Below are 72089 nucleotides of genomic sequence, written 5' to 3'. Positions count from 1 at the left end.
CGCCTTTAGGTCGTTCTCCTGTGAGTCTAGATTATCGAATCCGACGCAAAACTCATAGTTAATTGTAACGTTCACGGCCTCCTAATTGCGATGGAACACTCAAATTGCTTCGAGATTCAATATATCGTCCTCCAGCCGACTTGTCTCCAAGGGTCTATTGCTGCCTCTGGCACCTTATGGTCGTGCTTCTGTGAGTCTAGAATTTCGAATCCGACGCGAAACTGATAGTTAATTGTTACATTCAGGGCCTCCTAATGACGATGGAACACTCAAATTGCGTCGAGATGCAATACATCGTCCTCCAGCCGACTTGTCTCCAAGGGTCTATTGTTGCCTCGGGCGCCTTTTGGTCGTCCTCCTGTGAGTCTAGATTTTCGAATCCGACGCATAACTGATAGTTAATTGTAACGTTCAGGGCCTCCTAATGACGATGGAACACTCAAATTGCGTCGAGATTCAATACATCGTCCTCCAGCCTACTTGTCTCCAAGGGTCTATTGCTGCCTCTGGCACCTTATAGTCCGTCTCCTGTCAATCAAGATTCTCGAATCCGACGCGAAACTGATAGTTAATTGTAACGTTCAGGGCCTCCTAATGACGATGGAACACTCAAATTGCGTCGAGATTCAATACTTCGTCCTCCAGGCGACTTGTCTCCAAGGGTCTATTGCTGCCTATGGCACCTTATGGTCCGTCTCCTGTGAGTCTAGATTTTCGAATCCGACGCGAAACTGATAGTTAATGGTAACGTTCAGGGCCTCCTAATGACGATGGAACACTCAAATTGCGTCGAGATTCAATTCATCGTCCTCCAGCCGACTTGCCCCCAAGGGTCTATTGCTGCCTCGGGCACCTTATGGTCGTTCTCCTCTGAGTCTACATTTTCGAATCCGACGCATAACTGATAATTAATTGTAACGTTCAGGGCCTCCTAATGACGATGGAACACTCAAATTGCGTCGCGACTCAATACTTCGTCCTCCAGCCGATTTGTCTCCAAGGGTCTATTGCTGCCTGTGGCACCTAATGGTCGTTCTCCTGTGAGTCTAGATTTTCCAATCCGACGCAAAACTGATGGTTAATTGTAACGTTGAGGGCCTCCTAATGACGATGGAATACTCAATTTGCGTCGAGATTCAATACATCGTCCTCCAGCAGACTTGTCTCCAAGGGGATGTTGCTGCCTCGGGCACCGTATAGTCCGTCTCCTGTGAGTCTAGATTTTCAAATCCGAAGCAAAAATGATAGTTAATTGTAACGTTCAGGGCCTCCTTATGACGATGGATCTCTCAAATTCCGTCGCGATTCAGTACATCGTCCTCCAGTCGACTTGTCTCCAAGGGTCTATTGCTGCCTCGGGCACCTTATTGTCGTTCTCCTGTGAGTCTAGATTGTCGAATCCGACGCAAAACTGATAGTTAATTGTAACGTTCAGGGCATCCTAATCACGATGAAACACTCAAATTGCGTCCAGATTCAATACATCGTCCATCAGACGACGTGCCTCCAAGTGTCTATTGCTGCCTCGGGCACCTTATGGTCGTTCTCCAGTAACTGTAGATTTTCGAATCCGACGCAAAACTGATACTTAATTGTAACGTTCAGGGCCTCCTAATGACGATAGAACACGCAAATTGCTTCGAGATTCAATACATCGTCCCCCAGCCGACCTGACTCCAAGGGCATATTTCTGCCTCGGGCACCTTACGGTCCGTCTCATGGGAGTCTAGATTTTCGAATCCGACGCGAAACTGAGAGTTAATTGTGACATTAAGGGCCACCTAATGACGATGGAACACTCAAATTGCTTCGAGATTCAATACATCGTCCTCCAGCCGACTTGTCTCCAATGGTCTATTGCAGCCTCTGGCACCTTATGATCGTGCTTCTGTGAGCCTAGAATTTCAAATCCGACGCGAAACTGATAGTTAATTGTTACATTCAGGGCCTCCTATTGACGATGGAACACTCAAATTGCGTCGAGTTCAATACATCGTCCTCCAGGCGATTTGTCTCCAAGAGTCTACTGCTGCCTCGGGCACCCAATGGTCGTTCACCTCTGAGTCTACATTTTCGAATCCGACGCAAAACTAATAGTTAATTGTAACGTTCAGGGCCTCCTAATGAGGATGGAACACTCAAATTGCGTCGAGATTTAATACATCATACTCCAGCCGACTTGTCTCCAAGGGTCTATTGTTGCCTCGGGCGCCTTTTGGTCGTCCTCCTGCGAGTCTAGATTTTCGAATCCGACGCATAACTGATAGTTAATTGTAACGTTCAGGGCCTCCTAATGACGATGGAACACTCAAATTGCGTCGAGGTTCAATACATCGTCCTCCAGCCTACTTGTCTCCAAGGGTCAATTGTTGCCTCGGGCGCCTTTTGGTCGTCCTCCTGTGAGCCTAGATTTTCGAATCCGACGCATAACTGATAGTTAATTGTAACGTTCAGGGCCTCCTAATGACGATGGAACACTCAAATTGCGTCGAGATTCAATACATCGTCCTCCAGCCTACTTGTCTCCAAGGGTTTATTGCTGCCTCTGGCACCTTATAGTCCGTCTCCTGTGAATCTAGATTCTCGAATCCGACGCGAAACTGATAGTTAATTGTAACGTTCAGGGCCTCCTAATGACGATGGAACACTCAAATTGCGTCGAGATTCAATACTTCGTCCTCCAGGCGACTTGTCTCCAAGGGTCTATTGCTGCCTATGGCACCTTATGGTCCGTCTCCTGTGAGTCTAGATTTTCGAATCCGACGCGAAACTGATAGTTAATGGTAACGTTCAGGGCCTCCTAATGACGATGGAACACTCAATTTGCGTCGAGATTCAATACATCGTCCTAGAGCAGACTTGTTTCCAAGGGGATGTTGCTGCCTCGGGCACCGTATAGTCCGTCTCCTATGAGTCTAGATTTTCAAATCCGAAGCAAAAATGATAGTTAATTGTAACGTTCAGGGCCTCCTTATGACGATGGATCTCTCGAATTCCGTCGCGATTCAATACATCGTCCTCCAGTCGACTTGTCTCCAAGGGTCTATTGCTGCCTCGGGCACCTTATTGTCGTTCTCCTGTGAGTCTAGATTGTCGAATCCGACGCAAAACTGATAGTTAATTGTAACGTTCAGGGCATCCTAATCACGATGAAACACTCAAATTGCGTCGAGATACAATACATCGTCCATCAGACGACGTGCCCCCAAGGGTCTATTGCTGCCTCGGGCACCTTATGGTCGTGCTCCTATGACTGTAGATTTTCGAATCCGACGCCAAACTGATACTTAATTGTAACGTTCAGGGCCTCCTAATGACGATAGAACACGCAAATTGCTTCAATACATCGTCCCCCAGCCGACCTGACTCCAAGGGCATATTTCTGCCTCGGGCACCTTATGGTCCGTCTCCTGTGAGTCTAGATTTTCGAATCCGACGCGAAACTGAGAGTTAATTGTGACGTTAAGGGCCACCTAATGACGATGGAGCACTCAAATTGCTTCGAGATTCAATACATCGTCCTCCAGCCGACTTGTCTCCAATGGTCTATTGCTGCCTCTGGCACCTTATGGTCGTGATTCTGTGAGACTAGAATTTCGAATCCGACGAGAAACTGATAGTTAATTGTAACGTTCACGGCCTCCTAATGAGGATGGAACACTCAAATTGCGTCGAGATTCAATACATCAACCTCCAGCCGACTTGTCTCCAAGGGTCTATTGTTGCCTCGGGCGCCTTTTGGTCGTCCTCCCGCGAGTCTAGATTTGCGAATCCGACGCATAACTGATAGTTAATTGTAACGTTCAGGGCCTCCTAACGACGATGGAACACTCAAATTGCGTCGAGATTCAATACATCGTCCTCCAGCCTACTTGTCTCCAAGGGTCTATTGCTGCCTCTGGCACCCTATAGTCCGTCTCCTGTGAGTCTAGATTTTCGAATCCGACGCAAAACTGATTTTTAATAGTAATGTTCAGTGCTTCCTAATGACGATGGAACACTCAAATTGCGTCGCGATTCAATACATCGTATTCCAGCCGACTTCTCTCCAAGGCTGTATTGTTACCTCGGGCGCCTTTTGGTCGTTCTCCTGTGAGTCTAGATTTTCAAATCCGACGCAAAACTGTGAGTTAATTATAACATTCAGGGCCTCCTAATGAGGATGGAACACTCAAATTGCGCCGAGATTCAATACATCGTATTCCAGCCGACTTCTCTCCAAGGGTCTATTGTTGCCTCGGACGCCTTTTTGTCGTCCTCCTGTGAGTCTAGATTTTCGAATCCGACGAAAAACTGTGAGTTAATTATTACATTCAGGGCCTCCTAATGACGATGGAACACTCAAATTGCGTCGCGATTCAATTCATCGTCCTTCAGCCGAATTGTTTCTAAGGGCCTATTGTTACCCCGGGCGCCTTTTGGTCGTTCTCCTGTGAGTCTAGATTATCGAATCCGGCGCAAAACTCATAGTTAATTGTAACGTTCACGGCCTCCTAATGACGATGGAACACTCAAATTGCTTCGGGATTCAATACATCGTCCTCCAGCTGACTTGTCTCCAGGGGTCTATTGCTGCCTCTGGCACCCTATGGTCGTGCTTCTGTGAGTCTAGAATTTCGAATCCGACGCGAAACTGATAGTTAATTGTTACATTCAGGGCCTCCTAATGACGATGGAACACTCAAATTGCGTCGAGATTCAATACATCGTCCTCCAGCCGACTTGTCTCCAAGGGCCTATTGTTGCCTCGGGCGCCTATTGGTCGTCCTCCTGTGAGTCTAGATTTTCGAATCCGACGCATAACTGATAGTTAATTGTAACGTTCAGGGCCTCCTAATGACGATGGAACACTCAAGTTGCGTCGAGATTCAATACATCGTCCTCCAGCCTACTTGTCTCCAAGGGTCAATTGCTGCCTCTGGCACCTTATAGTCCGTCTCCTGTGAATCTAGATTCTCGAATCCGACGCGAAACTGATAGTTAATTGTAACGTTCAGGGCCTCCTAATGACGATGGAACACTCAAATTGCGTCGGGATTCAATACTTCGTCCTCCAGGCGAGTTGTCTCCAAGGGTCTATTGCTGCCTCTGGCACCTTATGGTCCGTCTCCTGTGAGTCTAGATTTTCGAATCCGACGCGAAACTGATAGTTAATGGTAACGTTCAGGGCCTCCTAATGACGATGGAAGACTCAAATAGCGTTGAGATTCAATACATCGTCCTCCAGGAGACTTGCCTCCAAGGGCCTATTGCTGCCTCGGGCACCTAATGGTCGTTCTCCTCTGAGTCTACATTTTCGAATCCGACGCAAAACTGATAATTAATTGTAACGTTCAGGGCCTCCAATTGACGATGGAACACTCAAATTGCGTCGACATTCAATTGATCATCCTTCAGCCGACTTGTCTCCAAGGGTCTATTGCTGCCTGTGGCACCTAATGGTCGTTCTCCTGTGAGCCTAGATTTTTCAATCCGACGCAAAACTGATAGTTAATTGTAACGTTGAGGGCCTCCTAATGACGATGGAACACTCAATTTGCGTCGAGATTCAATACATCGTCCATCAGACGACGTGTCTCCAAGTGTGTATTGCTGCCTCGGGCACCTTGTGGTCGTTCTCCTGTGACTGTAGATTTTCGAATCCGACGCAAAACTGATACTTAATTGTAACGTTCAGGGCCTCCTAATGACGATGGAACACGCAAATTGCTTCGAGATTCAATACATCGTCCCCCAGCCGACCTGACTCCAAGGGCATATTTCTGCCTCGGGCACCTTATGGTCCGTCTCCTGTGAGTCTAGAATTTCGAATCCGACGCGAAACTGATAGTTAATTGTTACATTCAGGGCCTCCTAAGGACGATGGAACACTCAAATTGCGTCGAGTTCAATATATCGTCCTCCAGGCGATTTGTCTCCAAGGGTCTAATGCTGCCTCGGGCACCTTATGGTCGTTTTCCTCTGAGTCTACTTTATCGAATCCGACGCAAAACTAATAGTTAATTGTAACGTTCAGGGCCTCCTAATGAGGATGGAACACTCAAATTGCGTCGAGATTCAATACATCATCCTCCAGCCGACTTGTCTCCAAGGGTCTATTGTTGCCTCGGGCGCCTTTTGGTCGTCCTCCTGCGAGTCTAGAATTTCGAATCCGACGCATAACTGATAGTTAATTGTAACGATCAGGGCCTCCTATAGACGATGGAACACTCAAATTGCGTCGAGATTCAATACATCGTCCTCCAGCCTACTTGTCTCCAAGGGTCTATTGCTGCCTCTGGCACCCTATAGTCCGTCTCCTGTGAGCCTAGATTTTCGAATCCGACGCAAAACCGATGGTTAAAAGTAATGTTCAGTGCCTCCTAATGACGATGGAACATTCAAATTGCGTCGCGATTCAATACATCGTATTCCAGCCGACTTCTCTCCAAGGGTCTATTGTTGCCTCGGGCGCCTTTTGGTCGTTCTCCTGTGGGTCTAGATTTTCAAATCCGACGCAAAACTGTGAGTTAATTATAACATTCAGGGCCTCCTATTGACGATGGAACACTCAAATTGCGTCGAGATTCAATACATCGTCCTCCAGCCGACTTGTCTCCAAGGGTCTATTGTTGCCTCGGGCGCCTTTTGGTCGTCCTCCTTTAGTCTAGATTTTGGAATCCGACGCATAACTGATAGTTAATTGTACCGTTCACGGCCTCCAAATGACGATGGAACACTCAAATTGCGTCGAGATTCAGTATATCGTCCTGCAGCCTACTTGTCTCCAAGGGTCTATTGCTGCCTCTGGCACCTTATGGTCCGTCTCCTGTGAGCCTAAATTCTCAAATGCGACGCAAAACTGATAGTTAATAGTAACGTTCAGGGCCTCCTAATGACGATGGAACACTCAAATTGCGTCGCGACTCAATACATCGTCCTCCAGCCGATTTGTCTCCAAGGGTCTATTGCTGCCTGTGGCACCTAATGGTCGTTCTCCTGTGAGTTTAGATTTTCCAATCCGACGCAAAACTGATAGTTAATTGTAACGTTCAGGGTCTTCTAATGACGATGGAACACTCAAATTGCGTCTAGATTCAATACATCGGCCTCCAGCCGACTTAACTCTAAGGGTCAATTGCTGCCTCGGGGACCTTGTGGTCGTTCTCCTGTGAGTCTAGATTTACGAATCCGACGCATAACTGATAGTTAATTGTAACGTTCAGGGCCTCCTAATGACGATGGAACACTCAAATTACGTCGAGATTCAATATATCGTCCTCCAGCCGACTTGTCTCCAAGGGTCTATTGCTGCCTCTGGCACCTTATGGTCCGTCTCCTGTGAGTCTAAATTTACGAATCCGACGCAAAACTGATAGTTGATTGTAACTTTCAGGGCCTCTCAATGACGATGGATCACTCAAATTGCGTCGAGACTCAATACATCGGCCTCCAGCCGACTTGTCTCCAAAGGTCTATTGCTGCCTCGGGCACCTTGTGGTCGTTCTCCTGTGAGACTAGATTTACAAATCCGACGCATAACTGATACTTAATTGTAACGTTCAGGGCCTCCTAATGACGATGGAACACTCAAATTGCGTCTAGATTCAATACATCGTCCTCCAGCCGATTTGTCTCCAAGGGTCTATTGCTGCCTGTGGCACCTAATGGTCGTTCTCCTGTGAGTCTAGATTGTCGAATCCGACGCAAATCTGATAGTTAATTGTAACGTTCAGGGCCTCCTAATGACGATGGATCACTCTAATTGCGTGGAGATTCAATACATCGTCCTCCAGGCGACTTGTCTCCAAAGGTCTATTGCTGCCTCGGGCACCTTATGGTCGTTCTCCTCTGAGTCTACATTTTCAAATCCGACGCAAAACTGATAGTTAAATGTAACGTTCAGGGCCTCCTAATGACGATGGAACACTCAAATTGCGTCGAGATTCAATACATCGTCCTCCAGCCGACTTGTCTCCAAGGGTCTATTGTTTCCTCGGGCGCCTTTTGGTCGTCCTCCTGTGAGTCCAGATTTTCGAATCCGACGCATAACTGATAGTTAATTGTAACGTACTCGGCTTCCAAATGACGATGTACCATTCATATTGCGTCGAGATTCAATACATCGTCCTCCAGCAGACTTATCTCCAAGGGTCTATTGTTGACTCTGGCACCTTATGGTCCGTCTCCTGTGAATCTAGATTTTCGAATCCGACGAAAACTGATGGTTAATTGTAATGTTCAGTGCCTCCTAAAGGCGATGGAACACTCAAATTGAGTCGCGATTCAATACATCGTCCTCCAGCCGATTTGTCTCCAAGGGTCTATTGCTGCCTGTGGCACCTAATGGCCGTTCTCCTGTGAGTCTAGATTTTCGAATCCGACGCAAAACTAATACTTAATTGTCACGATGAGGGCCTCCTAATGACGATGGAACACTCAATTTGCGTCGAGATTCAATACATCGTCCTCTAGCCGACTTGTCTCCAAGGGGATATTGCTGCCTCGGCCACCATATAATCCGTCTCCTGTGAGTCTAGATTTTCGAGTCCGATGCAAATCTGAAAGTTAATTTTAACGTTCAGGGCCTCCTAATGACGATGGAACACTCAAATTGCGTCGAGATTCAATACATCGGCCACCAGCAGACTTGTCTCCAAGGGTCTATTGCTGCCTCGGGCACCTTGTGGTCGTTCTCCTGTGAGTCTAGATTTACAAATCCGACGCATAACTGGTAGTTAATTGTAACGTTCAGGGCCTCCTAATGACGATGGAACACTCAACTTACGTCGAGATTCAATATATCGTCCTCCAGCCGACTTGTCTCCCAGGGTCTATTGCTGACACTGGCACCTAATGGTCCGTCTTCTGTGAGTCTAGAATTTCGAATCCGACGCAAAACTGAAGGTTAATTGTAATGTTCAGTGCCTCCTGATGACGATGGAACACTCAAATTGCGTCGCGATTCAGAACATCGTCCTCCAGCCGATTTGTCTCCAGGGGTCTATAACTGCCTGTGGCACCTAATGGTCGTTCTCCTGTGAGTCTAGATTTTCGAATCCGACGCAGAACTCTTAGTTAATTGCAACGTTCAGGGCCTCCTAATGACGATGGAGCCCTCAATTTGCGTCGAGATTCAAAACATCGTCCTCCAGCCTCGGGAACCATATGGTCCGTCTCCTGTGAGTCTTGATTTTCGAAACCGACACAAAACTGAAAATTAATTGTAACGTTCAGTGCCTCCTAACGACGATGGAACACTCAAATTGCAACGAGATTCAGTACATCGTCCTCCAGCCAACTTGTCTCCAAGTGTCTGATGCTGCCTCGGGCACCTTGTGGTCGTTATCCTGTGAGTCTTGATTTACAAATCCGACGCATAACTGATAGTTAATTGTAACGTTCCGGGCCTCCAAATGACGATGGAACACTCAAATTGGTTCGAGATTCAATACATCGTCCTCCAGCCGACTTGTCTCCAAGGATCTATTGCTGCCTTTGGCACCTGTTGGTCGTGCTCCTGTGAGTCTAGATATTCGAATCCGATGCGAAACTGACAGTTAATTGTAACGTTCAGGGCCTCCTAATGACGATGGAACACTCAAATTGCGTCGAGATTCAATACATCGTCCTCCAGGCGACTTGTCTCCAAGGGTCTAATGCTGCCTAGGGCACCTTATGCTCGTTGTCCTTTGAGACTACATTTTCGAATCCGACGCAAAACTGATAGCTAATTGTAACGTTCAGGGCCTCCTAATGACGATGGAACACTCAAAATGCGTCGAGATTCAATACATCGTCCTCCAGCCGACTCGTCTCCAAGGATCTATTGTTGCCTCGGGCGCTATTTGGTCGTCCTCCTGTGAGTCTAGAATTTCGAATCCGACGCATGACTGATAGTTAATTGTAATGTTCTTGGCCTCCTAATGACGATGGAACAATCAAATTGCGTCGAGATTCAATAGATCGTCGTCCAGCTGACTTGTCTCCAAGGGTCTATGGCTGCCTCTGGCACCTAATGGTCATTCTCCTGTGAGTCTAGATTTTCGAATCCGACGTGAAACTGATAGTTAATTGAAACGTTCAGGACCTCCTAATGACGATGGAACACTCAAATTGCGTCGAGATTCATTTCATCGTCCTCCAAGCGACTTGTCTCCAAGGGTAAATTGCTGCCTCGGGGACCTAATGGTCGTTCTCCTCTGTGTCTACATTTTCAAATTCGACGCAAAACTGATAGTTAAATGTAACGTTCAGGGCCTCCTAATGAGGATGGAACACTCGAATTGCGTCGAGATTTAATACATCGTCCTCCAGCCGACTTGTCTCAAAAGGTCTATTGTTGCCTCGGGCGCCTTTTGGTCGTCCTCCTGTGAGTCTAAATTTTCGAATCCGACGCATAACTGATAGTTTATTGTAACGTACACGCCCTCCTAATGACGTTGGAACACTCAAATTGCGTCGAGATTCAATACATCGTCCGCCAGCCGAATTGTCTCCAAGGGTCTATTGCTGACTATGGCACCTTATGGTTCGTCTCCTGTGAGTCTAGATTTTCGAATCCGACGCAAAACTGATAGTTAATTGAAATGTTCAGTGCCTCCTAATGGCGATGGTACATTCAAATTGCTTCGAGATTCAATACATCGTCCTCCAGCCGACTTGTCTCCAAGGGTCTACTGCTGCCTCTGGCACCTTATGGTCGTGCTCCTGTGAGTCTAGATTTTCGAATCCGACGCGAAACTGATATGTAATTGTAACGTTCACGGCCTCCTAATGACGATGGAACATTCAAATTGCTTCGAGAATCAATACATCGTCCTCCAGCCGACTTGTCTCCAAGGGGATATTGCTGCGTCGGGCACCTTACGGTCGTTCTTCTGCGAGTCTAGATTTTCGAATCCGACGCTAAGCTGAGAGTTAATTATAACGTTCAGGGGCTCCTAATGACGATGGAACACTCAAATTGCGTCGAGATTCAATACATCGTCCTCCAGCCGACTTGTCTCCAAGGGGATATTGCTGCCTCGGGCACCTTACGGTCGTTCTCCTGTGAGTCTAGAATTTCGAATCCGACGCAGAACTGATGGTTAATTGTAATGTTCAGTGCCTCCTGATGACGATGGAGCACTCAAATTGCGTCGCGATTCAGTACATCGTCCTCCAGCCGATTTGTCTCCAAGGGTCTATTGCTGCCTGTGGCACCTAATGGTCGTTCTCCTGTGAGTCTAGATTTTCGAATCCGACGCAAAACTCTTAGTTAATGGTAACGTGCTGGGCCTCCTAATGACGATGGAGCACTCAATTTGCGTCGAGATTCAATACATTGTCCTCCAGCCGACTTGTCTCCAAGGGGATATTGCTACCTCGGGAACCATATGGTCCGTCTCCTGTGAGTCTAGATTTTCGATACCGACGCAAAACTGTAAGTTAATTGTAACGTTCAGTGCCTCCTAATGACGATGGAACACTCAAATTCCATTGAGATTCAATACATCGTCCTCCAACCAACTTGTCTCCAAGTGTCTATTGCTGCCTCGGGCACCTTGTGGTCGTTATCCTGTGAGTCTTGATTTACAAATCCGACGCATAACTGATAGTTAATTTTAACTTTCAGGGCCTCCTAATGACGATGGAACAGTCAAATTGGTTCGAGATTCAATACATTGTCCTCTAGCCGACTTGTCTCCAAGGATCTATTGCTGCCTTTGGCACCTGTTGGTCGTGCTCCTGTGAGTCTAGATTTTCGAATCCGACGCGAAACTGACAGTTAATTGTAACGTTCAGGGCCGCTTAATGACGATGGAACACTCAAATTGCGTCGAGATTCTATACATCGTCCTCCAGGCGACTTGTCTCCAAGGGTCTAATGCTGCCGAGGGCACCTTATGCTCGTTGTCCTATTGCAACGCCGGAAATGCTTATCCTCCTATTCCCATCTATTGTACTATAATTTGTTTTCCTTATTTTTGTTACCTGAATATAGGACATTTCTGTGTCTTTACATATTGTAATTGTTTTACCATTTGTATATATATATTTATGCATTTATGTCGATGTATAATTGGTTTGTTTCGTAAATATTATTTGTATTTTTACGCTGGGTCTTGCCTAGGGAAAACTGCTATCGAACTGTTACATCGATAGGTCGTGTGAAGACTCAAAGTGTGTATGATCTTTGGTAGTGTTAACTCTGCCGCGTGGAGCGCGGGCAGAGCTGTTGGAGTCTGGCTGGAGTAGCGAGTGGAGCAGGTGTGTTGTGTGACGCTCCCGCGAGTTGCCGCGCTTTCGGGGTTTGGCAGCATGTAATTGCGCTCGACTCGCGATGACAGTTTCTGACATGGTGTCGCGGACGGGAAGCATTAGCTGGCGCACATCAAGAGCCCGTTTCGCCTGGTGACCGTGTCGAGAAGAAGGCGCGCCAACATCCAGCTTCTGCAACAGCGACGGCCGACAATGAGTGACTGTCGCCACCTCCTCGATCGACGGCTTCAAACCTTCAATCAACCAACAAGGAAGACTAAAAGCACGTAAAGTTTCAGAACTGTATGGCAGACCTCAGCTTTTCAAATTGTTCCATTTGCCTCGCAAAATTACAGCAACTTAGCATGAACCTTTGTTGCTCATTGTCCCAATTGCATTGCCAAGCAGGGTCCCTTCCTTTTCCGAAATGAGCCCGAGGGTCGTTGAAATTCAAACGCCAGCATCATTCGATTTCACTGCTTTAATTTCAAAGTTCAGCAGGCTACAATATTTAGATTGCACAAGCACAAATTAAGAGTTTTCACACTACACGTGTCAACCTTCAGTTGCCACGCATCTATTGCTAATTATATGTGTAATTACCTTTCTTTTTCAGTTACTATAGTAATTGTCCTTAGGACTGGCGACCGTAATTTCCCCCAAATCTCAAATATCTAATTACCGCTAGTTAATTGTTAACGTAATGGCCGCACATTTACTATCTTCATCAACTTTACCCCTTTAAAAATTAATTTCCACTGGTTTCATTTGTATTTTTCCTTTCATTTAGATGTAACCCTTTCCTCCCTCTTTACCGACAGATTAACTTCGGTGACGATTGCTCATGCCAAATTTCCATTAGGTACACGCGGTTTAATTTTTCACTGTCATTAAGGTCGATAAGTGAGGGGGAGGTTACACGTTGCGACCTGGTGACAGGACAATCTTCGGATTTGAGGTTGTTCTGGACACGAATTTTGTATGTTGCAAATCTCGTAACGAAGTACTGGTTACGTACAGGCCGTTACGTCAGCGAGAATAAGTAGTGGGAGTAATCCTAATTATATTTGAGATTTGGCATTTGTATTGAAAATTATTAAAATGAGTGAAGGCAACAATTGCCAAAATTTGGTAGTCTTGGATACGGAACAATCGGTCGAACAGTGGGAAACGCGCACCGCGTTACCCATTGCTCAGGGGCAGGCGGCTAGCATGAAAGACGCGACCGCCGAAACGCAACAAAGAGGAGAAATGGGATTCCAAACTTTAGAAAGTGTTTCGGAATCGGAAGTGAAAATCAAATCTGAATCCCTTGATGACGAATACGGGGGGAAAATTAAAGAGGAAGCCGCTGCGGAAGTAAAACCGATAGTTTCCGGGAATTTAACTGATTTATTGAATGTTTTGATTAACGAAATCAAGAGTCAATCGACCAAGCAAGAAGCTCAGTCTGAAAAAATTGAACGAAAGCTAGACAGTCACAACAAAGCTATTAATGTTGTTAACAACAATGTTGGAGTAGTTAACACAAAAGTTGATAAAATCAAAGAAGATATTGTTGTGATTAATAGTGAAATCGGTGATCTTAAACAGGAAATGATAGGCGTTCAGGCGGAAATTGCCAGCATAAATACTCGTTTTTATTCCGAAATTAACAGAATCGAGAAAAGTGTAGGAGAATCAGTTGCTCCGATCATCGAGAATAAGGTGACGGAACAAATTCAATTAGTGAAAAAAGAGGATCAAAAGAAGGAGGAAACTTTAAAGGCTTTAGTATCCGAAGTAGATACCAAAGTGACGAAGCAGGCTAATACCTGCGAAGAAAAAAAAAGGTAAGTAGAAACGCTTGCGACAACCACTTGCCAAGTAATTACGAGAGTGTCGGAATTAGAAAAGAAACTTGACGAAAAACAGAGCTATATGCCAATCTATGCACATAGTTCGGAATTGTTGACGAAAGAGGAGCGGTTCGACCCCTTGAAAAAAGGCGGTATACACGCGACGGATTTCATTAAGAATTGTGAAAGAGTTTTACCCAGATCATGGACTAATGAGAGAAAAATTAATGCGATTATTGATGTGTTGGCTGGTGATGCCAAGCGTTGGGGCTTAAACCTCAACATTATGGACCTGACTTTTGACGAATTTAAAAATTTTTTTCTGGCTGAATACTGGTCAGAGCAAAAACAGCAAAGTGTCTGGCGCGAATTTGTCGTATGGAGGCCTTTCGATGCGAATTCGCGCGGCTCGATGAAGGAGTTTTGTGAGGGCTGGATCCGCAAGTTGGAATATTTGCGTGATCGCCGCACGGAATCCGAAATAGTCTGGGAACTCTACAAGAAGCTTCCAGATGATGCTAAACGCTATGTAGGAAGCAATCACAGGACAATCAGTGATTTCCTGGGAAGAATTGAGGACAAGGACTATTGGCGCAATAATCGCGACAGGGGTAGAGGCCGTGGTAACAACAACGGGTACCACAACAACCACAACAACAATAACCATGGGAATAATGCATACCGCAACCATGGCAGCAATAACAATAATGGTTCGGACCGTAATAACAATCGGTACAATGCGAATAATAACAGGAATGACGGAAACCAGTATCATACTAACGTGATACGGGCTTCACAGAATAGTAATAACGCCAGAGGGTGTGGTCAGCCGCCTCAGCAGCATCCGGGGACCGTATCTGCTGGGACGAGACAGGGAAACCATTAGCCGCGCCGGTGAGGGGCCGACCAGGCGTGGAGAAATTTTGGCGGCCCAATAACAGGAGAAAACCCAGGTGTCGTCGTTATGAAAATTCCGTGTGGAACAATCAACGGCGGGAGAGTGTGCCAGTGTTAGGAGAAAGGAGTGCGCCCACAAGTAGTAGATCAACTGTATACACGGCAGTAGAAAATACATTCACTGTCAGTGAGAACAATTTAAGTAGTGTTCTGGAAATCGATTATAAAGGGGCAGCTGTAATACCCACAGCGGAACTGGAGATTGAGTTTAAGAATGATTCGCAATTGTTGAGAGAAGATCAGATGTCGGATAACACGTCCGCCATTGAGCGAGGGGATGCAGAGAGGGATGAGGTCTGGTTAAGGCAGCTCGGTCGCTTATACGACGAACTAAGAGATTATAGGGGCCTGTACGGGAGAAGCATTTATGGAGAGCGCGGGCAGAATTTGCCGCGTCTCGTCCCACAGGAAGATAGTATTTCTGAAGTGATGGAAAGTTCTGGCCCTAACCGGCAGACTTTACCAGAAATAGTTGATGTTAATGGGGAGCACGAGCAAGATTCGTCGTGTTTCGTCCCGCAGGAGTTAGATGTTGAAGTAGTAACGGAAAGTTCTGGCCCTAACAGGCAGACTTTACCGAAAGTTATAGTGATAGAAGTAACCGACCCATCCGACGCAAACCTCCAGTTTAAACGTTGCGAGAGTATTAAGGAGAAAGATTACGAAAATTTTAGTGATAGCCGGACACGATTGGTAGAAAAGCACATAGATTACAGCGTGCATGAGGTTAGAGCTGACATTATACAGTCAGACGATAGCAGTGTGGGTTGCGCAGATCCAGAGGAAGTAATTTCATATGCTACTGGGCACATTCCTCCAGGTAGATTGGCAGATGAGATCAATCTGACCAAAGAGGAATCAACAAAGGTGACAATTAGTGAATTGATAGCAAAGCAACACTCACTAGTTGACAAATTTACAGGAAAAGGTTTCGGTATTGGAGGCGAAGCTAGAGACTAAGCCTCAGGACAAACGTGTGGAAATTAAAACTGTATTTGAACAGAGGCTGAAAAAGCCGCCAGATAAACCGGATTTAGGATCAAAGCCGGATGGTTTTTTCTGGAATGACCTGGATATAGACGAGGATTTACTGTGGGAAAATGAAGAAACAGTCGAGGACAAGTGTAGACAGATAGTAGTGTCTGTTAATATGCACGACCTACAACTACACGTGTTTATTGACACCGGTGCAGAACTGAGTGCTGTATCTGGGAAAATATTTGAGTTACTGAAAGACAGACCTGACATCGTAGTTATGCCAGTAACAGGTGTGAAAATTATCGGTGCTACTGGGAAGGCCAGTAAACCGGTCACAAAACAGATTTTTGTCCACTTCGAGATATGTGGGGCACAATTTGAGCAAGAGTTTGTCGTCGTGCCAGACTTAACTACGGAAGTAATTATCGGGTTAGATTGGCTATTAAAGTACCGTGCAGTGATTAATTGGGAAAGCAAAACTTTGACATGTACGTCCCAAGATAAAACAATAGTAGTTAGTTTTGACGAGGCAGGAGACGGTGTGCATAGGTAATACCAGCCTATACGCATTGTTAACTGGCCCAATGGTGTTGACGTAGGTATGAATTTGAACTACTGTAATGTGAGGAATCTCGGCATTGACAATAGTATAGAAAGTGAATTGGAAAGTATTGTAGACGGTGTGTCAAACGTAACACACGAACAAAGACGAGGCCGACTTTCCCGTACCTATTGCCATCACAACCATAGGGCATGGGGCAAATATGTAGCAGTATTTGAGAGAATTATGAACACCTTGAGACATGAATCTACGGGATTTTCTCCAGAGGAAATCCTGTTGGGTGACGGAAGTAAAAGTTTAGTGGAAGAGATAATCAAATTCCCTCCACAGATTGACATTAGTATTTGTGTGAAAAAAGATCGTTTGCGAGAAGTAATGAAGCTTAAAGCCGATGCTCGCATACGTCGTCATGACGCTAAAGAGCGTTTTGCTAAGTTTGCGATCGGAGACTTAGTACTTGTAAAAGCTCATGAGAAATCGAGCGAGATAGACAATGAAGTCTCTAAATTTAAGTTTGTTTATAATGGGCCATATAAAGTCATTGGTATACCTCACACAAATGCTTATTGCTTAGAGTATCCAAGCTCTGGAAAGCTATTAGGTATACGAAACATTGTAGACCTGAAATTGTACCAACCAAGGATTGATTAGTACCACAGATAGGGTAATTTGTACAGTATGTAGATATAGAGTGTAAGATTTAAGGATGTGCCATGTGGCGATGCTTTTGACTGACCAAGGTCATTAAAGAAGTTGTAATTAATAAGTAATTAATTTTGATTAATCAATTTAATTTTAATCAATTTAATCATGATCTAATCAACTGAAAAATCCAAGCTGCTAGTTTAAGTTTTCAGCTGAGTCACAGTAGATTAAGGAATGTAAATATGATTTTGTAAATAGCTGTAAGATTCCATAAATATGTGATTTACTAGTCATTGCCGATGTACTTAGACGCTGTTTTAAGTTTCAGGCTAGTACATGCGTGTGATGATGGACAGTGTTGAGTTATCCACTGTGATAGTGTTTATGGACTCCTTGAGATTACTCGGGAGTGAGTTTTACCGAAAGAATTCAGTGAAACGGACGTTCTGGAAATGCCGTTACAAGGGCGAGAGAGATCAAGCGTGCCGCACAGGCGGGCGCAACAATACTGGCGGGGCGGAACCGCTGTCGGCTCTTGTGCCGCTGTCGGCTCTTGTGCCGCTGTCGGCATTCTTTGTACTTGCGAGTACGGAAGGCGGAGTTGTTTTTCTTCCCGGACAGCTGATATGAAAGAAATCTGTTGTCAATATTTATGTTTTTGTCGATCTGCTGTATATTATTTTCTTGTTTAGCGTTAAGTGCACACTCATGACGAGAATATTAATTATGAAAGGTTTATATAAAATACGTATTCTATGTAATAAATTATTAATTTGCGTATTTTGATATATCTGTTTTCTATGACCATGTGATCTGATTAATTTTGTAAATAGTATTCCATTTCTTGATACTGCTAGGAATTTAGATTTTTAGAATAGCTAAATCACTTTCTATGTTTTCTATGAATTTTAATATGTTGTCAACCTGTTTTATTTTGATCAAGATGACAGAGTGGAATAAGATTAGGAGTGTCTCCACTCAATTATTATCGTCTAAAAATTGGTTTATGGTTAATTAGGCGAATGCTAAATTTTGTTGATGTTTTGAGCATATGCATTTCCGCTGTTTCTTTTTTTTGGACATTTTCTGAGTCTGTTTAAGTTACACGAACATCCTCAGACAATGTGGGGCACGTGTAACGCCGGAAATGCTTATCCTACTATTCCCATCTATTGTACTATAATTTGTTTTCCTTATTTTTGTTACCTGAATATATGACATTTCTGTGTCTTTACATATTGTAATTGTTTTACTATTTGTATATATATATATATTTATGCATTTATGTCGATGTATAATTGGTTTGTTTCGTAAATATTATTTGTATTTTTACGCTGGGTCTTGCCTAGGGAAAACTGCTATCGAACGATTACATCGATAGGTCGTGTGAAGACTCAAAGTGTGTAGGATCTTTGGTAGTGTTAACTCTGCCGCGTGGAGCGCGGGCAGAGCTGTTGGAGTCTGGCTGGAGTAGCGAGTGGAGCAGGTGTGTTGTGTGACGCTCCCGCGAGTTGCCGCGCTTTCGGGGTTTGGCAGCATGTAATTGCGCTCGACTCGCGATGACAGTTTCTGACATGGTGTCGCGGACGGGAAGCATTAGCTGGCGCACATCAAGAGCCCGTTTCGCCTGGTGACCGTGTCGAGAAGAAGGCGCGCCAACATCCAGCTTCTGCAACAGCGACGGCCGACAATGAGTGACTGTCGCCACCTCCTCGATCGACGGCTTCAAACCTTCAATCAACCAACAAGGAAGACTAAAAGCACGTAAAGTTTCAGAACTGTATGGCAGACCTCAGCTTTTCAAATTGTTCCATTTGCCTCGCAAAATTACAGCAACTTAGCATGAACCTTTGTTGCTCATTGTCCCAATTCCATTGCCAGGTCCCTTCCTTTTCCGAAATGAGCCCGAGAGTCGTTGAAATTCAAACGCCAGCATCATTCGGTTTCACTGCTTTAATTTCAAAGTTCAGCTGGCTACAATATTTAGATTGCACAAGCACAAATTAAGAGTGCGAGTTTAGTTACCGTATTTCAGTTACCTGTGACTGCAGCTCAGCTTGGTACGTACTAAATTTTACTATTGTTAATTGTTCAGAATCATTTTAATTCAAGTTCAAAGTTAATTCTCTTATTTCGAAATTGCGTAGATTCAAGTAGCTTTTGAAATGATTGTTGAGGTAGTCCAAGACTAACCTTATTTTACTGAATGTCGATGTGCTTCAAAAAGAAAGCTCACTATTAACTTCAGTCACTAAAATAACTTTCGATTTTCCAGTTTTATTAATTCTTTTGCTAAATTAAGTCAGAGTGTAGCGAAATTTATTTCTTCTGACAAACTTTCAGTTTTCACACTACACGTGTCAACCTTCAGTTGCCACGCATCTATTGCTAATTATATGTGTAATTACCTTTCTTTTTCAGTTACTATAGTAATTGTCCTTAGGACTGGCGACCGTAATTTTCCCCAAATCTCAAATATCTAATTACCGCTTGTTAATTGTTAACGTAACAGCCGCACATTTACTTTCTTCATCAACTTTACCCCTTTTTAAATTAATTTCCACCAGTTTCATTTGCATTTTTCCTTTCATTTAGATGTAACCCATTCCTCCCTCTTTACCGACAGATTAACTTCGGTGACGATTGCTTTTCCCAAATTTCCATTAGGTACATGCGGTTTAATTTTTCACTGTCATTAAGGTCGATAACTGAGGGGGAGGTTACACTCTGAGACTACATTTTCGAATCCGACGCAAAACTGATAGTTAATTGTAACGTTCAGGGCCTCCTAATGACGATGGAACACTCAAAATGCGTCGAGATTCAATACATCGTCCTCCAGGAATACATCATTTTCCAGCCGACTCTTCGCCAAGGGTCTATTGCTGCCTCGGGCACCTTATGGTCGTTCTCCTGTGAGTCTAGATCATCGAATCCGACGCAAAACTGTTACTTAATTGCAACGTCCAGGGCCTCCTAATGACGATGGAACATTCAAATTGCGTCGCGATTCAATACATCGTCCTTCAGCCGACTTGTCTCCAAGGGGATACTGCTGCCTCGTGCACCTAATAGTCCGTCTCCTGTAAGTCTAGACTTTCGAATCCGACACGAAACTGATAGTTAATTGTAACGTTGATGGCCTCCTAATGACGATGGAACACTCAAACTGTGTCGAAATTCAATACATCGTCCTTCACCCGCATAGTCTATGAGGATCTATTGCTGCCTCGGGCACCTTATGATCGTTCTCCTCTGAGGCTACATTTTCGAATCCGACGCAAAACTGATAGTTAATTGTAACGTTCAGGGCCTCCTAATGACGATGGAACACTCAAATTGCATCGCGATTCAATACATCGTCCTTCAGCCGACTTGTCTGCAAGGGTCTATTGTTGCCTTTGGCGCCTTTTGGTCGTTCTCCTGTGAGTCTAGATTATGGAATCCGACGCAAAACTGATAGTTAATTGTAACGTTCAGGGCCTCCTAATGACGATGGAACACTCAAATTACGTCGAGATTCAATACATCGTCCTTCAGCCGACTTGTCGCCAAGGGTCTATTAATGCCTCGGGCACCTTATGGTCGTTCTCCTGTGAGTCTAGATTTTCGAATCCGACGCAAAACTGATAGTTAATTGTGACGTTCGAGGCCTCCTTATGACGATGGACCACTCAAATTGCGTCGAGATTCATTACATCGCCCTCCAGCCGACTTGTCTCCAATTGGATATTGCTGCTTCGGGCACAATATGGTACGTCTCCGGTGAGTCTAGAATTTCGAATCCGACGCAAATCTGATAGTTAATTGTAACGATCAGAGCCTCCTAATGAGGATGGAACACTCAAATTGCGTCGACATTCACTACATTGTCCTTCAACCGACTTGTCTCCAAGTGTCTATTGCTGCCTGGGACACCTTATGGTCGTTCTCCTGTGAGTCTAGATTTTCGAATCCACCGCAAAACTGAAAGTTAATTGTAGCGATCAGAGCCTCTTAATGACGATGGAACACTCAAATTGCTTCGAGATTAAATACATCGTCCTCGAGCCGACTTGTCTCCAAGGGGATACTGCTGCCTCCGGCACCATATGGTCCGTCTCCTGTGAGTCTAGATTTTCGTATCCGAAGCGAAACTAATAGTTAATGTAACGTTCAGGGCCTCCTAATGACGACGGAACACTGAAATTGCGTCGAGATTCAATACATCGTCCTTCAGCCGACTTGTCTCCAAGGGTCTATTGCTGCCACGGGCACCTTATGGTCATTCTCCTGTGAGTCTAGATTTTCGAATCCGACGCAAAACTGATAGTTAATTGTAACGTTCAGGGCCTCTTAATGACGATGGAACACTCACATTGCGTCGAGATTCAATACATCGTCCTCCAGCCGACTTGTCTCCAAGGGTCTATTGCTGCCTCGGGCAGCTTATGGTCGTTTTCCTGTGAGTCTAGATTATCGAATCCGACGCAAAACTTATACTTAATTGTGACGTTCGGGACCTCTTAATGACGATGGAACATTCAAATTGCGTCGAGATTCAATACATCGTCCTCCAACCGACTTGTCTCCAAGGGTCTATTATTGCTTCGGGCGCCTTTTGGTCGTCCTCCTGTGAGTCTAGATTTTCGAATCCGACGCATAACTGATAGTTAATTGTAGCGTTGAGGGCTTCCTACTGACGATAGAACACTCAAATTGCGTCGAGACTCAATACATAGTCCTCCAGCCGACTTGGCTCCAAGGGGACATTGCTGCCTCGGGCCCCTTATGGTCCGTCTCCTGTGAGTCTTGATTTTCGAATCCAACGCAAAACAGATGTTTAATTGTAACGTTCATGGACTCCAAATGACGATGGGACAGTCAAATTGCGTCGAGATTCAATACATCGTCGTCCAGCCGACTTGTCTCCAAGGGGATATTGCTGTCTCGGGCACCTTATGGTCGTTCTCCTGTGAGTCTAGATTTTCGAATTCGATGCAAAACTGATAGTTAACTGTAACGTTCAGGGTCTCCTAATGACGATGGAACACTCAAATTGCGTCGAGATTCAATACATGGTCCTCCAGCCGACTTGTCTCCAAGGGTCTACTGCTGCCTCTGGCACCTTTGGGCCCTCTCCTGTGAGTCTAGATTTTCGAATCCGACGCAAAACTTATGGTTAATTGTAATGTACAGGGTCTCCTAATGACGATGGAACACTCAAATTTTGTCGAGTTTCAATACATCGTCCTTCAGCCGACTTGTCTCCAAGGGGATATTGCTGCGTCGATCACCTTATGGTCGTTCTCCTGTGACTCTAGATATTGAAATTCGACGCATAACTGATAGTTAATTACGTTCAGGGCCTCCTAATGACGATGGAACACTCAAATTGCGTCAGGATTCAATACCACTTCCTCCAGCCGACTTGTCTCCAAGGGGTTATTGCTGCCTCGGGCATCTTATGGTCGTTGTCCTGTGAGTCATGATTTTCGAATCCGACGCAAAACTGATAGTTAGTTGTAACGTTCAGGGCCTCCTAATGACGATGGAACTCTCAAATTGCGTCGAGATTCAATACATCGTCCTCCAGCCGACTTGTCTCCAAGGGTCTATTGCTGCCTCGGGCACCATATGGTCAGTCTCCTGTTAGTCTAGATTTTCGTATCCGAAGCGAAACGGATAGTTAATTGTAACGTTCAGGGCCTTCTAATGACGATGGAACACTCAAATTGCGTCGAGATTCAATACATCGTCCTTCAGGCGACTTGTCTCCAAGTGTCTATTTCTGCCTCGGGCACCTTATGGTCGTTCTCCTGTGACTCTAGATTCTCGAGTCCGACGCAAAACTGATAGTCAATTGTTACGTTCTGGTCCTCCTAATGACGATGGAACTCTCAAATTGCGTCGAGATTCAATACATCGTCCTCCAGCGGATTTGTCTCCAAGGGTCTATTGCTGCCTCGGGCACCTTATTGTCGTTCTCCTGTGAGTCTAGATTGCCGAATCCGACGAAAAACTGATAATTAATTGTAACGTCAGGGCCTCCTAATGACGATGGAACACTCAAATTCCGTCGAGATTCAATAAATTGTCCTTCAGCCGACTTGTCTCCAAGGGTCTATTGCTGCCTTGGGCACCTTATGGTCGTTCTCCTGTGACTCTAGATTTTCGAATCCGACGCAAAACTGATAGTTAATTGTAACGTTTAGGGCCTCCTAATGACGATGGAACACTCAAATTGCTTCGAGTTTCAATACATCTTCCTGCAGCCGACTTGTCTCCAAGGGGAAATTGCTGCCTCGGGCACCATATCGTCCGTCTCCTGTGAGTCATGATTTTCGAATCTGACGCAAAACAGGTGGTTAATTGTAACGTTCATGGACTCCTAATGACGATGGAGCACTCAAATTGCGTCGATTTTCAATACATCGTCCACCAGCCGACTTGTCTCCAAGGGGATATTGCTGCCTCGGGCACTTTATGGTCGTTCTCCTGTGACTCTAGGTTTTCGAATACGACGCCAAACTGATAGTTAATTGTAACGTTCAGGGCCTCCTAATGACGATGGAACACTCAAATTGCTTCGAGATTCAATACATCGTTCTCTAGCCGACTTGTCTCCAAGGGGATATTGCTGCCTCGGGCACCAAATGGTCCGTCTCCGGTGAGACTAGATTGTCGTATCCGACGCGAAACTGATAGTTAATTGTACTGTTCGGGGCCTCCTAATGACGTTGGAACACTCAATTGCGTCTAGATTCAATACATCGGCCCCAGCCGACTTGTCTCCAAGGGTCTATTGCTGCCCCGAGCACCTTGTGGTCGTTCTTCTGTGAGTCTAGATTTTCGAATCCGACGCAAAACTGATAGTTAATTGTAATGTTCAGGGCCTCTTAATGACGATGGAACACTCAAATTGCGTCGCATTTCAATACATTGTCCTCCAGCCGATTTGTCTCCAAGGGTCTATTGCTGCCTGTGGGTCTAGATTTTAGAATCCGACGCAAAACTGATTGTTAATTGTGACGTTCAGGGCCTTCTAATGACGACGGAACACTCACATTGCTTCGAGATTCAATACATCGTCCTCCACCCGACTGGTCTCCAAGGGTCTATTGCTGCCTTGGGCAATCTATGGTCGTTCTCCTGTGAGTCTAGATTTTCGAATCCGACGCAAAACTGATAGTTAATTGTAACGTTCAGGGAATCCTAATGACGATGGAACACTCAAATTGCTTCGAGATTCAATACATCGTCCTCCAACCGACTTGACTCCAATGGTTTATTGCTGCCACGGGCACCTTATGGTCGTTCTCCTGTGAGTCTAGATTTTCGAGTCCGACGCAAAACTGATAGTTAATTGTACGTTCAAGGCCTCCTAATGACGATGGACCACTCAAATTGCGTCGAAATTCTATACATCGTCCTTCAGCCGACTTGTCTCCAAGAGTCTATTGCTGCCTCGGGCACCTTATAGTCGTTCTCCTGTGAGTCTAGATTTTCGAATCCGACGCAAAACTGATAGTCAATTGTAACGTTCAGGGAATCCTAATGACGATGGAACACTCAAATTGCTTCGAGATTAAATACATCGTCCTCCAGCCGACTTGTCTCCAAGGGGATATTGCTGCCTCGGGCACCATATGGTCCGTCTCCTGTGAGTCTAGATTTTCGTATCCGACGCGAAACTGATAGTTAATTGTAACGTTCAGGGCCTCGTAATTACGATGGAACATTGAAATTGCGTCGCGATTCAATACATCGTCCTCCAGCCGACTAGTCTCCAAGGGTCTATTGCTGCCTGTGGCACCTTATTGTCGTTCTCCTGTGAGTCTAGATTGTCGAATCCGACGCAAAACTGATAGTTAATTGTGACGTCAGGGCCTCCTAATGACGATGGAACACTCACATTGCGTCGAGATTCAATACATCGTCCTCCAGCCGAATTGTCTCCAGGAGGATATTGCTGCCTCGGGCACCATATGGTCCGTCTCCTCTGAGTCTAGATTTTCGAATCCGACGCAAAACTGATAGTTAATTGTAACGAACAGGGCCTCCCAATGACGATGGAACACTCAAATTGCGTCGAGATTCAATACATCGGCATCCAGCCGACTTGTCTCGAAGGGGATATTGCTGCCTCGGGCACCTTATGGTCTGTCTAGATTTTCGAAACCAACGCAAAACAGATGGTTAATTGTAACGTTCGTGGCCTCCTAATGACGATGGAACACTCAAATTGCGTCGATATTCAATACATCGTCCTCCAGACGACTTGTCTCCAAGGGGATATTGCTGTCTCGGGCACCTTATGGTCGTTCTCCTGTGAGTCTAGATTTTCGAATCGGATGCAAGACTGATAGTTAACTGTAACGTTCAGGGCCTCCTAATGACGATGGAACACTCAAATTGCGTCGAGATTCAATACATCGTCCTCCAGCCGACTTGTCTCCAAGGGTCTATTGCAGCCTCGGGCACCTTATTGTCGTTCTCCTGTGAGTATACATTGTCGAATACGACGCAAAACTGATAGTTAATTGTAACGTTCAGGACCCCCTAATGACGATGGAACGCTCAAATTGCGTCGAGATTAAATACATTGTCCTTCAGCCGACTTGTCTCCAAGGGTCTACTGCTGCCTCGGGCACCTTATGGTCCGTCTCCCGTGAGTCTTCATTTTCGAATCCGACGCAAAACTGATGGTTAATTGTAATGTTAAGGGCCTCCTAATGACGATGGAACACTCAAATTGAGTCGAGATTCAATACATCGGCCTCCAGCCGACTTGTCTCCAAGTGTCTATTGCTGCCTCGGGCACCTTATTGCCGTTCTCCTGTGAGTCTAGGTTGTCGAATCCGACGCAAATTGGATAGTTAATTGTAACGTCAGGGCCTCCTAATGACGATGGAACACTCATATTGCTTCGAGTTTCAATACATCTTCCTGCAGCCGACTTGTCTCCAAGGGGATATTGCTGCCTCGGGCACATTATGGTCTGTCTAGATTTTCGAATCCAACCCAAAACAGATGGTTAATTGTAACGTTCGTGGCCTCCTAATGACGATGGAACACTCAAATTGCGTCGAGATTCAATACATCGTCCTCCAGCCGACTTGTCTCCAAGGGGATTTTGCTGTCTCGGGCACCTTATGGTCGTTCTCCTTTGAGTTTAGATTTTCGAATCGGATGCAAAACTGATAGTTAACTGTAACGTTCAGGGCCTCCTAATGACGATGGAACACTCAAATTGCGTCGAGATTCAATACATCGTCCTCCAGCCGACTTGTCTCCAAGGGTCTATTGCAGCCTCGGGCACCTTATTGTCGTTCTCCTGTGAGTATAGATTGTCGAATACGACGCAAAACTGATAGTTAATTGTAACGTTCAGGACCCCCTAATGAGGAGGAAACACTCAAATTGCGTCGAGATTAAATACATTGTCCTTCAGCCGACTTGTCTCCAAGGGTTTACTGCTGCCTCGGGCACCTTATGGTCCGTCTCCTGTGAGTCTAGATTTTCGAATCCGACGCAAAACTGATGGTTAATTGTAATGTTAAGGGCCTCCTAATGACGATGGAACACTCAAATTGCGTCGCGATTCAAGAAATTGTCCTTCAGCCGACTTGTCTCCAAGTGTCTATTGCTGCCTTGGGCACCTTATGGTCGTTCTCCTGTGACTCTAGATTTTCGAATCCGACGCAAAACTGATAGTTAATTGTAACGTTCAGGGCCTCCTAATGACGATGGAACACTCAAATTGCTTCGAGTTTCAATACATCTTCTTCAGCCGACTTGTCTCCAAGGGTCTATTGCTCCCACGGGCACCTTATGATCGTTCTCCTGTGAGTCTAGATTTTTGAATCCGACGCAAAACTGATAGTTAATTGTAACGATCAGGGGCTCCTAATGAGGATGGAACACTCAAATTGCGTCGACATTCACTACATTGTCCTTCAACCGACTTGTCTCCAAGGGTCTATTGCTGCCTCGGCACCTTATAGTCGTTCTCCTGTGAGTCTAGATTTTCGAATCCGACGCAAAACTGATAGTTAATTGTAACGTTCAGGGAATCCTAATGACGATGGAACACTCAAATTGCTTCGAGATTAATTACATCGTCCTCCAGCCGACTTGTCTCCAAGGGGATATTGCTGCCTCGGGCACCATATGGTCCGTCTCCTGTGAGTCTAGATTTTAGTATCCGACGCGAAACTGATAGTTAATTGTAACGTTCAGGGCCTCCTAATGACGATGGAACATTCAAAATGCGTCGCGATTCAATACATCGTCCTCCAGCCGACTAGTCTCCAAGGGTCTATTGCTGCCTTTGGCACCGTATTGTCGTTCTCCTGTGAGTCTAGATTGTCGAATCCGACGCAAAACTGATAGTTAATTGTGACGTCAGGGCCTCCTAATGACGATGGAACACTCAAATTGCGTCCAGATTCAATACATCGTCCTCCAGCCAAATTGTGTCCAGGAGGATATTGCTGCCTCGGGCACCATATGGTCCGTCTCCTGTGAGTCTAGATTTTCGAATCCGACGCAAAACTGATAGTTAATTGTAACGAACAGGGCCTCCCAATGACGATGGAACACTCAAATTGCGTCGAGATGCAATACATCGGCATCCAGCCGACTCGTCTCGAAGGGGATATTGCTGCCTTGGGCACCTTATGGTCCGTCACCTGTGAGTCTCGATTTTCGAATCCGACGCAAAACTGATGGTTAATTGTAATGTTAAGGGCCTCCTAATGACGATGGAACACTCAAATTGCTTCGAGTGTCAATACATCTTCCTGCAGCCGACTTGTCTCCAAGGGGATAGTGCTGCCTCGGGCACCATATGGTCCGTCTCCTGTGAGTCTTGATTTTCGAGTCCGGCGCAAAACTGATAGCTAATTGTGACGTTTAGGGCATCCTAATGACGAAGGACCACTCAAATTGCTTCGAGTTTCAATACATCGTCCTCCAGCCGACTTGTCTCCAAGGGGATATTGCTGCCTCGGGCACCATATGGTCTGTCTCCTGTGAGTCTAAATTTTCGTATCCGACGCGAAACAGATAGCTAATTGTAACGTTCAGGGCCTCCTAATGACGATGGAACACTCAAATTGCGTCGAGATTCAATACATCGTCCTTCAGCCGACTTGTCTCCAAGGGTCATTTGCTGCCACGGGCACCTTATGGTCGTTCTCCTGTGAGTCTAGATTTTCGAGTCCGACGCAAAACTGATGGTTAATTGTACGTTCAGGGCCTCCTAATGACGAGGGAACAATCAAGTTGCGTCGAGATTCTATACATCGTCCTTCAGCCGACTTGTCTCCAAGGTTCTATTGCTGCCACGGGCACCTTATGGTCGTTCTCCTGTGAGTCTATTTTTGAATCCGACGCAAAACTGATAGTTAATTGTAACGATCAGGGGCTCCTAATGAGGATGGAACACACAAATTGCGTCGACATACACTACATTGTCCTTCAACCGACTTGTCTCCAAGAGTCTATTGCTGCCTCGGGCACCTTATAGTCGTTCTCCTGTGAGTCTAGATTTTCGAATCCGACGCAAAACTGATAGTCAATTGTAACGTTCAGGGAATCCTAATGACGATGGAACACTCAAATTGCTTCGAGATTAAATACATCGTCCTCCAGCCGACTTGTCTCCAAGGGGATATTGCTGCCTCGGGCACCATATGGTCCGTCTCCTGTGAGTCTAGATTTTCGTATCCGACGCGAAACTGATAGTTAATTGTAACGTTCAGGGAATCCTAATGACGATGGAACACTCAAATTGCTTCGAGATTAAATACATCGTCCTCCAGCCGACTAGTCTCCAAGGGTCTATTGCTGCCTGTGGCACCTTATTGTCGTTCTCCTGTGAGTCTAGATTGTCGAATCCGACGCAAAACTGATAGTTAATTGTAACGTTCAGGACCCCCTAATGACGATGGAACGCTCAAATTGCGTCGAGATTAAATACATTGTCCTTCAGCCGACTTGTCTCCAAGGGTCTACTGCTGCCTCGGGCACCTTATGGTCCGTCTCCCGTGAGTCTTGATTTTCGAATCCGACGCAAAACTGATGGTTAATTGTAATGTTAAGGGCCTCCTAATGACGATGGAACACTCAAATTGCGTCGAGATTCAATACATCGGCCTCCAGCCGACTTGTCTCCAAGTGTCTATTGCTGCCTCGGGCACCTTATTGTCGTTCTCCTGTGAGTCTAGGTTGTCGAATCCGACGCAAAACTTATAGTTAATTGTAACGTCAGGGCCTCCTAATGACGACGGAACACTCATATTGCTTCGAGTTTCAATACATCGTCCTCCAGCCGACTTGTCTCCATGGGGATAATGCTGCCTCGGGCACATTATGGTCTGTCTAGATTTTCGAATCCAACGCAAAACAGATGGTTAATTGTAACGTTCGTGGCCTCCTAATGACGTTTTAACACTCAAATTGCGTCGAGATTCAATACATCGTCCTCCAGCCGACTTGTCTCCAAGGGGATATTGCCGTCTCGGGCACCTTATGGTCGTTCTCCTGTGAGTCTAGATTTTCGAACCGGATGCAAAACTGATAGTTAACTGTAACGTTCAGGGCCTCCTAATGACGATGGAACACTCAAATTGCGTCGAGATTCAATACATCGTCCTCTAGCCGACTTGTCTCCAAGGGTCTATTGCAGTCTCGGGCACCTTATTGTCGTTCTCCTGTGAGTATAGATTGTCGAATACGACGCAAAACTGATAGTTAATTGTAACGTTCAGGACCCCCTAATGAGGAGGAAACACTCAAATTGCGTCGAGGTTAAATACATTGTCCTTCAGCCGACTTGTCTCCAAGGGTTTACTGCTGCCTCGGGCACCTTATGGTCCGTCTCCTGTGAGTCTAGATTTTCGAATCCGACGCAAAACTGATGGTTAATTGTAATGTTAAGGGCCTCCTAATGACGATGGACCACTCAAATTGCGTCGCAATTCAATAAATTGTCCTTCAGCCGACTTGTCTCCAAGTGCCTATTGCTGCCTTGGGCACCTTATGGTCGTTCTCCTGTGACTCTAGATTTTCGAATCCGACGCAAAACTGATAGTTAATTGAAACGTTCAGGGCCTCCTAATGACGATGGAACACTCAAAATGCTTCGAGTTTCAATACATCTTCCTTCAGCCGACTTGTCTCCAAGGGTCTATTGCTGCCACGGGCACCTTATGGTCGTTCTCCTGTGAGTCTAGATTTTTGAATCCGACGCAAAACTGATAGTTAATTGTAACGATCAGGGGCTCCTAATGAGGATGCAACACTCAAATTGCGTCGACATTCACTACATTGTCCTTCAACCGACTTGTCTCCAAGGGTCTATTGCTGCCTGTGGCACCTTATTGTCGTTCTCCTGTGAGTCTAGATTGTCGAATCCGACCCAAAACTGATAGTTAATTGTGACGTCAGGGCCTCCTAATGACGATGGAACACTCAAATTGCGTCGAGATTCAATACATCGTTCTCCAGCCAAATTGTCTCCAGGAGGATATTGCTGCCTCGGGCACCATATGGTCCGTCTCCTGTGAGTCTAGATTTTCGAATCCGACGCCAAACTGATAGTTAATTGTAACGAACAGGGCCTCCCAATGACGATGGAACACTCAAATTGCGTCGAGATTCAATACATCGGCATCCAGCCGACTTGTCTCGAAGGGGATATTGCTGCCTCGGGCACCTTATGGTCTGTCTAGATTTTCGAATCCAACGCAAAACAGATGGTTAATTGTAACGTTCGTGGCCTCCTAATGACGATGGAACACTCAAATTGCGTCGAGATTCAATACATCGTCCTCCAGACGACTTGTCTCCAAGGGGATATTGCTGTCTCGGGCACCTTATAGTCGTTCTCCTGTGAGTCTAGATTTTCGAATCGGATGCAAAACTGATAGTTAACTGTAACGTTCAGGGCCTCCTAATGACGATGGAACACTCAAATTGCGTCGAGATTCAATACATCGTCCTCCAGCCGAATTGTCTCCAAGGGTCTATTGCAGCCTCGGGCACCTTATTCTCGTTCTCCTGTGAGTATAGATTGTCGAATACGACGCAAAACTGATAGTTAATTGTAACGTTAAGGACCCCCTAATGACGATGGAACGCTCAAATTGCTTCGAGTTTCAATACATCGTCCTCCAGCCGACTTGTCTCCAAGGGGATATTGCTGCCTCGGGCACCATATGGTCAGTCTCCTGTTAGTCTAGATCTTCGTATCCGAAGCGAAACTGACAGTTAATTGTAACGTTCAGGGCCTCCTAATGACGATGGAACACTCAAATTGCTTCGAGTTTCAATACATCTTCCTCCAGCCGACTTGTCTCCAAGGGGATATTGCTGCCTCGGGCACCATATGGTCAGTCTCCTGTGAGTCTAGATTTTCGTATCCGACGTGAAACTGATAGATAATTGTAACGTTCAGGGCCTCCTAATGACGATGGAACACTCAAATTGCGTTGAGATTCAATACATCGTCCTTCAGCCGACTTGTCTCCAAGGGTCTATTGCTGCCACCGGCACCTTATGGTCGTTCTCCTGTGAGTCTAGATTTTCGAGTCCGACGCAAAACTTATGGTTAATTGTAATGTTAAGGGCCTCCTAATGACGATGGAACACTGAAATTGCGTCGAGATTCAATACATCGGCCCCAGTCGACTTTTCTCCTAGGGTCTATTGCTGCCTCGCGCACCTTGTGGACGTTGTCCTGTGAGTCTAGATTTTCGAATCCGACGCATAACTGCAAGTTAATTACGTTCAGGGCCACCTAATGACGATGGAACACTCAAATTGCGTCAAGATTCGAAACATCGTCCTCGAGCCGACTTGTCTCCAAGGGGATATTGCAGCCTCGGGCACCTTATGGTCGTGCTCCTGTGAGTCTAGATTTTCGAATCCGACGCAAAACTGATGGTTAATTGTAACGTTCATGGCCTAGTAATAACGATGGAACACTCAAATTGCGTCGAGATTAAATACATCGTCCTTAAGCCGACTTGTCTCCAAGGGTTTATTGCTGACTCGGGCACCTTATGGTCGTTCTCCTGTGACTCTAGATTTTCGAATCCTGCGCTAAAGTGATAGTTAATTGTAACGTTCGGGGCCTCTTAATGACGATGGAACACTCAAATTGCTTCGTGATTCAATACATCGTCCTCCAGCCGACTTGTCACCAAGGGGATATTGCTGGCTCGGGCACCATATGGTCAGTCTCCTGTTAGTCTAGATTTTCGTATCCGAAGCCAAACTGATAGTTAATTGTAACGATCAGGGCCTCCTAATGACTTTGGAACACTCAAATTGCGTCGAGATACAATACATCGTCCTCCAGCCGACTTGTCTCCAAGGGTCTATTGCAGCCTCGGGCACCTTATTGTCGTTCTCCTGTGAGTATAGATTTTAGAATACGACGCAGAACTGATAGTTAATTATAACGTTCAGGGCTTACTAATGACCATGGGACACTCAAATTGCGTCCAGATTCAATATATCGTCCTCCAGCCGACTTGTCTCCAAGGGGATATTGCTGCCTCGGGCACCTTATGGTCCGTCTCCTGTGAGTCTAGATTTTCGAATCCGACGCAAAACTGATAGTTAATTGTAACGATCAGGGCCTCCTAATGACGATGGAACACTCAAATTGCGTCGAGATTCAATACATCGGCCTCCAGCCGACTTGTCTCCAAGGGTCTATTGCAGCCTCGGGCACCTTGTGGTCGTTCTCCCGTGAGTCTAGATTTTCGATTCCGACGCAAAACTGATAGATAATTGTAACGTTCAGGGCCTTCCAATGACGAAGAAAACCTCAAATTCCGTCGCAATTCAATACATAGTCCTCCAGCCGACTTGTCTCCAAGGGTCTATTGTTGTCTCGGTCGCCTTTTGGTCGTTATCCTGTGAGTCTCGATTATCGAATCCGACGCAAATCTGTTAGTTAGTTGTAAGTTTCAGGGCCACCTAAAGACGATGAACCCCTCAAATTGCGGCGAGTTTCAATACATCGGCCTCCAGCCGACGTCTCCAAGGGGATATTGCTGCCTCGGGCACCATATGGTCAGTCTCCTGTTAGTCTAGATATTCGTATCCGAAGCGAAACTGATACCTAATTGTAACGTTCAGCGCCTTCTAATGACGACGGAACACTCAAATTGCGTCGAGATTCAATACATCGACCTTCAGCCGACTTCTCTCCAAGGGTCCATTGCTGCCTCGGGCACCTTATGGTCGATCTCCTGTGACTCTAGATTCTCGAGTCCGACGCAAACCTGATAGTCAATTGTAACGTTCACGTCCTCCTAATGACGATGAAACTCTCAAATTGCGTCAAAATTCAATACATCGTCCTCCAGCCGACTTGCCTCCAAGGGGATATTGCTGCCTCGGGCACCATATGGTCCGTCTCCTGTGAGTCTAGATTTTCGTATCCGACGAGAAACTGATAGTTAATTGTAACGTTCAGGGCCTCCTAATGACGATGGAGCATTCAAATTGCGTCGCGATTCAATACATCGTCCTCCAGCCGACTAGTCTCCAAGGGTCGATTGCTGCCTGTGGCACCTTATTGTCGTTCTCCTGTGAGTCTAGATTGTCGAATCCGACGCAAAACTGATAGTTAATTGTGACGTCAGGGCCTCCTAATTACGATGTAACACTCAAATTGCGTCGAGATTCAATACATCGTCCTCCAGCCAAATTGTCTCCAGGAGGATATTGCTGCCTCAGGCACCATATGGTCCGTCTCCTGTGAGTCTAGATTTTCGAATCCGACGCAAAACTGATAGTTAATTGTAACGAACAGGGCCTCCCAATGACGATGGAACACTCAAATTGCGTCGAGATTCAATACATCGGCATCCAGCCGACTTGTCTCGAAGGGGATATTGCTGCCTCGGGCACCTTATGGTCTGTCTAGATTTTCGAATCCAACGCAAAACAGATGGTTAATTGTAACGTTCGTGGCCTCCTAATGACGATGGAACACTCAAATTGCGTCGAGATTCAATACATCGTCCTCCAGACGACTTGTCTCCAAGGGGATATTGCTGCCTCGGGCACCTTATGGTCGTTCTCCTGTGAGTCTAGATTTTCGAATCGGATGCAAAACTGATAGTTAACTGTAACGTTCAGGGCCTCCTAATGACGATGGAACACTCAAATTGCGTCGAGATTCAATACATCGTCCTCCAGCCGAATTGTCTCCAAGGGTCTATTGCAGCCACGGGCACCTTATTCTCGTTCTCCTGTGAGTATAGATTGTCGAATACGACGCAAAACTGATAGTTAATTGTAACGTTCAGGACCCCCTAATGACGATGGAACGCTCAAATTGCTTCGAGTGTCAATACATCGTCCTCCAGACGACTTGTCTCCAAGGTGATATTGCTGCCTCAGGCACCATATGGTCAGTCTCCTGTTAGTCTAGATCTTCGTATCCGAAGCGAAACTGATAGTTAATTGTAACGATCAGGGCCTCCTATTGACGATGGAACACTCAAATTGCTTCGAGTTTCAATACATCTTCCTCCAGCCGACTTGTCTCCAAGGGCATATTGCTGCCTCGGGTACCATATGGTCAGTCTCCTGTGAGTCTAGATTTTCGTATCCGACGCGAAACTGATAGTTAATTGTAACGTTCAGGGCCTCCTAATGACGATGGAACACTCAAATTGCGTTGAGATTCAATACATCGTCCTACAGCCGACTTGTCTCCAAGGGTCTATTGCTGCCACCGGCACCTTATGGTCGTTCTCCTGTGAGTCTAGATTTTCGAGTCCGACGCAAAACTGATGGTTAATTGTAATGTTAAGGGCCCCCTAATGACGATGGAACACTCAAAATGCGTCGCGATTCAATACAACGTCCTCTAGCCGATTTGTCTCCAAGGGTCTATTGCTGCCTGTGGCACCTAATAGTCGTTCTCCTGTGAGTCTAGATTTTCTAATCCGACGCAAAACTGATAGTTAAGTGTGACGTTCAGGGCCTCCTAATGACAAGGAACACTCAAATTGCGTCGAGATTCATTACATCGGCCTCCAGCCGACTTGTCTCCAAGTGTCTATTGCTGCCTCGGGCACCTTAGTGTCGTTCTCCTGTGAGTCTAGGTTGTCGAATCCGACGCAATACCGATAGTTAATTGTAACGTCAGGGCCTCCTAATGACGATGGAACACTCAAATTTCGTCGTGATTCAATAAATTGTCCTTCAGCCGACTTGTTTCCAAGGGTCTATTGCTGCCATGAACACCTTATAGTCATTATCCTGTGACTCTAGATTTTCGAATCCCATGCAAAACTAACAGTTAATTGTAACGTTCAGGGCCTCCTAATGACGATGGAACACTCATATTGCTTCGAGTTTCAATACACCTTCCTGCAGCCGACTTGTCTCCAAGGGGATATTGCTGCCTCAGGCACCATATGGTCCGTCTCCTGTGAGTCTTGATTTTCGAATCCGACGCAAAACTGATAGCTAATTGTGACGTTCAGGGCCTCCTAATGACGAAGGAACACTCAAATTGCTTCGAGTTTCAATACATCGTCCTCCAGCCGACTTGTCTCCAAGGGGATATTGCTGCCTCGGGCACCATATGGTCAGTCTCCTGTTAGTCTAGATTTTCGTATCCGAAGTGAAACTGATAGTTAATTGTAACGTTCAGGGCCTCCTAATGACGATGGAACACTCAAATCGCTTCGAGTTTCAATACATCTTCCTCCAGCCGACTTGTCTCCAAGGGGATATTGCTGCCTGGGGCACCATATGGTCAGTCTCCTGTGAGTCTAGATTTTCGTATCCGACGCGAAACTGATAGTTAATTGTAACGTTCAGGGCCTCCTAATGACGATGGAACACTCAAATTGCGTTGAGATTCAATACATCGTCCTTCAGCCGACTTGTCTCCAAGGGTCTATTGCTGCCACGGGCACCTTATGGTCGTTCTCCTGTGAGTCTAGATTTTCGAGTCCGACGCAAAACTGATGGTTAATTGTAATGTTAAGGGCCTCCTAATGACGATGGAACACTCAAATTGCGTCGAGATTCAATACAACGTCCTCTAGCCGATTTGTCTCCAAGGGTCTATTGCTGCCTGTGGCACCTAATAGTCGTTCTCCTGTGAGTCTAGATTTTCTAATCCGACGCAAAACTGATAGTTAAGTGTGACGTTCAGGGCCTCCTAATGACGATGGAACACTCAAATTGCGTCGAGATTCAATAAATTGTCGTTCAGCTGACTTGTTTCCAAGGGTCTATTGCTGCCATGAACACCTTATGGTCGTTCTCCTGTGACTCTAGATTTTCGAATCCGACGCTAAACCAACAGTTAATTGTAACGTTCAGGGCCTCCTAATGACGATGGAACACTCATATTGCTTCGAGGTTCAATACATCTTCCTGCAGCCGACTTGTCGCCAAGGGGATATGGCTGCCTCAGGCACCATATGGTCCGTCTCCTGTGAGTCTTGATTTTCGAATCCGACGCAAAACTGATTGTGACGTTCAGGGCCTCCTAATGACGAAGGAACACTCAAATTGCTTCGAGTTTCAATACATCGTCCTCCAGCCGACTTATCTCCAAAGGGATATTGCTGCCTCGGGCACCATATGGTCAGTCTCCTGTTAGTCTAAATTTTCGTATCCGAAGCGAAACTGATAGTTAATTGTAACGTTAAGGGCCTCCTAATGACGATGGAACACTCAAATTGCTTCGAGTTTCAATACATCTTCCTCCAGCCGACTTGTCTCCAAGGGGATATTGCTGCCTCGGGCACCATATGGTCAGTCTCCTGTGAGTCTAGATTTTCGTATCCGACGCGAAACTGATAGTTAATTGTAACGTTCAGGGCCTCCTAATGACGATGGAACACTCAAATTGCGTTGAGATTCAATACATCGTCCTTCAGCCGACTTGTCTCCAAGGGTCTATTGCTGCCACGGGCACCTTATGGTCGTTCTCCTGTGAGTCTAGATTTTCAAGTCCGACGCAAAACTGTTAGTTAATTGTAACGTTCAGGGCCTGCTAATGACGATGGAACACTCAAATTGCGTCGAGATTCAATACATCGGCCCCAGCCGACTTTTCTCCTAGGGTCTATTGCTGCCTCGCGCACCTTATGGTCGTTCTCTTGTGACTCTAGATTTTCGAATCCGGCGCTAAAGTGATAGTTAATTGTAACGTTCAGGGCCTCTTAATGACGATGGAACACTCAAATTGCTTCGTGATTCAATACATCGTCCTCCAGCCGACTTGTCACCAAGGGGATATTGCTGGCTCGGGCACCATATGGTCAGTCTCCTGTTAGTCTAGATTTTCGTATCCGAAGCGAAACTGATAGTTAATTGTAACGATCAGGGCCTCCTAATGACTTTGGAACACTCAAATGGCGTCGAGATTCAATACATCGTCCTCCAGCCGACTTGTCTCCAAGGGTCTATTGCAGCCTCGGGCACCTTATTGTCGTTCTCCTGTGAGTATAGATTGTCGAATCCGACGCAGAACTGATAGTTAATTGTACTGTTCAGGACCTCCTAATGACGATGGAACACTCAAATTGCGTCGCGATTCAATACATCGTCCTCCAACCGCCTTGTCTCCAAGGGTCTATTGTTGATTCGGGCGCCTGTTGGTCGTCCTCCTGTGAGTCTAGATTTTCGAATCCGACGCATAACTGATAGTTAATTATAACGTTCAGGGCTTACTAATGACCATGGGACACTCAAATTGCGTCCAGATTCAATATATCGTCCTCCAGCCGACTTGTCTCCAAGGGTCTATTGCTGCCTCGGGCACCTTGTGGTCGTTCTCCCGTGAGTCTAGATTTTCGATTCCGACGCAAAACTGATAGATAATTGTAACGTTCAGGGCCTTCCAATGACGATGAAAACCTCAAATTCCGTCGCAATTCAATACATAGTCCTCCAGCCGACTTGTCTCCAAGGGTCTATTGTTGTCTCGGTCGCCTTTTGGTCGTTATCCTGTGAGTTTCGATTGTCGAATCCGACGCAAATCTGTTAGTTAGTTGTAAGTTTCAGGGCCACCTAAAGACGATGAACCCCTCAAATTGCGGTGAGTTTCAATACATCGGCCTCCAGCCGACTTGTCTCCAAGGGGATATTGCTGCCTCGGGCACCATATGATCAGTCTCCTGTTAGTCTAGATTTTCGTATCCGACGCGAAACTGATAGTTAATTGTAACGTTCACGTCCTCCTAATGACGATGGAACTCTCAAATTGCGTCAAAATTCAATACATCGTCCTCCAGCCGACTTGCCTCCAAGGGGATATTGCTGCCTCGGGCACCATATGGTCCGTCTCCCGTGAGTCTAGACTTTCGTCTCTGACGCGAAACTGATAGTTAATTGTAACGTTCAGGGCCTCCTAATGACGATGGAACACTCAAATTGCGTCGAGATTCAATACATCGTCCTCCAGCCGAATTGTCTCCAGGGGGATATTGCTGCCTCGGGCACCATATGGTCCGTCTCCTGTGAGTCTAGATGTTCGAATCCGACGCAAAACTGATAGTTATTTGTAAAGATCAGGGCCTCCTAATGACGATGGAACACTCAAATTGCGTCGAGATTGAATACATCGTCCTCCAGCCGACTTGTCTCCAAGGGGATATTGCTGCCTCGGGCACCTTATGGTCGTTCTCCTGTGACTCTAGATTTTCGTAACCGACGCAAAAATTATTGTTAATTGTAACGTTCAGGGCCTCCAAATGACGATGGAACTCTCAAATTGCGTCGAGATTCAATACACCGTCCTCCAGCCGACTTGTCTCCAAGGGGATATTGCTGCCTCGGGCAACATATGGTCCGTCTCCTGTGAGTCTAGATCTTCGTATAACTGATAGTTAATTGTAACGTTCAGGGCCTCCTAATGACGATGGAACACTCAAATTGCGTCGAGATTCAATACATCGTCCTCCAGGAGTCATGTCTCCAAGGGTCTATTGCTGCCTCGGGCACCTTATTGTCGTTATCCTGTGAGTTTTGATTATGCAATACGACGCAAAACTGATATTTAATTGTAACCCTCAGGGCCTCCTAATGACGATGGAACACTCAAATTGCGTCGAGATTCAATACATCGTCCTCCAGCCGACTTGTCTCCAAGGGGATATTGCTGCCTCGGGCACCTTATAATCGTTCTCCTGTGACTCTAGATTTTCGTAACCGACGCAAAAATTATTGTTAATTGTAACGTTCAGGGCCTCCTAATGACGATGGAACACTCAAATTGCGTCGAGATTGAATACATCGTCCTCCAGCCGAATTGTCTCCAGGGGGATATTGCTGGCTCGGGCACCATATGGTCAGTCTCCTGTTAGTCTAGATTTTCGTATCCGAAGCGAAACTGATAGTTAATTGTAACGATCAGGGCCTCCTAATGACTATGGAACACAAAAATGCGTCGAGATTTAATACATCGTCCTCCAGCCAACTTGTCTCCAAGGGTTTTTTGCAGCCTCGGGCACCTTATTGTCGTTCTCCTGTGAGTATAGATTGTCGAATCCGACGCAGACTGATAGTTAATTGTAATGTTCAGGACCTCCTAATGACGATGGAACACTCAAATTGTGTCGAGATTCAATACAACGTCCTCCAGCCGACTTGTCTCCAAGGGGATATTGCTGCCTCGGGCACCTTATGTTCCGTCTCCTGTGAGTCTATATTTTCGTATACGACGCAAAACAGATTGTTAATTGTAACGTTCATGGCCTCCTAATGACGACGGAACACTCAAATTGCGTCGAGACTAAATACATCGTCCTCCAGCCGACTTGACTCCAAGGGTCAATTGCTGCCTCGGGCACCTTGTGGTCGTTCTCCCGCGAGTCTAGATTTTCGAATCCGACGCAAAACTGATAGTTAATTGTAACGTTCAGGGCCTTCTAATGACGATGGAACGCTCAAATTCCGTCGCAATTCAATACATAGTCCTCCAGCCGACTTGTCTCCAAGGGTCTACTTTTGTCTCGGGCGCCTTTTGGTCGTTATCCAGTGAGTCTCGATCATCGAATCCGACGCAAAACTGATAGTTAATTGTAACGTTCAGCGCTTTCTAATGACGACGTAACACTCAAATTGCGTCGAGATTCAATACATCGTCCTTCAGCCGTCTTATCTCCAAGGTGTCTATTGCTGCCTTGGGCACCTTATGGTCGTTCTCCTGTGACTCTAGATTTTCGAATCCGACGCAAAACTGATAGTCAATTGTAACGTTCACGTCCTCCTAATGACGATGGAACTCTCAAATTGCGTCGAGATTCAATACATCGTCCTCCAGCTGACTGGTCTCCAAGTGTCTATTGCTGCTTCGGGCACCTTATGGTCGTTATCCTGTGAGTTTAGATTATGGAATCCGACGCAAAACTGATAGTTAATTGTAACGACCAGGGCCTCCTAACGACGATGGAACACTCAAATTGCGTCGAGATACAATATCGTCCTCCAGCCGACTCGTCTCCAAGATTTTATTGCTGCCTTGGGCACCTTACGGTCGTTCTCCTGTGACTCTAGATTTTCGAATCCGACGCCAAACTGATAGTACATTGTAACGTTCAGGGCCTTCTAATGACGATGGAACACTCAAATTGCTTCGAGATACAATACATCGTCCTCCAGCCGACTTGTCTCCAAGGGTCTATTGCTGCCTCGGGCACCTCATGGTCGTTCACCTGTGAGTCTAGATTTTCGAATCCGACGCAAAACTGATAGTTAATGGTGACGTTCATGGCCTCCTAATGACGATGGAAGACTCATATTGAGTCGAGATTCAATACATCGTACTCCAGCCGAATTGTCTCCAGGGGGATATTGCTGCCTCGGGCACCATATGGTCCGTCTCCTGTGAGTCTAGATTTTCGAATCCGACGCAAAACTGATAGTTAATTGTAACGATCAGGGCCTCCTAATGACGATGGAACACTCAAATTGCGTCGAGATTGAATACATCGTCCTCCAGCCGCATTGTCTCCAAGGGGATATTGCTGCCTCGGGCACCTTATGGTCGTTCTCCTGTGACTCTAGATTTTTGAATCCGACGCAAAAATTATAGTTAATTGTAACGTTCACGGCCTCCTAATGACGATGGAACTCTCAAATTGCGTCGAGATTCCATACACCTTCCTCTAGCCGACTTGTCTCCAAGGGGATATTGCTGCCTCGGGCAACATATGGTCCGTCTCCTGTGAGTCTAGATGTTCGTATAACTGATAGTTAATTGTAACGTTCAGGGCCTCCTAATGACGATGGAACACTCAAATTGCGTTGAGATTCAATACATCGTCCTCCAGCCGACATGTCTCCAAGGGTCTATTGCTCCCTCGGGCACCTTATGGTCGTTATCCTGTGAGTTTAGATTATGCAATACGACGCAAAACTGATATTTAATTGTAACGTTCAGGGCCTCCTAATGACGATGGAACACTCAAATTGCGTCGACATTCAATACATCATCCTCCAGCCGACCTCTCTCCAAGGGCCTATTGCTGCCTCGGGCACCTTATTGTCGTTCTCCTGTGAATCTAGATTGTCGAATCCGACGCATAACTGATAGTTAATTGTAACGTTCAGGGCCTCCTAATGACGATGGAACACTCAAATTGCATCGAGATTGAATACATCGTCCTCCAACCGACTTGTCTCCAAGGATCTATTGTTGCTTCGGGCGCCTTTTGGTCGTCTTCCTGTGAGTCTAGATTTTCGAATCCGACGCATAACTGATAGTTAATTATAACGTTCAGGGCTTCCTAATAACGATGGAACACTCAAATTTTGTCGAGATTCAATACATCGTCCTCCAGCCGACTTGTCTCCAAGGGGATATTGCTGCCTCGGGCACCTTATGTTCCGTCTCCTGTGAGTCTATATTTTCGTATACGACGCAAAACAGATTGTTAATTGTAACGTTCATGGCCTCCTGATGTCGACGGAACACTCAAATTGCGTCGAGATTAATTACATCGTCCTCCAGCCGACTTGTCTCCAAGGGGATATTGCTGCCTCGGGCACCATATAAACCGGCCCCTGTGAGTCAAGATTTTCGAATCCGACGCAAAACTGATAGTTAATTGTAACGTTCAGGACCTCCTAATGACGATGGAACACTCATTTTTCGTCGAGATTCAATACATCTTCCTCCAGCCGACTTGACTCGAAGGGGATATTGCTGCCTCGAGCACCATATGGTCCGTCTCCTGTGAGTCTAGATTTTCGTATCCAACGCGAAACTGATAGTTAATTGTAACGTTCAGGACCTTCTAATGACGATGGAAATCTCAAATTGCGTCGAGATTCAATACATCGTCCTTCAGCCGACTTGTCTCCAAGTGTCTATTGCTGCCTCGGGCACCTTATGGTCGTTATCCTGTGAGTTTAGATTATGGATTCCAAAGCAAAACTGATAGTTAATTGTAACGTTCAGGTCCTCCTAATGACGATGGAGCACTCAAATTGCGTCGAGATTCAATACTTCGGCCACCAGCCGACTTTTCTCCAAGGGTCTATTGCTGCCTCGGGCACCTTGTGGTCGTTCTCCTGTGAGTCTAGATTTTCGAATCCGACGCAAAACTGATAGTTAATTGTGGCGTTCCGGGCCTCCTAATGACGATGGAACACTCAAATTGCGTCGAGATTCAATACATCGTCCCCCAGCCGAATTGTCTCCAGGGGGATATTGCTGCCTCGGGCACCATATGGTCCGTCTCCTGTGTGTCTAGATTTTCGACTCCGACGCAAAACTGATAGTTAATTGCAACGATCAGGGCCTCCTAATGACGATGGAACACTCAAATTGCGTCGAGATTCAATACTTCGGCCTCCATCTGACTTTTCTCCAAGGGTCTATTGCTGCATCGGGCACCTTGTGGTCGTTCTCCTGTGAGTCTGGATTTTCGAATCCGACGCAAAACTGATAGTTAATTGTAACGTTCAAGGCCTCCTAATGACGATGGAACACCCAAATTGCGTCGAGGATCAATATTTCGTCCTCCAGCCGACTTGTCTCCAAGGGAATATTGCTGCCTCGGGCACCTTATGGTCGTTATCCTGTGAGTCTAGATTTTCGAATCCGACGCAAAACTGATAGTTAATTGTAACGTTCATGGCCTCCTAATGATGATGGAAGAATCTAATTGCGTCGAGATTGAATACATCGTCCCCCAGCCGAATTGTCTCCAGGGGGATATTGCTGCCTCGGGCACCATATGGTCCGTCTCCTGTGTGACTAGATTTTCGAATCCGACGCAAAACTGATAGTTAATTGTAACGACCAGGGCCTCCTAATGACGATGGAACACTCAAATTGCGTCGAGATTCAATACTTCGGCCTCCAGCTGACTTTTCTCCAAGGGTCTATTGCTGCCTCGGGCACCTTGTGGTCGATCTCCTGTGAGTCTAGATTTTCGAATCCGACGCAAAACTGATAGTTAATTGTAACTTTCAAGGCCTCCTAAGGCCGATGGAACACTCAAATTGCGTCGAGGTTCAATATTTCGTCCTCCAGCCGACTTGTCTCCAAGGGGATATTGCTGCCTCGGGCACCTTATGGTTGTTCTCCTGTGAGGCTAGATTTTCGAATCCGACGCAAAACTGATGGTTAATTGTAACGTTCATGGCCTCCTAATGATGATGGAAGACTGAAATTGCGTCGAGATTGAATACATCGTCCTCCAGCCGACTTGTCTCCAAGGGGATATTGCTGCCTCGGGCACCTTATGGTCGTTCTCCTGTGACTCTAGATTTTCGAATACGACGTGAAAATGATAGTTAATTGTAACGTTCAGGGATTCCTAATGACGTTGGAACTCTCAAATTGCGTCGAGATTCAATACACCGTCCTCCAGCCGACTTGCCTCCAAGGGGATATTGCTGCCTCAGGCACCATATGGTCCGTCTCCTGTGAGTCTAGATTTTCGTAATCGACGCGAAACTGATAGTTAATTGTAACGTTTAGGGCCTCCTAATGACGATGGAACACTCACATTGCGTCGAGATTCAATACATCGTCGTCCAGCCGACTTGTCTCCAAGGGTCTATTGCTGCCTCGGGCACCTCATGGTCGTTCTCCTGTGAGTCTAGATTTTCGAATCCGACGCAAAACTGATAGTTAATGGTGACGTTCATGGCCTCCTAATGACGATGGAAGACTCAAATTGCGTCGAGATTCAATACATCGTCCTCCAGCCGAATTGTCTCCAGGGTGATATTGTTGCCTCGGGCACCATATGGTCCGTCTCCTGTGAATCTAGATTTTCGTATAACTGATGGTTAATTGTAACGTTCAGGGCCTCCTAATGACGATGGAACACTCAAATTGCGTCGACATTCAATACATCGTCCTCCAGCCGACTTCTCTCCAAGGGTCTATTGCTGCCTCGGGCACCTTATTGTCGTTCTCCTGTGAATCTAGATTGTCGAATCCGACGCAAAACTGATAGTTAATTCTAACGTTCAGGGCCTTCTAATGACGATGGAACACTCAAATTGCGTCGAGATTCAATACATCGTCCTTCAGGCGACTTGTCTCCAAGTGTCTATTTCTGCCTCGGGCACCTTATGGTCGTTCTCCTGTGACTCTAGATTCTCGAGTCCGACGCAAAACTGATAGTCAATTGTTACGTTCTGGTCCTCCTAATGACGATGGAACTCTCAAATTGCGTCGAGGTTCAATACATCGTCCTCCAGCGGATTTGTCTCCAAGGGTCTATTGCTGCCTCGGGCACCTTATTGTCGTTCTCCTGTGAGTCTAGATTGCCGAATCCGACGAAAAACTGATAATTAATTGTAACGTCAGGGCCTCCTAATGACGATGGAACACTCAAATTGCGTCGAGATTCAATAAATTGTCCTACAGCTGACTTGTCTCCAAGGGTCTATTGCTGCCTTGGGCACCTTATGGTCGTTCTCCTGTGACTCTAGATTTTCGAATCCGACGCAAAACTGATAGTTAATTGTAACGTTTAGGGCCTCCTAATGACGATGGAACACTCAAATTGCTTCGAGTTTCAATACATCTTCCTGCAGCCGACTTGTCTCCAAGGGGAAATTGCTGCCTCGGGCACCATATGGTCCGTCTCCTGTGAGTCATGATTTTCGAATCTGACGCAAAACAGGTGGTTAATTGTAACGTTCATGGACACCTAATGACGATGGAGCACTCAAATTGCGTCGATTTTCAATACATCGTCCACCAGCCGACTTGTCTCCAAGGGGATATTGCTGCTTCGGGCACTTTATGGTCGTTCTCCTGTGACTCTAGGTTTTCGAATACGACGCCAAACTGATAGTTAATTGTAACGTTCAGGGCCTCCTAATGACGATGGAACACTCAAATTGCTTCGAGATTCAATACATCGTCCTCTAGCCGACTTGTCTCCAAGGGGATATTGCTGCCTCGGGCACCAAATGGTCCGTCTCCGGTGAGACTAGATTTTCGTATCCGACTCGAAACTGATAGTTAATTGTACTGTTCGGGGCCTCCTAATGACGTTGGAACACTCAAATTGCGTCTAGATTCAATACATCGGCCCCAGCCGACTTGTCTCCAAGGGTCTATTGCTGCCCCGAGCACCTTGTGGTCGTTCTTCTGTGAGTCTAGATTTTCGAATCCGACGCAAAACTGATAGTTAATTGTAATGTTCAGGGCCTCTTAATGACGATGGAACACTCAAATTGCGTCGCATTTCAATACATTGTCCTCCAGCCGATTTGTCTCCAAGGGTCTATTGCTGCCTGTGAGTCTAGATTTTAGAATCCGACGCAAAACTGATAGTTAATTGTGACGTTCAGGGCCTTCTAATGACGACGGAACACTCACATTGCTTCGAGATTCAATACATCGTCCTCCAGCCGACTGGTCTCCAAGGGTCTATTGCTGCCTTGGGCAGCCTATGGTCGTTCTCCTGTGAGTCTAGATTTTCGAGTCCGACGCAAAACTGATAGTTAATTGTACGTTCAAGGCCTCCTAATGACGATGGACCACTCAAATTGCGTCGAGATTCTATACATCGTCCTTCAGCCGACTTGTCTCCAAGAGTCTATTGCTGCCTCGGGCACCTTATAGTCGTTCTCCTGTGAGTCTAGATTTTCGAATCCGACGCAAAACTGATAGTCAATTGTAACGTTCAGGGAATCCTAATGACGATGGAACACTCAAATTGCTTCGAGATTAAATACATCGTCCTCCAGCCGACTTGTCTCCAAGGGGATATTGCTGCCTCGGGCACCATATGGTCCGTCTCCTGTGAGTCTAGATTTTCGTATCCGACGCGAAACTGATTTTTAATTGTAACGTTCAGGGCCTCGTAATTACGATGGAACATTGAAATTGCGTCGCGATTCAATACATCGTCCTCCAGCCGACTAGTCTCCAAGGGTCTATTGCTGCCTGTGGCACCTTATTGTCGTTCTCCTGTGAGTCTAGATTGTCGAATCCGACGCAAAACTGATAGTTAATTGTGACGTCAGGGCCTCCTAATGACGATGGAACACTCAAATTGCGTCGAGATTCAATACATCGTCCTCCAGCCGAATTGTCTCCAGGAGGCACCATATGGTCCGTCTCCTCTGAGTCTAGATTTTCGAATCCGACGCAAAACTGATAGTTAATTGTAACGAACAGGGCCTCCCAATGACGATGGAACACTCAAATTGCGTCGAGATTCAATACATCGGCATCCAGCCGACTTGTCTCGAACGTGATATTGCTGCCTCGGGCACCTTATGGTCTGTCTAGATTTTCGAAACCAACGCAAAACAGATGGTTAATTGTAACGTTCGTGGCCTCCTAATGACGATGGAACACTCAAATTGCGTCGATATTCAATACATCGTCCTCCAGACGACTTGTCTCCAAGGGGATATTGCTGTCTCGGGCACCTTATGGTCGTTCTCCTGTGAGTCTAGATTTTCGAATCGGATGCAAGACTGATAGTTAACTGTAACGTTCAGGGCCTCCTAATGACGATGGAACACTCAAATTGCGTCGAGATTCAATACATCGTCCTCCAGCCGACTTGTCTCCAAGGGTCTATTGCAGCCTCGGGCACCTTATTGTCGTTCTCCTGTGAGTATAGATTGTCGAATACGACGCAAAACTGATAGTTAATTGTAACGTTCAGGACCCCCTAATGACGATGGAGCGCTCAAATTGCGTCGAGATTAAATACATTGTCCTTCAGCCGACTTGTCTCCAAGGGTCTACTGCTGCCTCGGGCACCTTATGGTCCGTCTCCCGTGAGTCTTGATTTTCGAATCCGACGCAAAACTGATGGTTAATTGTAATGTTAAGGGCCTCCTAATGACGATGGAACACTCAAATTGAGTCGAGATTCAATACATCGGCCTCCAGCCGACTTGTCTCCAAGTGTCTATTGCTGCCTCGGGCACCTTATTGCCGTTCTCCTGTGAGTCTAGGTTGTCGAATCCGACGCAAAACTGATAGTTAATTGTAACGTCAGGGCCTCCTAATGACGATGGAACACTCAAATTGCGTCGAGATTCAATTAATTGTCCTTCAGCTGACTTGTTTCCAAGGGTCTATTGCTGCCATGAACACCTTATGGTCGTTCTCCTGTGACTCTAGATTTTCGAATCCGACGCAAAACTAACAGTTAATTGTAACGCTCAGGGCCTCCTAATGACGATGGAACACTCATATTGCTTCGAGTTTCAATACATCTTCCTGCAGCCGACTTGTCTCCAAGGGGATATTGCTGCCTCGGGCACATTATGGTCTGTCTAGATTTTCGAATCCAACGCAAAACAGATGGTTAATTGTAACGTTCGTGGCCTCCTAATGACGATGGAACACTCAAATTGCGTCGAGATTCAATACATCGTCCTCCAGCCGACTTGTCTCCAAGGGGATTTTGCTGTCTCGGGCACCTTATGGTCGTTCTCCTGTGAGTCTAGATTTTCGAATCGGATGCAAAACTGATAGTTAACTGTAACGTTCAGGGCCTCCTAATGACGATGGAACACTCAAATTGCGTCGAGATTCAATACATCGTCCTCCAGCCGACTTGTCTCCAAGGGTCTATTGCAGCCTCGGGCACCTTATTGTCGTTCTCCTGTGAGTATAGATTGTCGAATACGACGCAAAACTGATAGTTAATTGTAACTTTCAGGACCCCCTAATGAGGAGGAAACACTCAAATTGCGTCGAGATTAAATACATTGTCCTTCAGCCGACTTGTCTCCAAGGGTTTACTGCTGCCTCGCGCACCTTATGGTCCGTCTCCTGTGAGTCTAGATTTTCGAATCCGACGCAAAACTAATGGTTAATTGTAATGTTAAGGGCCTCCTAATGACGATGGAACACGCTAATTGCGTCGCGATTCAAGAAATTGTCCTTCAGCCGACTTGTCTCCAAGTGTCTATTGCTGCCTTGGGCACCTTATGGTCGTTCTCCTGTGACTCTAGATTTTCGAATCCGACGCAAAACTGATAGTTAATTGTAACGTTCAGGGCCTCCTAATGACGATGGAACACTCAAATTGCTTCGAGTTTCAATACATCTTCTTCAGCCGACTTGTCTCCAAGGGTCTATTGCTGCCACGGGCACCTTATGATCGTTCTCCTGTGAGTCTAGATTTTTGAATCCGACGCAAAACTGATAGTTAATTGTAACGATCAGGGGCTCCTAATGAGGATGGAACACTCAAATTGCGTCGACATTCACTACATTGTCCTTCAACCGACTTGTCTCCAAGGGTCTATTGCTGCCTCGGCACCTTATAGTCGTTCTCCTGTGAGTCTAGATTGTCGAATCCGACGCAAAACTGATAGTTAATTGTGACGTCAGGGCCTCCTAATGACGATGGAACACTCAAATTGCGTCGAGATTCAATACATCGTCCTCCAGCCAAATTGTCTCCAGGAGGATATTGCTGCCTCGGGCACCATATGGTCCGTCTCCTGTGAGTCTAGTTTTTCGAATCCGACGTAAAACTGATAGTTAATTGTAACGAACAGGGCCTCCCAATGACGATGGAACACTCAAATTGCGTCGAGATGCAATACATCGGCATCCAGCCGACTTGTCTCGAAGGGGATATTGCTGCCTTGGGCACCTTATGGTCCGTCACCTGTGAGTCTTGATTTTCGAATCCGACGCAAAACTGATGGTTAATTGTAATGTTAAGGGCCTCCTAATGACGATGGAACACTCAAATTGCTTCGAGTTTCAATACATCTTCCTGCAGCCGACTTGTCTCCAAGGGGATAGTGCTGCCTCGGGCACCATATGGTCCGTCTCCTGTGAGTCTTGATTTTCGAGTCCGGCGCAAAACTGATAGCTAATTGTGACGTTTAGGGCCTCCTAATGACGAAGGACCACTCAAATTGCTTCGAGTTTCAATACATCGTCCTCCAGCCGACTTGTCTCCAAGGGGATATTGCTGCCTCGGGCACCATATGGTCTGTCTCCTGTGAGTCTAAATTTTCGCATCCGACGCGAAACTGATAGCTAATTGTAACGTTCAGGGCCTCCTAATGACGATGGAACACTCAAATTGCGTCGAGATTCAATACATCGTCCTTCAGCCGACTTGTCTCCAAGGGTCTATTGCTGCCACGGGCACCTTATGGTCGTTCTCCTGTGAGTCTAGATTTTCGAGTCCGACGCAAAACTGATGGTTAATTGTACGTTCAGGGCCTCCTAATGACGAGGGAACAATCAAGTTGCGTCGAGATTCTATACATCGTCCTTCAGCCGACTTGTCTCCAAGGTTCTATTGCTGCCACGGGCACCTTATGCTCGTTCTCCTGTGAGTCTATTTTTGAATCCGACGCAAAACTGATAGTTAATTGTAACGATCAGGGGCTCCTAATGAGGATGGAACACTCAAATTGCGTCGACATACACTACATTGTCCTTCAACCGACTTGTCTCCAAGAGTCTATTGCTGCCTCGGGCACCTTATAGTCGTTCTCCTGTGAGTCTAGATTTTCGAATCCGACGCAAAACTGATAGTCAATTGTAACGTTCAGGGAATCCTAATGACGATGGAACACTCAAATTGCTTCGAGATTAAATACATCGTCCTCCAGCCGACTTGTCTCCAAGGGGATATTGCTGCCTCGGGCACCATATGGTCCGTCTCCTGTGAGTCTAGATTTTCGTATCCGACGCGAAACTGATAGTTAATTGTAACGTTCAGGGCCTCCTGATGACGATGGAACGTTCAAATTGCGTCGCGATTCAATACATCGTCCTCCAGCCGACTAGTCTCCAAGGGTCTATTGCTGCCTGTGGCACCTTATTGTCGTTCTCCTGTGAGTCTAGATTGTCGAATCCGACGCAAAACTGATAGTTAATTGTAACGTTCAGGACCCCCTAATGACGATGGAACGCTCAAATTGCGTCGAGATTAAATACATTGTCCTTCAGCCGACTTGTCTCCAAGGGTCTACTGCTGCCTCGGGCACCTTATGGTCCGTCTCCCGTGAGTCTTGATTTTCGAATCCGACGCAAAACTGATGGTTAATTGTAATGTTAAGGGCCTCCTAATGACGATGGAACACTCAAATTGCGTCGAGATTCAATACATCGGCCTCCAGCCGACGTGTCTCCAAGTGTCTATTGCTGCCTCGGGCACCTTATTGTCGTTCTCCTGTGAGTCTAGGTTGTCGAATCCGACGCAAAACTTATAGTTAATTGTAACGTCAGGGCCTCCTAATGACGATGGAACACTCATATTGCTTCGAGTTTCAATACATCTTCCTGCAGCCGACTTGTCTCCAAGGGGATATTGCTGCCTCAGGCACCATATGGTCCGTCTCCTGTGAGTCTTGATTATCGAATCCGACGCAAAACTGTTAGATATTTGTGACGTTCAGGGCCTCCTAATGACGAAGGAACACTCAAATTGCTTCGAGTTTCAATACATCGTCCTCCAGCCGACTTGTCTCCAAGGGGATAATGCTGCCTCGGGCACATTATGGTCTGTCTAGATTTTCGAATCCAACGCAAAACAGATGGTTAATTGTAACGTTCGTGGCCTCCTAAAGACGTTGTAACACTCAAATTGCGTCGAGATTCAATACATCGTCCTCCAGCCGACTTGTCTCCAAGGGGATATTGCCGTCTCGGGCACCTTATGGTCGTTCTCCTGTGAGTCTAGATTTTCGAATCGGATGCAAAACTGATAGTTAACTGTAACGTTCAGGGCCTCCTAATGACGATGGAACACTCAAATTGCGTCGAAATTCAATACATCGTCCTCCAGCCGACTTGTCTCCAAGGGTCTATTGCAGTCTCGGGCACCTTATTGTCGTTCTCCTGTGAGTATAGATTGTCGAATACGACGCAAAACTGATAGTTAATTGTAACGTTCAGGACCCCCTAATGAGGAGGAAACACTCAAATTGCGTCGAGATTAAATACATTGTCCTTCAGCCGACTTGTCCCCAAGGGTTTACTGCTGCCTCGGGCACCTTATGGTCCGTCTCCTGTGAGTCTAGATTTTCGAATCCGACGCAAAACTGATGGTTAATTGTAATGTTAAGGGCCTCCTAATGACGATGGAACACTCAAATTGCGTCGCGATTCAATAAATTGTCCTTCAGCCGACTTGTCTCCAAGTGTCTATTGCTGCCTTGGGCACCTTATGGTCGTTCTCCTGTGACTCTAGATTTTCGAATCCGACGCAAAACTGATAGTTAATTGTAACGTTCAGGGCCTCCTAATGACGATGGAACACTCAAAATGCTTCGAGTTTCAATACATCTTCCTTCAGCCGACTTGTCTCCAAGGGTCTATTGCTGCCACGGGCACCTTATGGTCGTTCTCCTGTGAGTCTAGATTTTTGAATCCGACGCAAAACTGATAGTTAATTGTAACGATCAGGGGCTCCTAATGAGGATGCAACACTCAAATTGCGTCGACATTCACTACATTGTCCTTCAACCGACTTGTCTCCAAGGGTCTATTGCTGCCTCGGCACCTTATAGTCGTTCTCCTGTGAGTCTAGATTTTCGAATCCGACGCAAAACTGATAGTTAATTGTAACGTTCAGGGAATCCTAATGACGATGGAACACTCAAATTGCTTCGAGATTAATTACATCGTCCTCCAGCCGACTTGTCTCCAAGGGGATATTGCTGCTTCGGGCAACATATGGTCCGTCTCCTGTGAGTCTAGATTTTCGTATCCGACGCGAAACTGATAGTTAATTGTAACGTTCAGGGCCTCCTAATGACGATGGAACATTCAAATTGCGTCGCGATTCAATACATCGTCCTCCAGCCGACTAGTCTCCAAGGGTCTATTGCTGCCTGTGGCACCTTATTGTCGTTCTCCTGTGAGTCTAGATTGTCGAATCCGACGCAAAACTGATAGTTAATTGTAACGTTCAGGACCCCCTAATGACGATGGAACGCTCAAATTGCGTCGAGATTAAATACATTGTCCTTCAGCCGACTTGTCTCCAAGGGTCTACTGCTGCCTCGGGCACCTTATGGTCCGTCTCCCGTGAGTCTTGATTTTCGAATCCGACGCAAAACTGATGGTTAATTGTAATGTTAAGGGCCTCCTAATGACGATGGAACACTCAAATTGCTTCGAGTTTCAATACATCTTCCTGCAGCCGACTTGTCTCCAAGGGGATATTGCTGCCTCAGGCACCATATGGTCCGTCTCCTGTGAGTCTTGATTATCGAATCCGACGCAAAACTGTTAGATAATTGTGACGTTCAGGGCCTCCTAATGACGAAGGAACACTCAAATTGCTTCGAGTTTCAATACATCGTCCTCCAGCCGACTTGTCTCCAAGGGGATAATGCTGCCTCGGGCACATTATGGTCTGTCTAGATTTTCGAATCCAACGCAAAACAGATGGTTAATTGTAACGTTCGTGGCCTCCTAATGACGTTGTAACACTCAAATTGCGTCGAGATTCAATACATCGTCCTCCAGCCGACTTGTCTCCAAGGGGATATTGCCGTCTCGGGCACCTTATGGTCGTTCTCCTGTGAGTCTAGATTTTCGAATCGGATGCAAAACTGATAGTTAACTGTAACGTTCAGGGCCTCCTAATGACGATGGAACACTCAAATTGCGTCGAGATTCAATACATCGTCCTCCAGCCGACTTGTCTCCAAGGGTCTATTGCTGCCTCGGGCACCTTATTGTCGTTCTCCTGTGAGACTAGGTTGTCGAATCCGACGCAAAACTTATAGTTAATTGTAACGTCAGGGCCTCCTAATGACGATGGAACACTCATATTGCTTCGAGTTTCAATACATCTTCCTGCAGCCGACTTGTCTCCAAGGGGATATTGCTGCCTCAGGCACCATATGGTCCGTCTCCTGTGAGTCTTGATTATCGAATCCGACGCAAAACTGTTAGATAATTGTGACGTTCAGGGCCTCCTAATGACGAAGGAACACTCAAATTGCTTCGAGTTTCAATACATCGTCCTCCAGCCGACTTGTCTCCAAGGGGATAATGCTGCCTCGGGCACATTATGGTCTGTCTAGATTTTCGAATCCAACGCAAAACAGATGGTTAATTGTAACGTTCGTGGCCTCCTAATGACGTTGTAACACTCAAATTGCGTCGAGATTCAAAACATCGTCCTCCAGCCGACTTGTCTCCAAGGGGATATTGCCGTCTCGGGCACCTTATGGTCGTTCTCCTGTGAGTCTAGATTTTCGAATCGGATGCAAAACTGATAGTTAACTGTAACGTTCAGGGCCTCCTAATGACGATGGAACACTCAAATTGCGTCGAGATTCAATACATCGTCCTCCAGCCGACTTGTCTCCAAGGGTCTATTGCAGTCTCGGGCACCTTATTGTCGTTCTCCTGTGAGTATAGATTGTCGAATACGACGCAAAACTGATAGTTAATTGTAACGTTCAGGACCCCCTAATGAGGAGGAAACACTCAAATTGCGTCGAGATTAAATACATTGTCCTTCAGCCGACTTGTCTCCAAGGGTTTACTGCTGCCTCGGGCACCTTATGGTCCGTCACCTGTGAGTCTAGATTTTCGAATCCGACGCAAAACTGATGGTGAATTGTAATGTTAAGGGCCTCCTAATGACGATGGAACACTCAAAATGCGTCGCGATTCAATAAATTGTCCTTCAGCCGACTTGTCTCCAAGTGTCTATTGCTGCCTTGGGCACCTTATGGTCGTTCTCCTGTGACTCTAGATTTTCGAATCCGACGCAAAACTGATAGTTAATTGTAACGTTCAGGGCCTCCTAATGACGATGGAACACTCAAAATGCTTCGAGTTTCAATACATCTTCCTTCTGCCGACTTGTCTCCAAGGGTCTATTGCTGCCACGGGCACCTTATGGTCGTTCTCCTGTGAGTCTAGATTTTTGAATCCGACGCAAAACTGATAGTTAATTGTAACGATCAGGGGCTCCTAATGAGGATGCAACACTCAAATTGCGTCGACATTCACTACATTGTCCTTCAACCGACTTGTCTCCAAGGGTCTATTGCTGCCTCGGCACCTTATAGTCGTTCTCCTGTGAGTCTAGATTTTCGAATCCGACGCAAAACTGATAGTTAATTGTAACGTTCAGGGCCTCCTAATGACGATGGAACACTCAAATTACGTCGAGATTCAATACATCGGCATCCAGCCGACTTGTCTCGAAGGGGATATTGCTGCCTCGGGCACCTTATGGTCTGTCTAGATTTTCGAATCCAACGCAAAACCGATGGTTAATTGTAACGTTCGTGGCCTCCTAATGACGATGGAACACTCAAATTGCGTCGAGATTCAATACATCGTCCTCCAGACGACTTGTCTCCAAGGGGATATTGCTGTCTCGGGCACCTTATAGTCGTTCTCCTGTGATTCTAGATTTTCGAATCCGACGCAAAACTGATAGTTAATTGTGACGTCAGGGCCTCCTAATGACGATGGAACATTCAAATTGCGTCGAGATTCAATACATCGTTCTCCAGCCAAATTGTCTCCAGGAGGATATTGCTGCCTCGGGCACCATATGGTCCGTCTCCTGTGAGTCTAGATTTTCGAATCCGACGCAAAACTGATAGTTAATTGTAACGAACAGGGCCTCCCAATGACGATGGAACACTCAAATTGCGTCGAGATTCAATACATCTTCCTGCAGCCGACTTGTCTCCAAGGGGATATTGCTGCCTCGGGCACCTTATGGTCTGTCTAGATTTTCGAATCCAACGCAAAACCGATGGTTAATTGTAACGTTCGTGGCCTCCTAATGACGATGGAACACTCAAATTGCGTCGAGATTCAATACATCGTCCTCCAGACGACTTGTCTCCAAGGGGATATTGCTGTCTCGGGCACCTTATAGTCGTTCTCCTGTGAGTCTAGATTTTCGAATCCGACGCAAAACTGATAGTTAATTGTAACGTTCAGGGCCTCCTAATGACGATGGAACACTCAAATTGCGTCGAGATTCAATACATCGGCATCCAGCCGACTTGTCTCGAAGGGGATATTGCTGCCTCGGGCACCTTATGGTCTGTCTAGATTTTCGAATCCGACGCAAAACCGATGGTTAATTGTAACGTTCGTGGCCTCCTAATGACGATGGAACACTCAAATTGCGTCGAGATTCAATACATCGTCCTCCAGCCGACTTGTCTCCAAGGGTCTATTGCAGTCTCGGGCACCTTATTGTCGTTCTCCTGTGAGTATAGATTGTCGAATCCGACGCAAAACTGATAGTTAATTGTGACGTCAGGGCCTCCTAATGACGATGGAACACTCAAATTGCGTCGAGATTCAATACATCGTTCTCCAGCCAAATTGTCTCCAGGAGGATATTGCTGCCTCGGGCACCATATGGTCCGTCTCCTGTGAGTCTATATTTTCGAATCCGACGCAAAACTGATAGTTAATTGTAACGAACAGGGCCTCCCAATGACGATGGAACACTCAAATTGCGTCGAGATTCAATACATCGGCATCCAGCCGACTTGTCTCGAAGGGGATATTGCTGCCTCGGGCACCTTATGGTCTGTCTAGATTTTCGAATCCAACGCAAAACCGATGGTTAATTGTAACGTTCGTGGCCTCCTAATGACGATGGAACACTCAAATTGCGTCGAGATTCAATACATCTTCCTCCAGCCGACTGTCTCCAAGGGGATATTGCTGCCTCGGGCACCATATGGTCAGTCTCCTGTGAGTCTAGATTTTCGTATCCGACGTGAAACTGATAGTTAATTGTAACGTTCAGGGCCTCCTAATGACGATGGAACACTCAAATTGCGTTGAGATTCAATACATCGTCCTTCAGCCGACTTGTCTCCAAGGGTCTATTGCTGCCACCGGCACCTTATGGTCGTTCTCCTGTGAGTCTAGATTTTCGAGTCCGACGCAAAACTTATGGTTAATTGTAATGTTAAGGGCCTCCTAATGACGATGGAACACTCAAATTGCGTCGCGATTCAATACAACGTCCACTAGCCGATTTGTCTCAAGGGTCTATTGCTGCCTGTGGCACCTAATAGTCGTTCTCCTGTGAGTCTAGATTTTCTAATCCGACGCAAAACTGATAGTTAAGTGTGACGTTCAGGGCCTCCTAATGACAAGGAACACTCAAATTGCGTCGAGATTCAATACATCGGCCTCCAGCCGACTAGTCTCCAAGTGTCTATTGCTACCTCGGGCACCTTATTGTCGTTCTCCTGTGAGTCTAGGTTGTCGAATCCGACGCAAAACCGATAGTTAATTGTAATGTCAGGGCCTCCTAATGACGGTGGAACACTCAAATTCCGTCGAGATTCAATAAATTATCCTTCAGCCGACTTGTTTCCAAGGGTCTATTGCTGCCATGAACACCTTATAGTCGTTCTCCTGTGACTCTAGATTTTCGAATCCGACGCAAAATCAACAGTTAATTGTAACGTTCAGGGCCTCCTAATGACGATGGAACACTCATATTGCTTCGAGTTTCAATACATCTTCCTGCAGCCGACTTCTCTCCAAGGGGATATTAGTGCGTCAGGCACCATATGGCCCGTCTCCTGTGAGTCTTGATTTTCGAAACCGACGCAAAACTGATAGCTAATTGTGACGTTCAGGGCCTCCTAATGACGAAGGAACACTCAAATTGCTTCGAGTTTCAGTACATCGTCCTCCAGCCGACTTGTCTCCAAGGGGATATTGCTGCCTCGGGCACCATATGGTCAGTCTCCTGTTAGTCTAGATTTTCGTATCCGAAGCGAAACTGATAGTTAATTGTAACGTTCAGGGCGTCCTAATGACGATGGAACACTCAAATTGCTTCGAGTTTCAATTCATCTTCCTCCAGCCGACTTGTCTCCAAGGGGATATTGCTGCGTCGGGCACCATATGGTCAGTCTCCTGCGACTCTAGATTTTCGTATCCGACGCGAAACTGATAGTTAATTGTAACGTTCAGGGCCTCCTAATGACGATGGAACACGGAAATTGCGTCGAGATTCAATACATCGGCCCCAGCCGACTTTTCTCCTAGGGTCTATTGCTGCCTCGCGCACCTTGTGGACGTTGTCCTGTGAGTCTAGATTTTCGAATCCGACGCATAACTGCAAGTTAATTACGTTCAGGGCCACCTAATGACGATGGAACACTCAAATTGCGTCAAGATTCGAAACATCGTCCTCGAGCCGACTTGTCTCCAAGGGGATATTGCAGCCTCGGGCACCTTATGGTCGTGCTCCTGTGAGTCTAGATTTTCGAATCCGACGCAAAACTGATGGTTAATTGTAACGTTCATGGCCTAGTAATGACGATGGAACACTCAAATTGCGTCGAGATTGAATACATCGTCCTTAAGCCGACTTGTCTCCAAGGGTTTATTGCTGACTCGGGCACCTTATGGTCGTTCTCCTGTGACTCTAGATTTTCGAATCCTGCGCTAAAGTGATAGTTAATTGTAACGTTCGGGGCCTCTTAATGACGATGGAACACTGAAATTGCTTCGTGATTCAATACATCGTCCTCCAGCCGACTTGTCACCAAGGGGATATTGCTGGCTCGGGCACCGTATGGTCAGTCTCCTGTTAGTCTAGATTTTCGTATCCGAAGCGAAACTGATAGTTAATTGTAACGATCAGGGCCTCCTAATGACTTTGGAACACTCAAATTGCGTCGAGATACAATACATCGTCCTCCAGCCGACTTGTCTCCAAGGGTCTATTGCAGCCTCGGGCACCTTATTGTCGTTCTCCTGTGAGTATAGATTTTAGAATCCGACGCAGAACTGATAGTTAATTGTAATGTTCAGGACCTCCTAATGGCGATTGAACTCTCAAATTGCGTCGCGATTCAATACATCGTCCTCCAACCGCCTTGTCTCCAAGGGTCTATTGTTGATTCGGGCGCCTGTTGGTCGTCCTCCTGTGAGTCTAGATTTTCGAATCCGACGCATAACTGATAGTTAATTATAACGTTCAGGGCTTACTAATGACCATGGGACACTCAAATTGCGTCCAGATTCAATATATCGTCCTCCAGCCGACTTGTCTCCAAGGGGATATTGCTGCCTCGGGCACCTTATGGTCCGTCTCCTGTGAGTCTAGATTTTCGAATCCGACGCAAAACTGATAGTTAATTGTAACGATCAGGGCCTCCTAATGACGATGGAACACTCAAATTGCGTCGAGATTCAATACATCGGCCTCCAGCCGACTTGTCTCCAAGGGTCTATTGCAGCCTCGGGCACCTTGTGGTCGTTCTCCCGTGAGTCTAGATTTTCGATTCCGACGCAAAACTGATAGATAATTGTAACGTTCAGGGCCTTCCAATGACGAAGAAAACCTCAAATTCCGTCGCAATTCAATACATAGTCCTCCAGCCGACTTGTCTCCAAGGGTCTATTGTTGTCTCGGTCGCCTTTTGGTCGTTATCCTGTGAGTCTCGATTATCGAATCCGACGCAAATCTGTTAGTTAGTTGTAAGTTTCAGGGCCACCTAAAGACGATGAACCCCTCAAATTGCGGCGAGTTTCAATACATCGGCCTCCAGCCGACGTCTCCAAGTGGATATTGCTGCCTCGGGCACCATATGGTCAGTCTCCTGTTAGTCTAGATATTCGTATCCGAAGCGAAACTGATACCTAATTGTAACGTTCAGCGCCTTCTAATGACGACGGAACACTCAAATTGCGTCGAGATTCAATACATCGTCCTTCAGCCGACTTCTCTCCAAGGGTCCATTGCTGCCTCGGGCACCTTATGGTCGATCTCCTGTGACTCTAGATTCTCGAGTCCGACGCAAACCTGATAGTCAATTGTAACGTTCACGTCCTCCTAATGACGATGAAACTCTCAAATTGCGTCAAAATTCAATACATCGTCCTCCAGCTGACTTGCCTCCAAGGGGATATTGCTGCCTCGGGCACCATATGGTCCGTCTCCTGTGAGTCTAGATTTTCGTATCCGACGAGAAACTGATAGTTAATTGTAACGTTCAGGGCCTCCTAATGACGATGGAGCATTCAAATTGCGTCGCGATTCAATACATCGTCCTCCAGCCGACTAGTCTCCAAGGGTCTATTGCTGCCACCGGCACCTTATGGTCGTTCTCCTGTGAGTCTAGATTTTCGAGTCCGACGCAAAACTGATGGTTAATTGTAATGTTAAGGGCCCCCTAATGACGATGGAACACTCAAAATGCGTCGCGATTCAATACAACGTCCTCTAGCCGATTTGTCTCCAAGGGTCTATTGTTGCCTGTGGCACCTAATAGTCGTTCTCCTGTGAGTCTAGATTTTCTAATCCGACGCAAAACTGATAGTTAAGTGTGACGTTCAGGGCCTCCTAATGACAAGGAACACTCAAATTGCGTCGAGATTCATTACATCGGCCTCCAGCCGACTTGTCTCCAAGTGTCTATTGCTGCCTCGGGCACCTTAGTGTCGTTCTCCTGTGAGTCTAGGTTGTCGAATCCGACGCAATACCGATAGTTAATTGTAACGTCAGGGCCTCCTAATGACGATGGAACACTCAAATTTCGTCGAGATTCAATAAATTGTCCTTCAGCCGACTTGTTTCCAAGGGTCTATTGCTGCCATGAACACCTTATAGTCATTATCCTGTGACTCTAGATTTTCGAATCCCATGCAAAACTAACAGTTAATTGTAACGTTCAGGGCCTCCTAATGACGATGGAACACTCATATTGCTTCGAGTTTCAATACACCTTCCTGCAGCCGACTTGTCTCCAAGGGGATATTGCTGCCTCAGGCACCATATGGTCCGTCTCCTGTGAGTCTTGATTTTCGAATCCGACGCAAAACTGATAGCTAATTGTGACGTTCAGGGCCTCCTAATGACGAAGGAACACTCAAATTGCTTCGAGTTTCAATACATCGTCCTCCAGCCGACTTGTCTCCAAGGGGATATTGCTGCCTCGGGCACCATATGGTCAGTCTCCTGTTAGTCTAGATTTTCGTATCCGAAGCGAAACTGATAGTTAATTGTAACGTTCAGGGCCTCCTAATGACGATGGAACACTCAAATTGCTTCGAGTTTCAATACATCTTCCTCCAGCCGACTTGTCTCCAAGGGGATATTGCTGCCTGGGGCACCATATGGTCAGTCTCCTGTGAGTCTAGATTTTCGTATCCGACGCGAAACTGATAGTTAATTGTAACGTTCTGGGCCTCCTAATGACGATGGTACACTCAAATTGCGTTGAGATTCAATACATCGTCCTTCAGCCGACTTGTCTCCAAGGGTCTATTGCTGCCACGGGCACTATATGGTCGTTCTCCTGTGAGTCTAGATTTTCGAGTCCGACGCAAAACTGATGGTTAATTGTAATGTTAAGGGCCTCCTAATGACGATGGAACACTCAAATTGCGTCGAGATTCAATACAACGTCCTCTAGCCGATTTGTCTCCAAGGGTCTATTGCTGCCTGTGGCACCTAATAGTCGTTCTCCTGTGAGTCTAGATTTTCTAATCCGACGCAAAACTGATAGTTAAGTGTGACGTTCAGGGCCTCCTAATGACGATGGAACACTCAAATTGCGTCGAGATTCAATAAATTGTCCTTCAGCCTACTTGTTTCCAAGGGTCTATTGCTGCCATGAACACCTTATAGTCGTTCTCCTGTGACTCTAGATTTTCGAATCCGACGCAAAACCAACAGTTAATTGTAACGTTCAGGGCCTCCTAATGACGATGGAACACTCATATTGCTTCGAGTTTCAATACATCTTCCTGCAGCCGACTTGTCGCCAAGGGGATATGGCTGCCTCAGGCACCATATGGTCCGTCTCCTGTGAGTCTTGATTTTCGAATCCGACGCAAAACTGATTGTGACGTTCAGGGCCTCCTAATGACGAAGGAACACTCAAATTGCTTCGAGTTTCAATACATCGTCCTCCAGCCGACTTGTCTCCAAGGGGATATTGCTGCCTCGGGCACCATATGGTCAGTCTCCTGTTAGTCTAGATTTTCGTATCCGAAGCGAAACTGATAGTTAATTGTAACGTTAAGGGCCTCCTAATGACGATGGAACACTCAAATTGCTTCGAGTTTCAATACATCTTCCTCCAGCCGACTTGTCTCCAAGGGGATATTGCTGCCTCGGGCACCATATGGTCAGTCTCCTGTGAGTCTAGATTTTCGTATCCGATGCGAAACTGATAGTTAATTGTAACGTTCAGGGCCTCCTAATGACGATGGAACACTCAAATTGCGTTGAGATTCAATACATCGTTCTTCAGCCGACTTGTCTCCAAGGGTCTATTGCTGCCACGGGCACCTTATGGTCGTTCTCCTGTGAGGCTAGATTTTCGAGTCCGACGCAAAACTGTTAGTTAATTGTAACGTTCAGGGCCTGCTAATGACGATGGAACACTCAAATTGCGTCGAGATTCAATACATCGGCCCCAGCCGACTTTTCTCCTAGGGTCTATTGCTGCCTCGCGCACCTTATGGTCGTTCTCCTGTGACTCTAGATTTTCGAATCCGGCGCTAAAGTGATAGTTAATTGTAACGTTCAGGGCCTCTTAATGACGATGGAACACTCAAATTGCTTCGTGATTCAATACATCGTCCTCCAGCCGACTTGTCACCAAGGGGATATTGCTGGCTCGGGCACCATATGGTCAGTCTCCTGTTAGTCTAGATTTTCGTATCCGAAGCGAAACTGATAGTTAATTGTAACGATCAGGGCCTCCTAATGACTTTGGAACACTCAAATGGCGTCGAGATTCATTACATCGTCCTCCAGCCGACTTGTCTTCAAGGGTCTATTGCAGCCTCGGGCACCATATTGTCGTTCTCCTGTGAGTATAGATTGTCGAATCCGACGCAGAACTGATAGTTAATTGTACTGTTCAGGACCTCCTAATGACGATGGAACACTCAAATTGCGTCGCGATTCAATACATCGTCCACCAACCGCCTTGTCTCCAAGGGTCTATTGTTGATTCGGGCGCCTGTTGGTCGTCCTCCTGTGAGTCTAGATTTTCGAATCCGACGCATAACTGATAGTTAATTATAACGTTCAGGGCTTACTAATGACCATGGGACACTCAAATTGCGTCCAGATTCAATATATCGTCCTCCAGCCGACTTGTCTCCAAGGGTCTATTGCTGCCTCGGGCACCTTGTGGTCGTTCTCCCGTGAGTCTAGATTTTCGATTCCGACGCAAAACTGATAGATAATTGTAACGTTCAGGGCCTTCCAATGACGATGAAAACCTCAAATTCCGTCGCAATTCAATACATAGTCCTCCAGCCGACTTGTCTCCAAGGGTCTATTGTTGTCTCGGTCGCCTTTTGGTCGTTATCCTGTGAGTCTCGATTATCGAATCCGACGCAAATCTGTTAGTTAGTTGTAAGTTTCAGGGCCACCTAAAGACGATGAACCCCTCAAATTGCGGTGAGTTTCAATACATCGGCCTCCAGCCGACTTGTCTCCAAGGGGATATTGCTGCCTCGGGCACCATATGGTCAGTCTCCTGTTAGTCTAGATTTTCGTATCCGACGCGAAACTGATAGTTAATTGTAACGTTCACGTCCTCCTAATGACGATGGAACTCTCAAATTGCGTCAAAATTCAATACATCGTCCTCCAGCCGACTTGCCTCCAAGGGGATATTGCTGCCTCGGGCACCATATGGTCCGTCTCCCGTGAGTCTAGACTTTCGTCTCTGACGCGAAACTGATAGTTAATTGTAACGTTCAGGGCCTCCTAATGACGATGGAACACTCAAATTGCGTCGAGATTCAATACATCGTCCTCCAGCCGAATTGTCTCCAGGGGGATATTGCTGCCTCGGGCACCATATGGTCCGTCTCCTGTGAGTCTAGATGTTCGAATCCGACGCAAAACTGATAGTTATTTGTAACGATCAGGGCCTCCTAATGACGATGGAACACTCAAATTGCGTCGAGATTGAATACATCGTCCTCCAGCCGACTTGTCTCCAAGGGGATATTGCTGCCTCGGGCACCTTATGGTCGTTCTCCTGTGACTCTAGATTTTCGTAACCGACGCAAAAATTATTGTTAATTGTAACGTTCAGGGCCTCCAAATGACGATGGAACTCTCAAATTGCGTCGAGATTCAATACACCGTCCTCCAGCCGACTTGTCTCCAAGGGGATATTGCTGCCTCGGGCAACATATGGTCCGTCTCCTGTGAGTCTAGATCTACGTATAACTGATAGTTAATTGTAACGTTCAGGGCCTCCTAATGACGATGGAACACTCAAATTGCGTCGAGATTCAATACATCGTCCTCCAGGAGTCATGTCTCCAAGGGTCTATTGCTGCCTCGGGCACCTTATTGTCGTTATCCTGTGAGTTTAGATTATGCAATACGACGCAAAACTGATATTTAATTGTAACGTTCAGGGCCTCCTAATGACGATGGAACACTCAAATTGCGTCGAGATTCAATACATCGTCCTCCAGCCGACTTGTCTCCAAGGGGATATTGCTGCCTCGGGCACCTTATGGTCGTTCTCCTGTGACTCTAGATTTTCGTAACCGACGCAAAAATTATTGTTAATTGTAACGTTCAGGGCCTCCTAATGACGATGGAACACTCAAATTGCGTCGAGATTGAATACATCGTCCTCCAGCCGAATTGTCTCCAGGGGGATATTGCTGCCTCGGGCACCATATGGTCCGTCTCCTGTGAGTCTAGATTTTCGAATCCGACGCAAAACTGATGGTTAATTGTAACGTTCATGGCCTAGTAATGACGATGGAACACTCAAATTGCGTCGAGATTGAATACATCGTCCTTAAGCCGACTTGTCTCCAAGGGTTTATTGCTGCCTCGGGCACCTTAATGTCGTTCTCCTGTGACTCTAGATTTTCGAATCCGGCTCTAAAGTGATAGTTAATTGTAACGTTCGGGGCCTCTTAATGACGATGGAACACTCAAATTGCTTCGTGATTCAATACATCGTCCTCCAGCCGACTTGTCACCAAGGGGATATTGCTGGCTCGGGCACCATATGGTCAGTCTCCTGTTAGTCTAGATTTTCGTATCCGAAGCGAAACTGATAGTTAATTGTAACGATCAGGGCCTCCTAATGACTATGGAACACAAAAATGCGTCGAGATTTAATACATCGTCCTCCAGCCAACTTGTCTCCAAGGGTTTTTTGCAGCCTCGGGCACCTTATTGTCGTTCTCCTGTGAGTATAGATTGTCGAATCCGACGCAGAACTGATAGTTAATTGTAATGTTCAGGACCTCCTAATGACGATGGAACACTCAAATTGTGTCGAGATTCAATACAACGTCCTCCAGCCGACTTGTCTCCAAGGGGATATTGCTGCCTCGGGCACCTTATGTTCCGTCTCCTGTGAGTCTATATTTTCGTATACGACGCAAAACAGATTGTTAATTGTAACTTTCATGGCCTCCTAATGACGACGGAACACTCAAATTGCGTCGAGATTAAATACATCGTCCTCCAGCCGACTTGTCTCCAAGGGGATATTGCTGCCTCGGGCACCATGTAATACTGTCCCTGTGAGTCAAGATTTTCGGATCCGACGCAAATCTGATAGTTAATTGTATCGATCAGGGCCTCCTAATGACGATGGAACACTCAAATTGCGTCGAGATTCAATACATGGGCCTCCAGCCGACTTGTCTCCAAGGGTCAATTGCTGCCTCGGGCACCTTGTGGTCGTTCTCCCGCGAGTCTAGATTTTCTAATCCGACGCAAAACTGATAGTTAATTGTAACGTTCAGGGCCTTCTAATGACGATGGAACGCTCAAATTCCGTCCCAATTCAATACAGAGTCCTCCAGCCGACTTGTCTCCAAGGTGTCAATTGCTGCCTTGGGCACCTTATGGTCGTTCTCCTGTGACTCTAGATTTTCGAATCCGACGCAAAACTGATAGTCAATTGTAACGTTCACGTCCTCCTAATGACGATGGAACTCTCAAATTGCGTCGAGATTCAATACATCGTCCTCCAGCTGACTGGTCTCCAAGTGTCTATTGCTGCTTCGGGCACCTTATGGTCGTTATCCTGTGAGTTTAGATTATGGAATCCGACGCAAAACTGATAGTTAATTGTAACGACCAGGGCCTCCTAACGACGATGGAACACTCAAATTGCGTCGAGATACAATATCGTCCTCCAGCCGACTTGTCTCCAAGATTTTATTGCTGCCTTGGGCACCTTACGGTCGTTCTCCTGTGACTCTAGATTTTCGAATCCGACGCAAAACTGATAGTACATTGTAACGTTCAGGGCCTTCTAATGACGATGGAACACTCAAATTGCTTCGAGATACAATACATCGTCCTCCAGCCGACTTGTCTCCAAGGGTCTATTGCTGCCACGGGCACCTTATGGTCGTTCTCCTGTGAGTCTAGATTTTCGCGTCCGATGCAAAACTGATAGTTAATTGTAACGTTTAGGGCCTCCTAATGACAATGGAACACTCACATTGCGTCGAGATTTAATACATCGTCGTCCAGCCGACTTGTCTCCAAGGGTCTATTGCTGCCTCGGGCACCTCATGGTCGTTCACCTGTGAGTCTAGATTTTCGAATCCGACGCAAAACTGATAGTTAATGGTGACGTTCATGGCCTCCTAATGACGATGGAAGACTCATATTGAGTCGAGATTCAATACATCGTACTCCAGCCGAATTGTCTCGAGGGGGATATTGCTGCCTCGGGCACCATATGGTCCGTCTCCTGTGAGTCTAGATTTTCGAATCCGACGCAAAACTGATAGTTAATTGTAACGATCAGGGCCTCCTAATGACGATGGAACACTCAAATTGCGTCGAGATTGAATACATCGTCCTCCAGCCGCATTGTCTCCAAGGGGATATTGCTGCCTCGGGCACCTTATGGTCGTTCTCCTGTGACTCTAGATTTTTGAATCCGACGCAAAAATTATAGTTAATTGTAACGTTCACGGCCTCCTAATGACGATGGAACTCTCAAATTGCGTCGAGATTCAATACACCTTCCTCTAGCCGACTTGTCTCCAAGGGGATATTGCTGCCTCGGGCAACATATGGTCCGTCTCCTGTGAGTCTAGATTTTCGTATAACAGATAGTTAATTGTAACGTTCAGGGCCTCCTAATGACGATGGAACACTCAAATTGCGTCGAGATTCAATACATCGTCCTCCAGCCGACATGTCACCAAGGGTCTATTGCTCCCTCGGGCACCTTATGGTCGTTATCCTGTGAGTTTAGATTATGCAATACGACGCAAAACTGATATTTAATTGTAACGTTCAGGGCCTCCTAATGACGATGGAACACTCAAATTGCGTCGACATTCAATACATCGTCCTCCAGCCGACCTCTCTCCAAGGGTCTATTGCTGCCTCGGGCACCTTATTGTCGTTCTCCTGTGAATCTAGATTGTCGAATCCGACGCATAACTGATAGTTAATTGTAACGTTCAGGGCCTCCTAATGACGATGGAACACTCAAATTGCATCGAGATTGAATACATCGTCCTCCAACCGACTTGTCTCCAAGGATCTATTGTTGCTTCGGGCGCCTTTTGGTCGTCTTCCTGTGAGTCTAGATTTTCGAATCCGACGCATAACTGACAGTTAATTATAACGTTCAGGGCTTCCTAATAACGATGGAACACTCAAATTTTGTCGAGATTCAATACATCGTCCTCCAGCCGACTTGTCTCCAAGGGGATATTGCTGCCTCGGGCACCTTATGTTCCGTCTCCTGTGAGTCTATATTTTCGTATACGACGCAAAACAGATTGTTAATTGTAACGTTCATGGCCTCCTAATGTCGACGGAACACTCAAATTGCGTCGAGATTAAATACATCGTCCTCCAGCCGACTTGTCTCCAAGGGGATATTGCTGCCTCGGGCACCATATAAACCGGCCCCTGTGAGTCAAGATTTTCGAATCCGACGCAAAACTGATAGTTAATTGTAACGTTCAGGACCTCCTAATGACGATGGAACACTCATTTTGCGTCGAGATTCAATACATCTTCCTCCAGCCGACTTGACTCGAAGGGGATATTGCTGCCTCGAGCACCATATGGTCCGTCTCCTGTGAGTCTAGATTTTCGTATCCAACGCGAAACTGATAGTTAATTGTAACGTTCAGGACCTTCTAATGACGATGGAAATCTCAAATTGCGTCGAGATTCAATACATCGTCCTTCAGCCGACTTGTCTCCAAGTGTCTATTGCTGCCTCGGGCACATTATGGTCGTTATCCTGTGAGTTTAGATTATGGATTCCAAAGCAAAACTGATAGTTAATTGTAATGATCAGGGAATCCTAATGACGATGGAACACTCTAATTGCGTCGAGATTCAATACTTCGGCCTCCAGCCGACTTTTCTCCAAGGGTCTATTGCTGCCTCGGGCACCTTGTGGTCGTTCTCCTGTGAGTCTAGATTTTCGAATCCGACGCATAACTGATAGTTAATTACGTTCAGGGCCTCCTAATGACGCTGGAACACTCAAATTGCGTCAAGATTCAATACATCGTCGTCCATCCGACTTGTCTCCAAGGGGATGTTGCTGCCTCGGGCACCTTATGGTCGTTTTCCTGTGAGTCTAGGTTTTCGAATCCGACGCAAAACTGATGGTTAATTGTAACGTTCATGGCCTCCTAAAGATGATGGAAGACTCAAATTGCGTCGAGATTGAATACATCGTCCTCCAGCCTCCTTGTCTCCAAGGGGATATTGCTGCCTCGGGCACCGTATGGTCGTTCTCCTGTGACTCTGAATTTTCGAATACGACGCGATACTGATCGTTAATTGTAACGTTCAGGGCCTCCTAATGACGATGGAACACTCAAATTGCGTCGAGATTCAGTACATCGTCGTCCAGCCGACTTGTCTCCAAGGGGATATTGCTGTCTCGGGCACCATATGGTCGTTCTCCTGTGAGTCTAGATTTACGAATCCGACGCAAAACTGATAGTTAACTGTAACGTTCAGGTCCTCCTAATGACGATGGAGCACTCAAATTGCGTCGAGATTCAATACTTCGGCCACCAGCCGACTTTTCTCCAAGGGTCTATTGCTGCCTCGGGCACCTTGTGGTCGTTCCCCTGTGAGTCTAGATTTTCGAATCCGACGCAAAACTGATAGTTAATTGTGGCGTTCCGGGCCTCCTAATGACGATGGAACACTCAAATTGCGTCGAGATTCAATACATCGCCCCCAGCCGAATTGTCTCCAGGGGGATATTGCTGCCTCGGGCACCATATGGTCCGTCTCCTGTGTGTCTAGATTTTCGACTCCGACGCAAAACTGATAGTTAATTGTAACGATCAGGGCCTCCTAATGACGATGGAACACTCAAATTGCGTCGAGATTCAATACTTCGGCCTCCATCTGACTTTTGTCCAAGGGTCTATTGCTGCATCGGGCACCTTGTGGTCGTTCTCCTGTGAGTCTAGATTTTCGAATCCGACGCAAAACTGATAGTTAATTGTAACGTTCAAGGCCTCCTAATGACGATGGAACACTCAAATTGCGTCGAGGATCAATATTTCGTCCTCCAGCCGACTTGTCTCCAAGGGAATATTGCTGCCTCGGGCACCTTATGGTCGTTATCCTGTGAGTCTAGATTTTCGAATCCGACGCAAAACTGATAGTTAATTGTAACGTTCATGGCCTCCTAATGATGATGGAAGAATCAAATTGCGTCGAGATTGAATACATCGTCCCCCAGCCGAATTGTCTCCAGGGGGATATTGCTGCCTCGGGCACCATATGGTCCGTCTCATGTGTGACTAGATTTTCGAATCCGACGCAAAACTGATAGTTAATTGTAACGACCAGGGCCTCCTAATGACGATGGAACACTCAAATTGCGTCGAGATTCAATACTTCGGCCTCCAGCTGACTTTTCTCCAAGGGTCTATTGCTGCCTCGGGCACCTTGTGGTCGATCTCCTGTGAGTCTAGATTTTCGAATCCGACGCAAAACTGATAGTTAACTGTAACGTTCAAGGCCTCCTAATGACGATGGAACTCTCAAATTGCGTCGAGGTTCAATATTTCGTCCTCCAGCCGACTTGTCTCCAAGGGGATATTGCTGCCTCGGGCACCTTATGGTTGTTCTCCTGTGAGGCTAGATTTTCGAATCCGACGCAAAACTGATGGTTAATTGTAACGTTCATGGCCTCCTAATGATGATGGAAGACTGAAATTGCGTCGAGATTGAATACATCGTCCTCCAGCCGACTTGTCTCCAAGGGGATATTGCTGCCTCGGGCACCTTATGGTCGTTCTCCTGTGACTCTAGATTTTCGAATACGACGTGAAAATGATAGTTAATTGTAACGTTCAGGGATTCCTAATGACGTTGGAACTCTCAAATTGCGTCGAGATTCAATACACCGTTCTCCAGCCGACTTGCCTCCAAGGGGATATTGCTGCCTCAGGCACCATATGGTCCGTCTCCTGTGAGTCTAGATTTTCGTAATCGACGCGAAACTGATAGTTAATTGTAACGTTTAGGGCCTCCTAATGACGATGGAACACTCACATTGCGTCGAGATTCAATACATCGTCGTCCAGCCGACTTGTCTCCAAGGGTCTATTGCTGCCTCGGGCACCTCATGGTCGTTCTCCTGTGAGTCTAGATTTTCGAATCCGACGCAAAACTGATAGTTAATGGTGACGTTCATGGCCTCCTAATGACGATGGAAGACTCAAATTGCGTCGAGATTCAATACATCGTCCTCCAGCCGAATTGTCTCCAGGGGGATATTGTTGCCTCGGGCACCATATGGTCCGTCTCCTGTGAATCTAGATTTTCGTATAACTGATGGTTAATTGTAACGTTCAGGGCCTCCTAATGACGATGGAACACTCAAATTGCGTCGACATTCAATACATCGTCCTCCAGCCGACTTCTCTCCAAGGGTCTATTGCTGCCTCGGGCACCTTATTGTCGTTCTCCTGTGAATCTAGATTGTCGAATCCGACGCAAAACTGATAGTTAATTGTAACGTTCAGGGCCTCCTAATGACGATGGAACACTCAAATTGCTTCGAGATTCAATACATCGTCCTCCAACCGACCTGCCTCCAAGGATCTATTGTTGCTTCTGGCGTCTTTTGGTCATCCTCCTGTGAGTCTAGATTTTCGAATCCGACGCATAACTGATAGTTAATTGTAACGTTCAGAGCTTCCTAATGACGATGGAACACTCAAATTTTGTCGAGATTCAATACATCGTCCTCCAGCCGACTTGTCTCCAGGGGGATATTGCTGCCTCGGGCACCATATGGTCCGTCTCCTGTGTGTCTAGATTTTCGAATCCGACTCAAATCTGATAGCTAATTGTAACGATCAGGGCCTCCTAATGACGATGGAACACTCAATTTGCGTCGAGAATCAATACTTCGGCCTCCAGCTGACTTTTCTCCAACGGTCTATTGCTGCCTCGGGCACCTTGTGGTCGTTCTCCTGTGAGTCTAGATTTTCGAATCCGACGCAAAACTGATAGTTAATTGTAGCGTTCAAGACCTCCTAATGACGATGGAACTCTCAAATTGCGCTGAGGTTCAATATTTCGTCCTCCAGCCGACTTGTCTCCAAGGGGATATTGCTGCGTCGGGCACCTTATGTTCGTTCTCCTGTGAGTCTAGATTTTCGAATCCGACGCAAAACTGATGGTTAATTGTAACGTTCATGGCCTCCTAATGATGATGGAAGACTCATATTGCGTCGAGAATGAATACATCGTCCTCCAGCCGACTTGTCTCCAAGGGGATATTGCTGCCTCGGGCACCTTATGGTCGTTCTCCTGTGACTCTAGATTTTCGAATACGACGTGAAAATGATAGTTAATTGTAACGTTAAGGGCCTCCTAATGACGATGGAACTCTCAAATTGCGTCGAGATTCAATACATTGTCCTTCAGCCGACTTGTCTCCAAGGGTCTACTGCTGCCTCGGGCACCTTATGGTCCGTCTCCTGTGAGTCTAGATTTTCGAATCCGACGCAAAACTGAGAGTTAATTGTAACGTTCAAGGCCTCCTAATAACGATGGAACACTCAAATTGCGTCGAGGTTCAATATTTCGTCCTCCAGCCGACTTGTCTCCAAGGGGATATTGCTGCCTCGGGCACCTTATGGTCGTTCTCCAGTGAGTCTAGATTTTCGAATCCGACGCAAAACTGATTGTTAATTGTAACGTTCAGGGCCTCCTAATGACGATGGAACACTCAAATTGAATCGAAATTCAATACATCGTCCTCCAACCGACTTGTGTCCAAGGGTCTATTGCTGCCTCGGGCACCTTATGTTCCGTCTCCTGTGAGCCTATATTTTCGTATACGACGCAAAACAGATTGTTAATTGTAACGATCATGGCCTCCTAATGACGACGGAACACTCAAATTGCGTCGAGATTAAATACATCGTCCTCCAGCCGACTTGTCTCCAAGGGGAT

Source organism: Schistocerca serialis, unplaced genomic scaffold (genome assembly GCF_023864345.2).
Source record: "Schistocerca serialis cubense isolate TAMUIC-IGC-003099 unplaced genomic scaffold, iqSchSeri2.2 HiC_scaffold_1393, whole genome shotgun sequence".
Taxonomy (NCBI): domain Eukaryota; kingdom Metazoa; phylum Arthropoda; class Insecta; order Orthoptera; family Acrididae; genus Schistocerca; species Schistocerca serialis.
Note: the sequence above shows the minus strand (reverse complement) of the source record.